Below are 72,089 nucleotides of genomic sequence, written 5' to 3'. Positions count from 1 at the left end.
ATTTTAAATGAAAAATTTGTTTGAAAATTTGCGTTGTTACAATTGGTATCAGAGCCTTGGTTTGAGGGATTCGGGTGTAACTGAACTCAAACCGAGGATTTGAGGAAAATCTTTTAAAGATAATAAAGGCATAAACTTTTATAAATGGTAAGGTGGTAAACAAGAAAGAAGCAGTGTGTACGATCAGCCAGCGCCCGAACGGTAAAGATCCCCATAATACCTTACAATGTTATGTTATGCAATGAATTAAGAATTGTTATGCATGCTAGAAGACTAGGTATTCATGATAGGACTAGAGTGGCCTGATTTATGATGGCTTAGTCTAGGGAGTTTGCCGATATGAGATATTTGGTAGCGTGCAGGTAGATAGTGCATATCAAAAGTAGAGTACTCACTATTCGGGGTTTGGGGAGGAAGATTTGGGACGAATGCTGATACGGTGTGGTCGGTAGTATTGGGCCCGTACTACCGAAGACACCGGGTCGGTGGAAGACCCAAGTAAGAATTCCTGGATATCGGAGACTGAGTAGGGTTGCGTTATCGAGTACAATTGTACTTGATGGAGTCTCTGATAATTTTATGTTGTATTTCAGAGACATCATGGTTACCACACGCCACGGGGCGAGTTCGAGCAGTGTGAGCGATGAGGATATTCGTCAGATGATTCAGGAGGAGGTAGCTGCAGCGATCCGGTCTGAGATCCCGGAGATGTTTGGTTACTATTAAGACCACTCTGATGGAGACGTTCGAAGAGCGGTACGCCGCACTGACTGAGGCTGCAGCCGCTGCCGCTACCGCAGCCGTGGCCGCTACCAGGCCGCAAGGGGGCGATTCGTTGCTATTCCGGGAATTCAGCAACACGAAACCCCCTGAGTTCGATGGGACGCAGGATCCGATTGCTGCGATGAGGTGGATCGCCGACATTGAAGGGTGCTTCTACACTTGCTCATGCCCGGAGCACCTGAGGGTACGGTTCGCTTTGAACCAGCTCCGTCTGGGAGCGAAGGATTGGTGGAAGTTCATGACGGTGAACTTCACTCTGGCGGAGATTACAGCAGTGACATGGGAGAGGTTTACTGTCATGTTCTGGGACGAGTACGTTCCCCCAGTGGAGAAGGAACGATTGATTCAAGAGTTCTTGACCCTTAAGCAGGGTAATGATTCGGTTGCGGTGGTCACACGGAAGTTTCACGAGAGGGCGATGTTCTGCCCCGAGCTGGTGTCTACAGAGCAGTCGCGGATGAGCCGATACTTAGGCGTTTTGAGGAGGGATATCCGGGAGTTTGTGTCAAACTCCACCTATCGTACTTTCACTGAGCTTCAGGCGAATGCCAGGAAGCGCGAGATCGAGTTGGAGACCCAGGCCAGGGAGGAGGCCGAGTCTCGGCAGGTGGACCGGCGGCCGGCTCAGTCTTAGCCGGCAGCCAAGCAGACCAAGTCCGCTGATTTGAAGACGGGAGGTCCGAAGGGCCACACTTGCGGAAAGTGCGGCAAGGGTCATGAGGGGGCGTGCCGAGTTGGTGGTTGCTACAAGTGTGGCAAGGAAGGACACATTGCCAGGGATTGTCCTAAGGGGTTTATGGTTTGTTTTCATTGCAACCAGACAGGCCATCGGAAGGCTGAGTGCCCACAGCTTCGTCAGGGATCTACACCTACTACCAGGACCACTGAGACTCGACCGGCGAAGGTTGAGTCCCCGAGGGCTCGCGGGAGAGCCTTTCAGCTGACTGCGGAGGAGGTCCGCGCTGCGCCCGATGTTGTGGCAGGTATGCTGTAATTCATGTATTTATTTAAAGTCGAAATGTTATGCTTATGTTAATATATGTGTAGGTACTTTTCTTGTGAACTCTATGCCTGCTCTAGTGTTATTTGACTCGGGTGCGAGTAGGTCCTTTGTATCTTTAGCTTTTAGTCAGCATATCAGCAGTAGTCGTGAGCCGTTAAGTTGGCCTCTGAGCGTTTCTATAGCGGCCGAGAAGGTGGTTTGTGCCACGGAGGTTCTTCGGGGGTGCGTACTAGAGATTTTCGGGGTTGAGTTTCCGATCGACCTAATTCCTATTGCGATGGGTGATGTTTGTGTCCTCGTGGGCATGGACTGGTTGAGTCGATTCAGCGCTGTGATCGACTGTGAGCACCAGCTGGTGACTATACGAGACCCTAGTGGGGGAGTTCTTACGGTGTACGGCGAGGGTACCCGGTCGGGATCAGCTTTTTGTTCGGCCGCTAGGGCGAGGCAATGTCTACAGCAGGGATGTAAGGGTTTTGTGGTGTATGTGATGGATATGCGGGAGGCTTCCGAGAGACCAAGGTCAGTGGAAGAGGTTCCAGTGGTGCGCGAGTTTCCAGATGTTTTTCCCGAGGAGCTGCCGGGAGTGCCTCCTGCGAGGCAAGTAGAGTTTGGTATCGACCTGATTCTGGGGGCTGGGCCTATTGCGAAGGTGCCTTATCGTCTCGCACCTCCAGAGATGCAAGAGTTGTCCTCGCAACTCCAGGAGTTGCTGGGGAAGGGATTTATTCGGCCGAGCAGCTCGCCATGGGGAGCACCGATCCTGTTCGTCAAGAAGAAGGATGGTTCACACCGGATGTGCATTGATTACCGGGAGTTGAACAAAGTGACGGTCAAGAACCGCTATCCGTTACCGAGGATCGATGATTTATTCGATCAGTTGCAAGGGGCATCTTGGTTCTCCAAGATCGATCTGAGGTCAGGGTACCATCAGGTAAGAGTGCGGGATGAGGACGTCCAGAAGACAGCATTTAGGACGCGATATGGGCATTACGAGTTTGTGGTGATGCCTTTCGGGCTCACCAATGCCCCGGTGGTGTTCATGGACCTCATGAACAGGGTATGCAGGCCGATGTTGGATCGGTCAGTGATTGTATTTATCGACGACATCTTAGTGTATTCGCGATCTAGAGAGCAGCATGAGGGACATTTGAGGGAGGTCCTTGAGGTACTGAGGTCGGAGAAGCTATATGCAAAATTCTCCAAATGTGACTTCTGGTTGTGCGAGGTCCAATTCCTTGGACATGTTGTTAATCAGGCAGGGATATTGGTTGATCCGGCCAAGGTTGAGGCAGTGATGAGTTGGGAGGTACCGAAGTCACCTTCCGAGATCAGGAGTTTCCTTGGGTTGGCAGGGTACTATCAGAGGTTTATTAGGGACTTCTCCAAGATCGCAGTACCGCTCACCAGATTGACCCGGAAGGGTGTTGCATTTTCTTGGGGACCCGTGCAACAGACTTCTTTCGAGACACTTCGCCAGAGATTGTGCGAAGCCCGGGTATTAGCTCTCCCGGAAGGGATGGAAGATTTTGTCGTATATTGCGACGCATCGATTTCGGGACTGGGTGCAGTGTTGATGCAGAGAGGTCATGTGATAGCTTATGCATCGAGGCAGCTAAAGCCTCACGAGGCGAGATATCCCACGCATGACCTAGAGTTGGGGGCAGTAGTGTTCGCTCTCAAGATTTGGCGTCACTACCTATATGGGGTTCGATGTACGATATACACGGACCATAAGAGTTTGAAGTATTTGATGGATCAACCCAACCTAAATATGCGTCAGAGGAGATGGTTGGATGTGGTCAAGGATTATGACTGTGAAATTCTATACCACCCGGGCAAGGCTAATGTGGTAGCCGATGCATTGAGCCGCAGGGCGGAGAGCACTTCATTGCGAGATGTATGTCTGAGACTGACGGTGATGACTCCGGTATTGGATGCTATTCGTGGGGCGCAGGCCGAGGCTGTGAGATCCGAGATGCATAAGAAAGAGCGGGTCATTGGGTTAATCTCAGAGTTCGTTAAGGACGGACGAGGACTTTTGACGTTTCAGGGTCGGATTTGGGTACCGTTCGTGGGCGGTACGCCTGCTACTTTGATGGAAGAGGCTCACAGATCGAAATTCTCAATTCATCCCGGTGCTACAAAGATGTATTTGGACTTGAGGAAGGAATCCTGGTGGCCTTGTATGAAGAGAGACATCGCCTGGTTCGTTGAGAGGTGTTTGACCTGCCGTAGGGTTAAGGCCGAGCACCAGAGAACGCATGGCAAGTTGCAGCCTTTGGAGATTCCTGAGTGGAAGTGGGAACAGATTACTATGGATTTCATCACCAAATTGCCGAGAACTACCAGGGGAGTCGATGCAATTTGGGTGATTGTGGATAGGTTGACGAAGAGTGCACATTTCCTTGCCATCAGCGAGAGTTCATCAGCGGAGAAGTTGGCGGAGATATACGTGAGGGAAGTAGTATCTCGGCATGGAGTGCCGAACTCGATTGTTTCGGACCGTGATGTACGCTTCACTTCCAGGTCCTGGAAGAAATTCCATGAGGAGCTAGGTACTAAACTGCATTTTAGTACCACATACCATCCCCAGACAGACGGTCAGAGCGAGCGGACGATTCAGACATTGGAGGACATGCTTCGAGCGTGTGTGTTAGACTTCGGGAGTAGCTGGGATGCGCATTTACCCTTGGCAGAGTTTTCCTACAACAACAGCCATCATTCGAGCATTGGTATGCCACCTTTTAAGTTGTTGTATGGTAGGAGGTGTCGGACCCCCATTTGCTGGGGAGAGGTGGGACAGAGAGTGATGGGCAGTACGGAGATCGTACTTCAGACGACAGAGCAGATTCAGCAGGTTAGACAGAGGTTATTGACCGCCCAGAGCCGACAGAAGAGTTATGCGGACAGACGCCGATCCGAGCTTGAATTTCAGGTTGGCGACTTCGTTCTCCTGAAGGTTTCTCCTTGGAAGGGAGTGATCCGGTTCAGGAAGAGGGGCAAGTTGGGGCCCCGGTTTATAGGCCCATTTCGTGTGATTGCAAGAGTAGGCCGGGTAGCTTATCGATTGGAGTTGCCAGCAGAGTTGGGACAGATCCACAATACTTTTCACGTATCGCAGTTGAGGAACTGTATAGCCGATGAATCGGCAGTGGTTCCATTAGAGGATATTCAGGTGGATGCGAGCCTGAATTACGCCGAGAGACCAGTAGCCATCAGGGATCGGAAGATCAAGGTTCTGAGGAACAAGGAGGTACCTCTAGTGTTGGTTCAGTGGCAACACCGGAAAGGATCGGAGATGACTTGGGAGTCGGAGCGTGAGATGCAGGAGCAACATCCGGAGTTATTTGCAGAGTGAGACTTCGAGGGCGAAGTCTAGTCCTAGTGGGGGAGAGTTGTAACAGCCTGGAATTTCAGGTATTGTCATAATATTGTTTTTGGGGTGTTTAGAAGGGGACTCGGCGAGTTGGAGCCAGACTCGCCGAGTAGGACCACAGACTTGGTCGCGGGTTCGCGACTGGATACCCTAGCCGTTCAGCGGAAACCCTAGCCGTTGGTTTTGGAACGTATATAATGAACTTATAGGCCATCATTGTCCGTCTTTAGCCTACTGAGAAGAACCCTAATCAGTTGTGTGCATCTGCAGCAAGGATTGAAGGCCATTGGTGATCTTGAAGAAGTTATTGTGCAAGGAAGAGAAGGGTTTGGCTAAAGGAACAGCAAGGGAATCAAGTTCTGAGGATTGGGGACACAGAGAGTGCATTATTCAGCTAACAATTCGGATTATAATCTGCTATGTTGATGTGTGCATGGATTTAGGGTTTATGGAACCCTTTTGTGACTAGATTGATTGTTATCCTTGTTTCCCCAAACGATTATAACCCTGTATTAGGACCTTTAGAGGTCCAGAATGTCCCATGCCTGTGTATTTCGGGAATTAAGAGAGGTTTTGGATTGGAATCCTTATGCCTTAGGTCAAAATGTAAATTATATGCCTTGGGGTGTAGCATGAGCACCTAAATGAAGGCCTTACGTGTTGTACCAGCTTAGGAGGACCAAACCTATGAATGGTCGGGACAATACTGATCTCAGGAAGCAGTTTGATCGACTGCATGGCATGGACTCACCGAGTCCAATGAACAGACTCGGCGAGTAGCTTGGAGAATAACTGGGACTCGTCGAGCTGTTCTTCAGACTCGGTGAGTGGAGTCGGGGTGGCCCCACGATTCTTCCACGAGGAACTCGTCGAGTCAAGAGGGATACTCGACGAGTAGAAAGGGAACATCAGGATTTGGTGAGGACGTCTAGACTCGCCGAGTCGCCTTAGCACTCGCCGAGTCCGGTCAAGTTGACCGTTGACCGTTGACCGTTGACCAGAGTTGACCTACATGTAATTTCTTAGGGTCAGTTTTCTTGAAAGATAAAAGTATTAATATGGGATATATGATATTATAGGGAGTCTGTAGCTCGGCGGATCGAGTGCGAGTGATTTCAGGAGTCGCTAGCTTTCATTACCCACGAGGTGAGTCTTCTCACTATATTGTACCCGGAAGGGTTTGACTGTGTGACCGGAAGGTCGGATATGATATGTGTTATAAGTGCTATAAATGGAAATGTAATTGCTATGCGTGCTATGTATGTTTATATGGGCCGGAAGGCAACATGTTATGTGACCGAAAGGTCGGATATGATATATGATATAGGTGCTATATGTGTTAGGATAAATGTATTATGTGCTGTGTATGTTTATGGGCCGGAAGGCAATATGTTATGGGCCGGAAGGCGAATATGTTATGGGCCGGAAGGCGATTATGTTACGGGCCGGAAGGCGTTGTGTTGTAGACCGGAAGGTCAGGGCCTGGAAAGGCGTATTTGTGTAAGTAGTATACTGGGGAACTCACTAAGCATTTATGCTTACAGTTGTTATGTATGTGTTTCAGGTACTAGCGAGGACCGTGGGAAGGCGCCGGCGTGATGTGTACACACTGTTGTTATTTTGAGATCTTGGGGATTTTATGATTGTATTTTGATATGAAACTTGGAATAATTATATTAGTTGAATAAAATCACTTTATTTTAAATGAAAATTTTGTTTGAAAATTTGCGTTGTTACACGTAAAAAGAACGCCCAAATCCGACTTCGTATGAGAAAGTTAGGAATTTTCCAAGTTCGGCTTAACGACGGACGACTAAGAACTCGAATCGGAGATCGAGCGACTTTTGGCCGGAATGAACTAAATGAGAATCAAAGGTCTCGACAATGGTATTTCAGCGGTAAAAAGTATGGCAAAAACTGACGTCAGATAAAGAAGTTATGAATTTCTAAATAAATTTTCTTACTGCGACCTTTTAAAAATAAATAATAAAAATAATTTCAAAATTTGCCGACGGGATCTAAACGAAAGTTGTAGAGTATGGTCTCACCTTCGCGTGGATATTAAGAAAGTCGACAACAGAGTTTGTATGAAGAAGATATGAATTTTTTAAGTTTATTAAATAATTAAAATATAAATTTTAATTAAAACCCTTGGTATTATCCGAAGGGGAGTCATCAGATAGGGCCGAGTTACGCCCAGCGTAAGCTCGTACGCCCAGCGTACGCGAGGCCTTGGCCTCAGATCGTCCACGTCGCGCCTATGCGAGGCTATGCCCCATCCCATCCGAGCTCCGAGGCAGTCGAGGATTCGGTCATGTGTGACGCACGTGTACGCCCAACGTACGAGGTCGGTTCCCAGCCCCTATAAAAAGGATGCGAGGGTTCCGAAGAAAAGGCACTATTTCTCTCATTTCTCTTGTGTTCTTGCCTCGTTTTCCGTGCCCATGCTACCCCGAAGCCCCGATCACTTTGCTCAAATCCCGAAGGTCGTTTGTGCTCCCGAGATTCCCGAGAGTCCCGAGGAACTCCACTTTCTCGAGTCGAAATTCTGTCTGGTTTTCATCCCGCAACCTCCGATCTTTCAAGTGAGTTCATACCCCTATAATTCACACTTTTAAATGTTTTATGAGTACTTTTATATGCTTTTAAGGGGGGTGGGAATACAAGTAAAACACTCGATTATTATTGTGTTTTATATAAACTTTCACTATACGCGTTTTATCAAAGGAATCATAAGTGATTTATAACTGTTATAGGGAAACTTTCATATGCAAATTATATCACGACAACATTTTATCTTTTGGAATAAGAAATGGTTTATGTATTTATATAAGTCAGACACTTCGCTTATACTATATTTATGTGTGTCGGTTTTGGCACTACAAAAACTACACTTTTCATAACAAGTGAACATTTTCACTAAGGGTTTATTATACAAACGAAACACACTTTTAGGAAACTATAATAGGTATAGCTTTACGAGAATACTACGAACTTTTACATACATGGAAATACTATTGTAAGAAGCTACTTTCATATACAATAACAAACAAACATTTTCACACGTAAATCTGTTTTATACTAAGTTTTGTGAGACATTAAACTTCACGTACGCACGAGTACACATTTCAAGTTCTGTATTATATACCAAAATCCCTTGGAGGGGGAGCATGGTGTTTGTGTATAGATCTATACGGGCTTGACAACCCGCGCCCTGATTGTAAGCTACAGTTCACCATTTGGGGTGACAAACGTCAGAACATTCCAACACCTGAAGAACGTTGTGTATAGGCATTCCTTGTCAATAGCATGGTTACAAAACTCACATAGAGTATTAAAAACACATAGATTTACCGGGGTTTTCAGATAAAATGGAGGTTTTATACATACATAAGTTCATTTATTTTATGCATGAAAAACCCAATTGGGATATAAGTTTGGAACTTCTAACCACCACTCGTGGATGGAAAAACATCAACTTTTTTTCATATATTAGTCTTGATTTAAGGCTACATTTATACTAGTAGGAAATATGGGATTTTCTAGAGTCTAATGAACAAAAACGAACCATTTCATTTTCATACAAATACTATCATTAAATGCTTATGAAACTCACCAGTTTAAATGCTGATCTACTCTTTTAAAACTACTTCTATGTCCCAGGGACTCAGTAATTACAGGTACTAAACAACTTTTGAAGAAGGGACGCTGCAGCACTAGTTTAAATTCATGTTTTGACATCATATTTTAATTGGTTTTGAACATGTACACTTTTAAACAATGTAAACTTTCAATTATATATAACGGTTGTATTGCTTTTTTTACTATGTATTCATTTGTTACGTTACCACATGAAGTGATCTGCCCCCGAACTTTTCCGCCGTTCCGGTTTGGGGGTATGACATTTTGACCCTTATACTTTGATAGCACAAAAATTCTTACAACTTTTTTGGTAATTCATCTCCTTTTTTATATATATCTCACTTTTTTGCTCAAATCCTACATGATTAAGGAAGGGAGCTTAACTTCAACCTTTATTGGTTAGAGGTATTAGTATAAGTGCAATGACTACATAAGCTCTCCTAGATAGATTTCAGGTACACAGATCAAAACTTATTATGTCATATAAACTACCAGGTTACCTTTCATATGTTTTGGCTTTTCACTAGGACTTGAGAAGCCACAAATATACTATAACATATGTTGTCTCAATTAAACATTTGGTGGAAAGTAGAAAACAAGCATCAAACATCCAGTTACATGTTTAAGACATACCAAGCAAAATTAAAAACATACAAAATAAAACACACCAAAAATACCTAAGAAAATTAAATGACTAAAAAAAAGGATAAATATCAATAATCATCTCCATCATCTCTTGTCCTACTTGGCTCAGCTTCATCTCTTTTTTGAGACCAAAGCTCCTACCAGGTTGGAATGCATGGATAATGAGGAGGCATGGTGGGTGGTCTCATGATGCAAAAATTAGAAAATAAAACATCCATGGCTTCATTATGATAATTTACACCACCACGAAGATTATCCAAATAAGTACCATCCCGACTTTGAATTGGGTCGGTTGGTAATCCACCCTCAAAATGTTGAGGTTGTTGTGGTGGGCTCCTTTCTCCTCGTGCTCTCACATTCCTTTGCCTCCTTGGTCTCAACTTCTCTTCGATTATTAATGTGTACCCCATCATTGTCACCGACAATATTCCAATATGTACCCATATTAATGGAAACATTAATTGCTTCTAAATAACCCATTGTAAGATCGGTACTCTTGATGCATGTTAGAGTATGCATCACCCTTTGAATGAATATTCCATACAAATTTTCCAATCGGGTTACAAAATGCCCTCCTACGATCGGGCTACCAACTTGTGACATTACCGCCTTCCTTGCCAAATATTGCGCCATAATGTACGGAATATTGCAGCAGATGGTCGGTGTGATGATGCTCCATATAAAAAACAAGTTCAAAGTTGTTACTTTATCACCATGTATTTTTATGATTAATCAAAAACATCACAAGACAGTGGATGAAACGATGAATTGGAGACCGAATTTGGCTTCTATGGATTAATAGAAATGTCACGAGATGATAGATGGTTGGTGTGATGATAGTCCATATAAAAAACAAGTTCAAAGTCGTTACTTTATCGCCATTTTCAATTATCTTCCAAAAACCATATCCATTAATAACTTGAGAGTAATCCAAAGCAGCTGAACGTAAAACCGATTAAAAATGAGATACATTGTTTTTCGTTATTCGTACAAGACCATTGTCCATGCAAAATCGACGAAGATACACTCACGATATTGCCCACAGAGACGAAAAACCAAGGCATGATGTGACAATAGTCAAATTCGGGTCAAGTCTAAGTCAATCAAAGTCATCAAGTCAAACCGATCAACTCAATTAAACGTGGTACATTAGGGTATGTGTTATGTAAATACTATATAACTCACTATCTTAATGAGAAAACATCACTTGGAAAAATCATGTGTTTAATTTTCCTTAGCCTTAGTGCTAAACAATGAACAAAACGTGGAAACAATGTCACATACTCATCGGGAGTGTGAAAGATCGTAAATCACGGCTTAACGGAGTTCACGGACCTTGCATTGCGAAGCCCCACACTCACAATTGTCACACATGAAACCTCTCTCAATCGTTTTCGCTCTATCTCTCTCTATTGTCCAATCTCTCCCAAACCTCTCTAAGTATGCCAAATCTCTCCGAAACCTCTCTAAGTATGCCAAATCTCTCCCAAATATCTCTTTGTATGAGGAATCTCTCCAAGAATGTGAAATTTCTCCGAAAACTCTCTTTGTATGAGAAATCTCTCCATGAATGAGGAATCTCTCCCAAATCTCTTTCAAAAGTTCCTTAATCTTTTTATAGTCTTTCCGGCCATCCCGACCGTTAACCGGGTCAATAACGGCTTAAAACAGGGTAAAAACGAGAAAAAATGACTTAAGGAGCCAAAACCCCTCTCAAGGAGCCGAAGCCTCTTAGGGCCGAACTCCTTGGACCGAAAGGAGTAATGAACCGAAACCGGGACCAGCAGCCGAGACCGAATCTCGCTGCCCCAGCCGAAACCGAGACCTGTAGCCGAACCTGAATGCCGAGACCTCGAACCGAACCTGAGAGCCAAGGCCTAGAACCGAACCCGAGAGCCGAAACCGCCCAGAGCAGAGACCGAGTCTCGGTCTTCCTTCCCGTAGTCTCGGTCCTCTTTTCCCCTCTCGGTTCCTTCTTCTACTTTCGGTCCTCCCTTCGCCTCTCGGTCCTTATTCCGCCTCTCGGTCCTCTCTCTTCTCCTCTCGGTCTTCTTCTCTCATCTTGGTTTCCCCCTTCTAGTTTCGGTTCCGATGATCAGAAGGCCGAACCTCCGGCCAGACTTTGGAATTTTTACATTTTTGGCCCATTTTCAATATTTTTCATATGTTGAGCTCGTTTTTCGTGATTTTAACGCGGTATTTTCTCTAAAAATCATATTTTAACATAATAAACCCTAAATATTCATAATTTAATCATATTTTCTTGAAAATCCCTATTTAAATAATAAAAATATAGTGGGTGAATAATTGAGGTAGAGTGTTGACTTTACTTTACCTTATGACACAAGCAACCACCCCCATACCCACTCTATGACCTGCCACACCTTACCACCTTACCTAGGTCACTTCAATATCCTTCCCACTCAATTATTAGCCTTTCCCATGTTCTTAGAGCTGGAATAACCCATCCCCTCTCCTCACTTCTTTCATTTTATCTCATTTCACCAAAGATACAACACAACTTTTCTCTCAAACTTTATGTCACTATTCCAAGACTCCAAGGCTGATCTTCAAGCTTTACCCTCCCCTTGGTAAGTATAATTCATCCTCCTTATGATTATTACACTTCATTCTACTCGAATCATTGATTGTTTACACAAAATCCATCACATTAATGATAGATCTTCGAACCTTCAAGACATTCTCTTAGTGTTCTTGAGTGGAATACTACGTACCTCCATCATCCATCTTCTGAAATCACTCAAGGTGAGCTCATACCCATACATTTTCATGTTTTCTCAAGTTTTCAGGGGGGAATACAAGTTAAAACACCAAGAACATAACTAAAGTTTTCTAACTGCCTTCATCAGAAAAGTTTAACTCCATTCACGGACTGTTTTGGGCAACTTAAACATTTTTGTTTTCAAAACTATACAAGGTGCAAGTAGTTCATATTCTTAGTTTTAAAATGACTACTTGCACATCTCCATATGATTTTTCTACAATTTATTTTATTTTTACAAAACTGCCTATCATTTCAAACACCAATCCGGACCAGTCTGTGATTATGGACTTTGTCACCCAAGTTGGAGGTCATTAAAAATCATGATGAAACTTATGAGTAAACTAGACACATTTTGGGAACTCTCAGAATTTACGGATTTAGTTTTCGACTTCGTATGATTTTTCTATGACTTTTCTAAAACAACATAGAAAGGTTAAATTAAATTAACAGCATATAAATTTCATAACACCTTGTATTATGTTGAGCAAAGCGTATAACCATAAGTTCTAATTATTGAATGTGTTTCCTTGTTAGTTTATCATCATAAACTGTAGCTTAGTCTTTCATGATAAGATTATTCATTCATTTAGAACACGTATATTAAGCTATAATAAGCATAGTTTAATGGATTCATAACACTAATGCATTTTCATAAAAGAGTTCTTATATAGTACAAACGTTTTGGATAAACTATAATAGGTATAGTTTATGATTCATCACATAACACACTCATACAAAAAGGGTACATTCATAGAAAAAGGTTTTACACTCACGCACACCGCACGTAAACTTGTTAACCTAAATTGTGAGACAATCTCTTTCCGTACGTCCGAGTGCGGGATTTAATTCCTGGTAGTTATAATCAGAGTCTCCTGGAGGGAGAACGTGATAGTTTTGTATAGATCTATATTGGGTTTGGCACCCCACACCTTGATGCTAGCTACAGTGGGACCTGCAGGTCTACGGGTGACAAATGTCATTTCAGTTTCGCGACGCCTGAGAAACATCGTGGCAGGTTCATTAAGTCATAGTATGATTATAGTGACTCACATAGGTATATAACAATACATAAAGTTTACGGGATTTTTATAAAACCTAAGTGGGTTTTATGTCAATTTAAAATCACTTTTTAAGTCAATAAGTACAGATATTACTGTACACTTTTGATTTTGGTAATTATGACTACACATCATTTGAAACCACATTTATATCTTTAAGTATGGCCAATACTTGTTATTTCTCGGTCCTGGGATTTAGGACTACATATACATAAAGTATTAACAAACATAAGAATTTACGAGAATTTCATTTAATTCAAGTGCGTTTATGAAACACATATCATTTTCTATTAGTACCAGAGGTTACTTATACATTTTGCTCTTCGGTTATAAGACTACATTACACAGACTTTAAAGAAAATATCGGATTTTCTGGATACATATTCTAACGCTTTTACAAGGAAAACGGTTTACTTCTCTAACGAAATCTCTTATGAACTCACCAACCTTTGTGTTGACACTTTTTCAAAACTACTTGTATTCTCAAGAATTCAATGAAACAGGAAATCAACAACGTTTTGAGGATGGGACGATAATTCGTCAAACAGTTCATTTTGTATCATAATGTAATTGATGTGAATCATGTAAACATATACTTTGATGTAACTTTTTCAATTATATTTGTGATGGTTGTATTTACTTTGAGCACTATTATACTCGTTGTTGTGATACTCGACATGAAGTCCTCCACCTCTGGACGTTTCCGACTTGGTTTGGCGGTGTGACAGATTGGTATCAGAGCACGGTTTATAGTGAATTAAGTATGTCAAACCACATAAGATATACAAACTATAAACACATTTAGGACTAAAAGTCTCTAATTCTTAAAACATTTTAACGGGTTGTACTTTTAGAAAACGAATAGTTTCTTGTTTAAAAGTATACCTACATGCATTATATACTCGCGTAGTGTCATAACTAAGGAGAACATAAAGTGAAAGAGGAGGAGTTGAACACTACAAGTATGTGTAATTAGTTCTGGGAAGGATATAGCCTGATCAACTATATCCGTCCGAGAAGTAACTTACACATACTAGGGGATAGTCGTAATGGGCGACAAATCTAATAACCTAACTACACTCTACAAAGAAGACGCTAAGAACCAAATATAAACATTTAAAAATACTATAGGAGTATTTGTACATTGCTATAGCGCTAGGTTATTATTATTTTCCGATATGTGCTTCTTACACCCCCCCCCCCCGGTTTCTCGTGCAGACGACATGGAAGGATTTCACATACCCGAGGACCCGTACTTTCCCAATTAGGGAAACGCGGGATGGATCGATGAAGATCTCGAGCAACAAATCGAAGAGGATCTCGAGGAGGATCCCGAAGAGGATCCAGAAGAGGAACCCAAGGAGGAAGATGAACAAGAAGAAGAGGAGGAAGAGAAAGAACAAGAAGAAGAGGAGGAAGACGAAGAAGAAGAAGAGGAAGACGATGATATAGTCATGGTTGGGAACGAAATGGAGGAACAACCGGAAGTATTCAACCCTCCTTACACCGCGAGGGTAACTGCACTCTGCTTTGGATACAATGGACTTGAGCCCCCTTGGGTAACAACGATCGAAACGTGGAGCCGACAACAACGCCATCGGTCACCATATGGCGACCAACTAGGTTATTATGACCTCATCCATGGTGGACCGGCTGATAGAGCCCTCCCCGTCATGACTCAGTGAATAGCAAGTATGGATGATCGTTGTAGGATGAAGACATATCAGGTTAGGGAGCTAAGTGTCATCGTAGAGTCTACCACTGCTCGCACCAGAGATATGGAACGAGACTCCCACCATAAAGACCAACTCATTCAGGACCTTCTCGCTGCTCGATCAGAAGTAAGGGAGTAGCGGGAAAGATACATGGAACTCGAAGAGAGAATGGTCGCAGCCAAACGGAGATTGGCAGAACTACAGGGCGCATTGACATCATCCTAGGCTCCGTCAGGGAAGGATCATCGTGATTAGAACTCGTTACTATTCTTACATCTTTGTAGTAAAAGTTTATAAGTACGCGTTGGTGCTACTATTTTGTAGGTCGGTTGACCCGCGACTAAGTGATCACACTAGTTAAGGGGTTTTTGTACCGCCAAAACCTTATCTTTTATTTTCACGTAGAGTAGACCCCTGTGAGGTCAAACTTTCTCAAAACAATATGTACTAACAAGATATCAATGGATATGGCATGTATTTTGCTTTCTAGAATGTTAACATAAGCTAACACATGACCCTACTTGGGTCAACACTATGAATTTCATATGTTTAAATTGCATAACCTTTTCAATGAATTACCTACTAAAGTAATAAACTTGGGTCGAAATACAATTAAGATGAAACAAGTAACACTCGACTCGTTATTACTATTGAAGTCTTACCGACTGGTCATTTCTTTTATAATGACAGAACCATGCCACCAAGGAAAAGACCAAGACCTTCCGGCAACAAAGCGCCGCCCCCTCCGCCACCACCTCCGCAGTTTGATCCTGCGATGTTTCAGGCTGCAGTAATGGCAGCCGTGGCGGCAGCAATGTCGCAAATGGGAACAAATGGTTCTGGCGGTTCTGGATCCGGAGTTACCAATTCAATTTATGGGGACAGCACGGGGCGTACAAAGAAGTGCTCTTACAAGGACTTCACGAATGGCAAGCCCGACCCTTTCAATGGAAGTGGGGGCATCATCACACTGGTGCAATGGTTCGAATGGACCGAGGCCGTTTTTGAAATCTGTACTTGTCCCAAAGCGAGCAAGGTCAAGTATGCCGCATTCACTTTCACCGGAAAAGCTCTTACTTGGTGGAATGGCCGAGTTAAATCACTTACTCCTGCAGTGGCTAACTCTATAAGCTGGGAGTATTTGAAAGCTTTGATGTTAAAGGAGTATTGCCCGAGGGGCGAAATACAAAAACTTGAAGAGGAACTTTGGAACCTCAGGATGTCAGGCACTGATCTTGAAACTTATATTGCCCGTTTCAATGACCTAGCACTCCTCTGTCCAATAATGGGTACTCCAGAGGAGAAAAAGGTAGAGCGATACCTATGGGGGCTGTCATCCCAGATTCAAGATAGTGTATTGGCGTCGAAACCCATTACCTTTGAGAGTGCCAAGGAATTGGCACAAAACTTATAGATCACAGGGCTAGCCGAGGTATCGTGATAGCCACCACCGACCGAACAAATGGAGGGAACAACAAGAGGAAGTTCTGGAACAATAAAAAGAAACAACTGATGCACGACCCCGCCAAGAAGCAACAGGCTGTTGCTATCCGTACTGCCACAACTGCTACCTCTCCGACACCACCAAAGCAATATGCAGGAAGTGTCCCTAAGTGCAACAGGTGCAACTACCACCACAATGGTGCTTGTCGGTAAATGCACTGCAAAAACTGTGATAGAAAAGGGCACATTGCTCATTTCTGTAAAGCACCAGCACGACCGGTCAACCAAGCTGCCAATGTAGGGGCAAGCCAAACCTACTATGGATGTGGTGAAACAGGACACTTCAGGAGGAACTGCCCCAAGGCACAAGCCCCTAATGCTGGGGGTATAGGAAGAGTCCTAACTTTAGGGCATGGAGAAGTAGTCAAGGACCCCTCGGTGGTTACTCGTATGTTACTCCTCAATAACTCTTATGCATGCATACTTTTCGATAGTGGGGTAGAAAGAAGTTTCGTAAGTCACCAATTCAAACATATACTTAAGCAAAATTCCCAGCCATTAAAAGATTCTTACGTCGTAGAAATGGCGAATGGAAAGGTTGAGCGCGCTAGCGATATTTACATAGGGTGTACTCTCACTCTAGACAACCATTCGTTCAAAATTGATCTAATGCCGGTCACCATAAAAAGTTTCGACATAATCATTGGTATGGATTGGTTAAGCCCTCATCGTGCCGACATTTTATGTTACGAAAGGGCCGTCCGCCTCAATTTTCCGAATGGCAACATCCTCACCGTTTATGGCAACAAACCTAGTGCGAACCTACAAATCATCTCTTGTGTTAAAACCTAAAAGTACCTCTGAAAGCAATACCTTGCATTCTTAGCCCACATTGTAGACAAGAAACAAGAGGTGAAGGACATCAAAGAAATTCCAGAAGTATGCAACTTCCCTGACGTATTCCCAGACGACCTGCCAGGTGTACCACTCGCACGACAAGTCAAATTCCGAATCGACTTAATTCCTGGAGCTACCTCCGTTGCCAAAGCTCCATACCGCCTAGCACCGGCAGATATGCAAGAACTGTCCAGCCAATCGAACGAACTGTCGAACAAAGGGTTCATCAGATCGAGCTTTTCACCCTGGGGAGCACCAGTTCTATTTGTGAAAAAGAAGGATCGATCCTTTCGCATGTGCATCGATTATAGGGAGTTGAACAAACTTACCATCAAAAATCGATATCCCCTACGCCAAATCGACGACCTTTTTGACCAACTTCAGGGAGTGAGCTACTTTTCAAAAATCAACTTGAGGTCGGGTTACCATCAATTACGGGTTCAAGAAGAAGATATCCCCAAGAAGGCATTCAGAACACGCTATGGACACTACGGATTTGTAGTGATGCCATTCGGATTAACAAATGCGCCTGCAGTGTTCATGGATCTGATGAACCGAGTGTGTCGCCCCTTCTTAGATAAGTTCGTGACCATGTTCATCAACGATATTTTGGTCTATTCGAGAAGCGAAGAAGAGCACAGACAACACCTGCGACTAATATTGGAGACGCTAAGATCCGAGAAGCTTTATGCCAAGTTTTTTAAAGTGTGAATTTTGTCTCTGAGAAGTAGGATTCCTTGGCCACGTGGTAAGCAAGGAAGGAATACATGTGGATCCCTCAACGATCAAGGCGATTGAAGATTGGTCAGCACCTACAATGCCAACAGAAATCCGACAATTTTTGGGACTCACAGGCTACTACCGAAGATTCATACAGAACTTCTCCAAGATTGCTAAACCCCTCACCACCCTGACTCAGAAAGGCGTGGTGTTCAAATGGGAAGATAAACAAGAAGCCTCCTTTCAGACACTGAAGCAAGCTCTATGCAGCGCACCAATCTTGTCTCTTCAGAAAGGAATTGATGACTTCGTGGTATATTGCGATGCTTGAAATCAAGGCCTCAGATGCGTGCTTATGCAGAGAGGGAAAGTCATCGCTTACGCATCAAGGCAACTTAAGACCCACGAAGTTAACTATACCACCGACGACCTCGAATTGGGAGCGGTAGTGTTCGCCTTGAAGATCTGGAGACACTACCTCTACGACACAAAGTGCACCCTCTTCACCGATGACAAAAGTCTTCAACATATCCTCAATCAAAAAGAACTCAACATGCAATAAAGAAGATGGGTAGAGCTACTAAACGATTATGAGTGCGAAATCCGTTATCATCCGGGCAAGGCCAATGTTGTAGCCGATGCCCTGAGTAGAAAAGAATACTCGGGTCACCGGGTGAAGTCACTAACGATGACAATCCATTCGCACCTGTTCACAAAAATCAAGGAAGCTCAACGTGAAGCATTGAAACCCGAAAAGGTGACAGGTGAGGCATTGAGAGGGATGGATAAAAACCTCGAGGTCAAGGAGGACGGAGCTCGATACCTCATGAACCGGATCTGGATACCGGAGTTCAGTGGGTTCCGAGACGTTGTCATGAACGAAGCACACAAGACACAATATTACATCCATCCAGGTTCGGATAACATGTATCTAGACCTCAAGAAATTGTACTAGTGGCCGAACATGAAAGCTGAAATTGCTACCTATGTGGGAAAGTGTCTGCCTTGTGCCAAGGTCAAGGTAGAATACCAGAAGCCATCAGGACTACTACAACAGCCGGATATACCCGAGTGGAAGTGGGAGCGGATAACCATGGATTTCATAACCAATTTACCTAAGACATCGGGTGGGTTTGACAGCATATCGGTAATCGTAGACAGATTGACCAAGTCTACGCACTTTCTACCAATAATGGAAACCGACAAGATGGAAAAGTTAACCCGGACATACATCAAGGAGATTGTGTGATTGCATGGTGTACTAATATCCATTATCTCTGACCGAGATAGTAGTATCACCTCGCGATTTTGGCAGTCCTTACAGAAATCCCTGGAAACTAGGCTAGATATGAGTACGGCCTATCATCTGCAAACCGATGGGCAGAGTGAGCGCACCATATAGAAGTTAGAAGACATGTTGAGAGCATGTGTGATAGACTTTGGTAATAACAGCTATCACACTAGCATTTGAGTCGCTCATTCGAAGCTCTCTACGGTCGCAAGTGTAGATCACCTCTGTATTAGGCCGAAGTGGGGGATACTCAGCTAGCTAGGGGGCAAGTCCCTGATAGTACCCTTACTGGGCTTAAAATCATATGGGAGACCACAGAAAAGATCGTTCAAATTCGGGAAAGACTGAAGGCGTCTCGTGATCAACAAAAGAGTTACGCAGACAAGTGACACAAACCCTTATAATTCCAGGTCAGAGACCAGGTATTACTAAAAGTTTCCCCCTGGAAAGGAATGATACCTTTCGGTAAACGTGGGAAACTAAACCCGAGGTACATCGGACCGTTCGAAATTCTTGCCAGGATTGGTCCTGTGGCGTACAAACTCTGATTACCACAAGAACTTAGTAATGTACACCCTACCTTCCACGTATCCAACTTAAAGAAGTGTCTGTCTGACGAGACACTTGTAATACCTCTCAATGAGATCGAAGTTAACGAAAATCTCCACTACGTGGAAGAACTAGTTGAGATTATGGATCGGGAAGTCAAGAGAACAAAACAGAGTCGTATCCCCATCATAAAGGTCCGCTGGAACGCTAAACGAGGACCTGAGTTCACCTAGGAACGCGAAGATCAAATGAAACAAAAATACCCGCATCTTTTTCCTAACTCCTGAAGTCCCAGTCAAAACGTAAATTTCGGGATGAAATTCCCTCTAACGGGGGGATAATGTGACAATACTCAAATTTGGGTCAAGTCTAAGTCAATCAAAGTCATCAAGTCAAACCGATCAACTCAATTAAACATTGTATATTAGGGTATGTGTTATGTAAATACTATATAACTAACTATTTTAATGAGAAAACATCACTTGGAAAAATCGTGTGTTTAATTTTCCTTAGCCTTAGTGCTAAACAATGAACAAAAACGAGGAAACAATGTTACATACTCATCCGGAGTGTGAAAGATCCTAAATCATGGCTTAACGGAGTTTAGAGACCTTGCGTTGCGGAGCCCCACACTCACAATTGTCACACATGAAACCTCTCTCAATCGTTTTCACTCTATCTCTCTCTATTTTCCAATCTCTCCCAAACCTCTCTATGTATGCCAAATCTCTCCCAAACCTCTCTAAGTATGCCAAATCTCTCCCTAATATCTCTTTGTATGAGGAATCTCTCCAAGAATGTGAAATTTCTCCCAAAACTCTCTTTGTATGAGAAATCTCTCCAAGAATGTGGAATCTCTCCCAAATCTTTCTCAAAAGTTCCTTAAACTTTTTATAGTCTTTCGGGCCATCCCGACCGTTAACTGGGTCAAAAACGGCTTAAAACGGGGTAAAAATGAGAAAAACGGACTTAAGGAGCTGAAATCCCTCTCAAGGAGCCGAAGCCTCTTAGGGCCGAACTCCTTGGACCGAAAGCAGCAATGAACCGAAACCAGGACCAGCAGCCGAGACCAAATCTCGCTGCCCCAGCCGAAACCGAGACCTGTAGCCGAATCTGAGAGCCGAGACCTGGAACCGAACCTGAGAGACGAGACCTGCAACCGAAACCGAGAGCTGAAACCGCCTAGAGCAGAGACCGAGTCTCGGTCTTCCTTTCCCTACTCTCGGTCCTCTTTTCCCCTCTCGGTTCCTTCTTCTACCTTCGGTCCTCCCTTCGCCTCTCGGTCCTCATTCCGCCTCTCGATCCTCATTCTGCCTCTCGGTCCTCTCTCTTCTCCTCTCGGTCTTCTTCTCTCCTCTCGGTTCCCCCCTTCTAGTTTCTGTTCCGATGACCAGAAGGCCGAACCTCCGGCCAGACTTTGGAATTTTTACATTTTTGGCCCATTTTCAATATTTTTCACATTTTGAGCCCGTTTTTCGTGATTTTAACGCGGGATTTTCTCCAAAAATCATATTTTAACATAATAAACACTAAATATTCATAATTTAATCATATTTTCATGAAAATCCCTATTTAAATACTAAAAATATAGTGGGTGAATAATTGAGGTACTGTGTTGACTTTACTTTACCTTATGACACAAGCAACCACCCCCATACCCACTCTATGACCAGCAACACCTTCCCACCTGACCTAGGTCACTTCAATGTCCTTCCCACTCAATTATTAGCCTTTCCCACGTTCTTAGAGCTGGAATAACCCATCCACTCTCCTCACTTCTTTCATTTTGTCTCATTTCACCAAAGATACAACACAACTTTTCTCTCAAACTTTATCTCACTATTCCAAGACTCCAAGGCTAATCTTCAAGCTTTAACCTCCCCTTGGTAAGTATAATTCATCCTCCTTGTGATTATTACACTTCATTATACTCCAATCATTGATTGTTTACACAAAATCCATCACATTAATGATAGATCTTCGAACCTTCAAGACATTCTCTTAGTGTTCTTGAGTACAATACTACGTACCTCCATCATCCATCTTCTGAAATCACTCAAGGTGAGTTCATAACCCTATATTTTCATGTTTTCTCAAGTTTTCAGGGGGGGGGGGGGAATACAAGTTAAAACACCAAGAACATAACTAAACTTTTCTAACTGCCTTCATCAGAAAAGTTCAACTCCATTCACGAACTGTTTTGGGCAACTTAAACATTTTTGTTTTCAAAACTGTACAAGGTGCAAGTAGTTCAAGTTCTTATCTTTAAAATGACTACATGCACATGTCCATACAATTTTTCTACAATGTATGGTGATTTTTACAAAACTGGCTATCATTTCGAACACCAATCTGGACCAGTCAGTGATTATGGACTTTTTCACCCAAGTTGGAAGTCATTAAAAATCATGATAAAAATTATGAGTAAACTAGACACATTTTGGGAACTATCAGAATTGACGGATTTAGTTTTTGACTTTGTATGATGTTTCTATGGCTTTTCTAAAACAACGCAGAAAGGTTAAATTAAATTAACAGCATATAAATTTCATAACACTTTGTATTATGTTGAGCAAAGCGTATAACCATAAGTTCTAATTATTGAATGTGTTTCCTTGTTCGTTTATCATCATAAACTAAAACTTAGTCATTCATGATAAGATTATTCATTCATTTAGAACACGTATATTAAGCTATAATAAGCATAGTTTAATGGATTCATAACACTAATGCATTTTCATAAAAGACTTCTTATATAGTACAAACATTTTGGATAAACTATAATAGGTATAGTTTATGATTCATCGCATAAAACACTCGTACAAAAAGGGTACATTCATACAAAAAGGTTTTACACTCACGCACACCGCACGTAAACTTGTTAACCTAAATTGTGAGACAATCTCTTTCCGTACGTCCGAGTGCAGGATTTAACTCCTGGTATTTATAATCAGAGTCTCCTGGAGGGAGAACGTGATAGTTGTGTATAGATCTATATTGGGTTTGGCACCCCACACCTTGCTGCTAGCTATAGTGGGACCTGCAGGTCTACGGGTGACAAATGTCATTTCAGTTTCGCGACGCCTAAGAAACATCGTGGTAGGTTCATTCAGTCATAGTGTGATTATAGCGACTCACATAGGTATATAACAATACATAAAGTTTACGGGATTTTTATAAAACCTAAGTGGGTTTTATGTCAATTTAAAATCACTTTTTATGTCAATAAGTACAAATATTACTGTACACTTTCGGTTTTGCTAATTATGACTACACATCATTTGAAACCACATTTATATCTTTAAGTATGGCCAATACTTGTTATTTCTCGGTCCTAGGATTTAGGACTACATATACATAAAGTATAAATAAACATAAGAATTTACGGGAATTTCATTTAATTCAAGTGTGTTTATGTCGATTTAAACACATATCATTTTCTATTAGTAAGAGAGGTTACTTATACATTTTGCTCTTCGGTTATAAGACTACATTATACAGACTTTAAAGAAAATATCAGATTTTCTGGATACATATTCTAACGCTTTTACAAGGAAAACGGTTTACTTCTCTAACGAAATCTCTTATGAACTCACCAACCTTTGTGTTGACACTTTTTCAAAACTACTTGTATTCTCAGGAATTTAATGAAACAGGAAATCAACAACGTTTTGAGGATGGGACGATAATTCGTCAAACAGTTCATTTTGTATCATAATGTAATTGATGTGAATCATGTAAACATATACTTTGATGTAACTTTTTCAATTATATTTGTGATGGTTGTATTTACTTTGAGCACTATTATACTCGTTGTTGTGATACTCTATATGAAGTCCTCCACCCCCGGACGTTTCCGCCATCCTTGGTTTAGGGGTGTGACACATGACATAATAAGGATCACTCATGTTTTCCACAATAGAAACCGTTGAGAAAAACTCCACACACAATTCCTTAAAAATCTCTTCCTTAATTGAAAATAAATTCCTCCATCCATTACAAGTAAAAGATGCCTCGTTGTAAAAAAAAATGTCTTCGTGAGATACGAGTTCAATCTCTCCAACATCCCATTATCATTTAGCTTGTTCCAATCTATGGTTGGTGAAATGTCAAACTCATGATTGTAAAATCAACCCAGCTTGTTCTGGTAGTTATTCAACATTTCTTGTGAAAGGTCATCGGTAATTCATAAAACGGGTGTACGTTTGACACATTCCTTTGTTGTTGTAAAAGAGTTACTATTGGACCCATATTACTTGCAAAATAACTAGAAAACAAACCCAAAGTTGAAAGCCACAGATCTAATAATAAGCAAAAAAGTTGTGAACCGAGAACTCACATCATGGTCATGAAGGCTACATCATGAGTCGTGAATGAAGTTTTCCATCAATCATTTAGAAGGACAAACCGAACTATAACCAATGATAGGGTTTGCTTAGGTTGTGATTCTAAGTCCAAATATCCTACATGCAACAACTAATTTGATAAATATGAAGCTAATTTCGACATTTGACCCTTAAGAACAACCCTAACTCTAAATGCACAAAATTAGCAAAATTAAAAGATTAGAGTGTAGTAAACTTAACAAAATATAAGAGAAAACTGAAATTGAAAGAGGCTTGAAGAAAATCGGTGACAGAATCAAGTGTGGGGACCTATTGTTATTGTTTGGTCATGAGTTGTGGAAAGTGGTAGTCAAATGACAAAAGTTGTGTTTAAACTGGTCCCCTGATGTGATTTTATATCTCACCTCGTGAAGGGTAAACCTCATGTCATGAGTTTTAAACTATGCAAAAATCATCGGGAAATTGTTTTTTGCCACATCGTGATTTCGATGTTTATTCATTTATTTTTTTTGGAAAAAACACTATTTACCTTAAGAGTTTGTATCACTCCCGAATTTAACCCAATACTTGATTTTTTCACTATCTATTAAGATTAGGATGACTATAACAATGACTTATCGTAAAACTTAAATAAAAATGCAAAAATTAAAAGAAAATTGAAAAATGCAAACCGAGCTCGGGTTGCCTTCCGAAAAGCACTTCTTTTCATGGAGTCATGAGACAGACTATATGATGCCCTACGTTGTATTAGTTAGAGGTACAATATCTATTTTCACTTTTTGTTCCTTCCATTTTCTTTTGTAAGCTTGGACCTTTCCGAAATACACTTTTATAGAATTTTCCTTCTTTGTTTTCCCATCGGCTTCCTCATGTTTCCGCTTCAACCCTTTATTCCTGGCAGCAAGTTTAGCTTCTTCTTTTTATTTTTGTAGTTCATTAGCTTCAACATCCATTTATCTAAAGTTTTCTTGCTCAAGTTTTGTGTAATTTCATCTTCTTCATCATCACTCGAGATCAAAGATTCTTCACTTTCTTCATTCACTTGGGACTTTGGTGTTGTAAATGCAAAGACCTCAAAGAACATTGGAATTGATGCTCTTGGCTTTGTACGCTTGATTTCTTCTCTTGTATGAATCTCTTCTTCCATCAACTATTCTAACTTTTGAAGCTTACTTTCTTCATCCGTATAGAACACTTCGTTTTGAGCCTTATCCTTTTTAAATCTGTCTTCAACTCCAAATGTTATTTCCTTATTTCTCACTCTCAAAGTAAGCTTTGACTCACAAATATCCACCAAAGCTCGCGCGTTATTGAGTAATTGGCATCCAAGGATAATATGGACATTTTCATCCTCTTTCATGTCTAGCATCACAAAGTCGATTGGAAAAATAAAATTTCCAATTACAAATATCTCCTCAATTATGCCTCGAGGATGAGTCACCAAACAGTTTTCCATATGAATTGTCATCCTTGTATCCTTCGATTCCGCAAGGTTAAGCTTTTGGTAAAAAGAATATGACATCCAATTAATACTTGTTCCAGAATCGGCTAAGGAAAATATCTTCGTGTTATTTCCAAACTCACATGGAAGTGTAAGCCGTCTGAGATCTCCCATTTAATTTGGTATTCCCTCTATAATAAACATGGAACTTTTCTCACTAAGAACTACCTTGGAAGTTTTCTTTAGTTGTTGGCGAGTGTCTAATAGATCTTGAAGGAATTTGGCATATTTGGGAACTTTGGCCAAGGAATCAATAAATGGGGTATTGATTGTAGTTCCTTTTACTTGTTGAAGAATTTTTTTTGTTCTTGCTCTAATGAGTGAATTCTAGATCGAGAAGGAAATGGTAAAACATGTTGATATGCTTTGACAAAAGAAGAAATTTTCTTATCAGACCCAACCCACAACGTGAGGGAAGGATCCTCATGACGTGAGAACTAGGAATCAACAACTTCATTTTTTTCTTCCAATTTCTTCCACGTCGGCTATGGATCGGGCTACTTTAAGTTGTTTTCTAATGCCTCCAAAAATATAGAAATAGTGTCTTCTTCATTGGATATGGCCATGGCATATGGTTACTTCTTTTGATTGGGAAATTTAGGTGGTAACCGTTCGTGAACTAGTTCGGTCAATTGCTAGAGTTGATTCTGAATATTTTTGATGGACGCTTGTTGTTTTGTAATGGTAACATCATTTGCATCATGTCGTTTTTCAGAAGCCTCCATGAATCTAGTAAGCATTGACTCTAAATCCACCTTTTTCTCGGGTTGTGGTTCTTCTTTTTGTTAAAAGCCCTGACCGGTTTGCCTATGTTTTTCTTTTTTTTCTTGTACTAGGGCAACGATTCTATCTTTGGCTTTCTCCAATCTTCATCATAGCGATCTACACTAGAGTAGCTAACTTGCACTTTCTATTCACATTTTCGTCTAAATGGAAATCTTTAGTCAAATGTGGCCCATTAAAATTTTCACACCCCACCTATATTGTGTGTATGGATTGGTCCATCTTCGTCATTCTTTGATCCATGTTACTCAACATTGCCAAAATATTCACCATATCGTCTAAAGCACCAATTCCAATTTCCATAGCTTCGTCTTGTCTTGGGTTTTGGCACTCACTTGAATGTTTGGAAAATTCTTCGATTAGCTCCTTAATTTCAGCGCGATTCTTATTTGTTAATGGTCCTTGAGAATCAAGAAATTGCCTTGTTACGTTTACCCCATCGTAGAAGATTGAGACTTCTTCTTGCATGTTTAGGTCATTTTTGAGACAATTCCTTAGTAACCCCTAATACCTCTCCCATGCTTCATATAAAGGTTCTCCCACTTGTTGTCGAAATGGGCTACGGATTTCTTAAGATTAGAAACCTTTGATGGTGGGAAAAATTGTTGGAGGAATTCTTCACGCATTTACGCCCATGTGGTGATTGAACCGATTGGGATTGCTTTACCCAATATTTTTTTGCTCCTTTGAAGGTAACCGAAAGCATTCTTAATTAGATAGTTTCTCATGCTACATTCGAAATATTGAAATAGTCAATGATGTCATTGACTTCATCGAGGTACTTTTATGCATCTTCATGAACTTTTTGTAGAATGGAATATCCTTTAGTGCGGAAAGCATGTGTTAGTTAAGCTCAAAGGTGACGGTAGCAGGAATTGCAAGTTGAACAAGCCCCTGATCGGTGTCCTCACGTACTCTCTTCTTGTATACCTCCATCGTCATGTCATCAATGTTTGTCATGTTGTTTTTAGGCTTGCTTTCAGGTTCACTACTTTTGTATTTTTTCTCTTTAAGGCTCGTAACCAGCTTCCGTTTTGTTAGGAGACTTCTCAACGCTTTCAAACGTGCTTTCGTTTTTCAGCTTGTTGTTTGATCGTCCTTCATACTTGTCCTTTTTCTGAAAAGCTGACTCGGGATCATAAGATGGTGGTGTCAGAGGTGTCTTTGATATGCAAGGCATATACTACTGAAACCAAAAACAAAAAAAAAACGTAAAAACGAACTAAAACTAAATAAAAAGACTTGCTGATTGATTACAATGACGTGGTAATAACTGCCACCTTGTGGTATAGCAGATAAACTAAAATAGATCTCACGTTGGGAGCCTTAAGAGCTCACATCGTGAGTTCAGTGCTTCAAGGAAATTGAACCAGTGCAAAAAAGTAACTTTTTGCAGGTTTTACCCCATAAAAAGGATCAATCAACCTAAAGCAATTAAATTAAAAACTAAAATAGTCATTCCCCGGTAACAACGCCAAAAACTTGAAGAGAAAAATCTATATGCTAGTTTTAACAAACTAATTAACTAACTACTACGTATAATGTATGGACCAAATCATAGTTAGTATAGCACAAATAGTTGGGAATCGAACTTAATGAATAGATTTAATATACTAAAATAACTACTAAAGATTAATCTAAAAGAAAACATTAGTTAAAAGGGGGTTTTCATCTGATTTTTCAAGTTCAGAAAAACTTAAGCACTCAACTAAAAACGGTTTTACTCAATATATTACAAAGACTTTCGCTTAGTTTCGAATCCACATTTTTCCTATATATGGCTACTATTTATGGATTAATAAAGTTCATTACCAATTATTATGCAATCAACTATCTGTTAGAATAGTGTCTAAGCCCGTAACTATATTTGGTATGTACTTGACCCGGTTGTGCATGGTCCTTTTTGGGTTGCCTTCTCCAAAGCAACTTGACAAGGTAATTTAAGGAGAAAGAGAGAGTATTATGGTTTATTAACATATTATATGAATAATATATTAAAGAAGAAATCATATTTATTTAATTAGTATTGGTCATCAATTAATTAAGAATTAATTTAGTGGTCAAAAGAGATTAATTGAATAAAGGGGTATAAACTGTCAAATGTATGATAGTTGAGGGTTTGGTTAAGGAAACCTAATGGGCTTAAGGGGGAACGAAATTATGATGGGTAACCGTCATATTTTCATCCAAGGGCCTTATTCCAGATGGTTCCATGGGCTGCTTGGTGGCTAAGCTGTCCATTAGGGTTTAGACTGAAACCCTAGTAACCTGTAAGTATAAATATGACCCCTAGGGCATTGAATTCGGCTACCACTTGATTCTAAGAGTACCCTAGGCCAATTTCTAGCCTCTCTCTCCCTCTCTCATATTTCCTTCTTGCTTGTGGGGTATGTAAACCATTAGAGGAGTTGCATTTGTGAGTCTAGGCTCAAAAGAAGAAGAAAGAGAAGATCTAAGTCCACTCTTGAAGAGGTAAACATCTAGATCTGATTCTATTTGTTAATTTTTGTTATTTATATGCTAGATTAGCGTTTGTAAGTCTTGGAATCAAAGCATGTTTAATAGTGAAACCTAGATCCAAGCATTAGGGTTTGTATGAGCACATATGAATGTTTCTTATGCATAAATCCCATCAGTGTAATCAGAGCTTTGATTGGTTTCAGTTGTATGTGATGCTTAACTGCTTTATTTTCTGAAAATCGATTTTTTTTGGGTCCCTGCCCGACTCAACTCGGCGAGTCAGTATCTGGACTCGGCGAGTTGACCCTTACTCGGCGAGTCAGTTCGTCAGAAAGAGGGTTTTTCGGGTTTTGGATGCCTTTTTTACTTGGACTTGATGCTTAATTTGTTTTATGAAGTTAAAATCCGAATTTTATCTAAATTAAGTGTTTATCCTTGCCAAAAGAATAGATAATTTCAAATCTTTTAAATATTAGTTATTTATGTGATAAATATGAATTATTTAAAAATCATTTGGTAATTATCTAATGACTAAAATTAAGATTAGGTCAAATATAGATAATTCTGGAATTAATTGGTCAATTTGAATTATTTATTATTTGATCCCTTATGTTTTGAAATTTTCTAAACTTGCCCTCAAGTTTTGAAATTTGAATTTTGTAATTAAAAGTATAATTTTGAATAATTTAAATTTCAAACGCTTAGAATTTTACAAGTTTAAAATTCAACCCTATACTATTATATATTATTACAAGCTTAATATATATATATATATATATATATATATGTTGGGTACTTGATGTTGCGTCTTGGGCTCGCTTCCTAGCCCATCTTGTATACGGCATGGGCCTGTCCATCCGTATCTTATTTTACTAGGGTTTGTGTATTAATAGATGCTTGCATGCATCTTTTTCATGACTGATAGATCGTGGGTTTTTACGTGTAATTTTAGAAGATCTCTTTTGTAACCCTAGAATCCTCTACAGCGAAAGTTCTTTATCGAGCTCTGTTGAGGACTGAACGTTCTAATCATTCAAGATCTAATCGATCAAAGAGTGTTTATATCTCATCAATTGGTATCAGAGCAGGAGGCTGTGTAATTCATACACATCTCTTCTATGAAAGAAGCTATTAGGGTTTATTCCGCATTAACTAATATTTATTGAGCCGTCACTCCATAATTGACGTATCTCATTACTTATTCGTTTTGCCCTAATATTATATATTACAAGTCTGATCTTTCAAACAGGTTATTCGATCAAGCATGGACGAGTCGCAATCCAATCCCATTAATATTTCGAACAACATTGGATCAACAACGAAGATTCCCATCCTTTACACCCAGGATTATGAAGTCTGGGAAGCAATCGTATCGATCAAGCATGGACGATTCACATCACTTTGAAGATTATGTTATAGGATCTGAGGACAATGGATACCTCATCTGGGAAGCAATCGTATCGAGACCCTTCGCTCATTCTGCAACTTCAAGGATTATTAAAACTCAAAAGGAGTATAATGATATTTTGAAAGATGTTAAAGATATTGCCCACGATGAAAAAGATAAATTTCAGTGCAATATTAAAGCATTGAGATTAATCAGATTCGCTCTTCAATCTGACACTTTCAGGTTGGTGAGTTCATGTACTACTGCCAAAGAAATATGGGACAGGCTTCGAGAATTGTATTCTACGGACGAAGATCTTGAACACTCCATTCAAACCTTACTCTTGTCCGAGTTAGGTGAATTCAAGCAGGGAGCCGAAGAAACCGTGACTCAAATGTTCGATCGCTTCAATCATCTTCTTAGCAAGATGATTAAACATGACATTGAAAGGAAGCTAATTGAGCAGAAGGTTACGTTTTTGAACGGTCTCAGATCTGAGTGGAGAGCTGTAGTGTCCACAGTTAAAGCGCATGAGCAATTCAAATCTTATTCTCTGGCGAAACTGGTAGGCATTCTGAAATCTCAAGAAAAAATCGTACTACAGGAGAAAAATGTAGTTTCAAGCCTGGGTTCATTGGCCCTCATATCCAAAAGTAAAGCGGTTATGGAAGATGAAGACCTCAACATGGAGGACTATGACCTTACTTCTGAAGACTATGCTATGATGGTATCAAACCCCAAGAGATTCATCAAGAAAAGATTTCCCACCAATAAGAACCGAAATTGGCAGGGAAGTTATAGTTCTGAAAAGGTCAAAGATGAACCGAAGACAGAAGAATCAAAGAAGGAATCGAAAGCTGAAGGAGATTCGGGAGTGAGCTGTTATTACTGTGGAGGAAAGAACCACTATGAAAAAGATTGTGTCCTCAAGAAAATGGCAGAAAAGGATGAGGAGAAAGATGAACAAGCTTTGTTGCTGAAAAAGATGGATGAGATCAGGAAGAAGAAATCTACTACTAACCCTTCTATGAATGCTTTAATTGTGTAGGGTTCAGTAGCGAATGATGAGTTCGGAGGAGTGGAGGTCTGGTCATCCGACTTCGAAGATGATGAAGTAAGGAGGCCTTCTCATGGAAAGGCTTATGTGGCGAAAGAGAAGGATAGCGGTGGAAAATGCTTGATGGTGTCTGATGTATCTCAGATGAGGGGATACAATACAGATGGTGGGAATGAAGAGACGAAGGAGCAACAGGACATGTGCTTTACTGAAAAACCGCTCAGCATGCAATTCAACGAGCTTGATGAACTGATCAAGAAGGTACAATCCGTTTTTGTTTCATTCAAAGTCCCACAATGCTCATATGAAAAAGAATTAAAAATTGTTAATTCAAGAATCTCTCATCTAGACAGCAGTTTAACTCAAACTCGAGTCACCAATTCTAACCTAACTGACGAAATAAGCAGGGTGTCTTCGAAGAGTGAGGAACGGAGGATGTGGATCGAACTGAAGGAGTCGGAGTTAATCAAAACCAAGGATGAAAACATTTATTTGCAAAGAGACAATTTAAAACTTTTAAAAAAGCGAAATGTTTTTTGTTTGATTGCTAAGCGTCTTTACAATAATATTACTCAACTTCATTTAAACTGTGAAATAGGGCAGAAAATTCATCGTATGATTTTGCCCTTCCTTGAGTTTAAGGAGGATGAAATCGACACTGAAGCATACAATTGTGAAAGTGTGGTTTCATCTGAGGATGTTAATCCGACATATATGTATGGTGTAGACAAAATTGAATCTTTCATAAAGTCCAAGGACCATAAGGACATGCTGAAAAACCTTTTGGATGAAAATGACAAACTGAATCTAAGGACTGAAACCATACAAAAGTTTGACTCATTAAATGCCAATTTGAGCTCAAAAAATAAAATTAATGTTGAAAATGCATCTGAGCTTAATGAGGATGATGATATGAGTGAAATTTCTGTAGAGGACGAAGTTGACTGTTCTGAGTTTGTCAAGAGCGAACCCGAAAACCACAAAAATCTTATCTCAGAAAATTCTGTGGAGTTTGCTCGCTTGTCCCAACAAAAGTCCCCGAACCTTGAAGAAAAGGCTGTTGTTTACCAAAAGGTAAGGACAAAACCAAATCAGGTGTATAAGGTCACAGGTGTAACTGAACACCAGACAACCGAACTCACAGCCATTGTAAACGAAGATAATGTAGATGGTTGTGATGAGTTCTTCAGGTCCGCCCCTATCGACAATCCTGATGAAACAGTTGGTCTGTCAGAGCGAACATCCTGGAAAACAAAAGGAAGATATATTCCAGAGCCACTGAACAAGCCTGATAACTTTGACGTGCCAAGCACTAGTGGCACTAAAGAAATCCCATTAGATGAAGTCACCCCTTCTACCAAAAAGTCATCTGCAACAAACGAACCTGTTGTTTAAATGCCAAAACAAAAGGCAAATATTCACAGGCAACCCAAACAGGTGAAAAACCAAAAGCAACAAAGGAATCAGAGATACAAGAAGAATCTTTCTGAAAGAAAACAGTTTTGGCAGTCTCAAAATGCCTATTTCTCATACTGTGACAAAAATTTAAAGTCATAGAAAAATACTGTTAGACCACAAGAAAGCAGTGTCAACCGAAAGCAGCGGTTCGGTTCAGAGAACAGTGTCAACCGAAAGCAGAGGTTCGGTTCAGAAAACAACATCAACCGAAAGCAGAGGTTTGGTTTAGAGAGCAAAAGAGACCAAAATTCTAGGTTCGGTCCCACTGATAATCAAAACCGAAAGGGTCACCTAGAATATCAAGTCAAGAAATCATCTCAGTCTAAATTCTCTCATTCTAACTCTTCTAATTCTTTCAATCATTCTTATTCTCAACCCCATTCTAACTCCAATTCTGTTCGAACTCAAAAACCGAAATCTTCAACTGATCTAAAAGGGAAATCAAAGGTTTCGTCAGTTAAATCCGAGTCCAAACCAAAAGCAACAAATCCCAATAAAATTAAAGTTTTCACCATCAAAAAGAAAGATGAAACAACGTTAATAAAAAGAACATATTTTGTTGACATCTCTCTTCCTGTAAAAGGCTCACGAGGACCCAAGAAACTTTGGGTTCCTAAATCTGCTTAATTTGTGCAGGTTATCAGTGACGAGCAGTTTGTCGAAGAATGGTATATCGACAGTGGCTGCTCACATCACATGACAGGAAGGAAGGAAGAGCTAAGGGAATTCAGGTCTCTTTCAAACGGTGGAAATGTCAGGTTCGGGAACAACTCCTTTGGAACCATAAAAGGCTATGGAATGATTACAAACGGTGATTTCATGATTAGGAAGGTCGCATACGTAGAAGGACTACAACATAATCTCATCAGTGTATCTCAGCTTGTTGGAGGTACCGGTCTCAAGGTCTCATTCGATGATGAGGGTTCGGAAATAATTGAGAAGCAAACGAACAGAGTTATTCTCAAATCAGAGCGCAAAGGTGAAATGTTTCCCCTAAACCTCAAACCCATTAAAGGGAATCCAACAATCTGCTTGTTATCAAAAGCACAATCTGACGAAAGCTGGCTGTGGCACCGAAGGCTTTCTCATCTCAACTTTAAGGATATCAACAAACTTGTCACTGGAGGTCATGTTTGTGGTCTTCCATTGCTCAAGTAGGATAGAGAACATTTGTGTGCGGCATGTGAAATGGGGAAGTAGAGTCGTCAAAGTCATCCATCAGTCATAAACACTAAAGTGGTTGAACCACTAGAGTTACTTCATATTGATTTGTGTGGTCCATCATCTATCGAAAGCAACGGCGGTAGCAAGTACATTCTTGTTATTGTTGATGACTTTTCGCGTTTTACATGGGTGTTCTTTTTGAAGCTTAAATCTGAAGCGACTAACAAGCTAAAGATGTTCATCAAGCAGGTTGAAGTACAGCTGAAGAAAGTCATTCGCAACATCAGGAGCGACAATGGGCTGGAATTCAAAAATAAAGAATTCGAAGAATTCTTGGCAGAAAGAGGAACCAGTCACAACTTCTCAACTCCCTACACACCTCAACAAAACGGAATTGTCGAGAGACGAAACCGATCTTTGTGTGAAGCAGCTCGAACCATGCTAAGTTTTGCTTCTTTACCTTTATATTTTTGGGCTGATGCTATCTCTGCAGCTTGTTTTACATAGAACAGGTCATATCTCAATAAGCAATTCACGCTCACTCCTTATGAGATTGTCAACAACAGAAAACCAAATGTTGAATTCTTCCATGTGTTCGGTTCCCGGTGCTTCATCTTCAACTCTAAAGAACATCGCAACAAGTTTGATGTCAAAGCCGATGAAGGGATTTTTCTGGGCTATTCTCTCACTTCTAAAGCGTAGAGGGTATTAAACAAATGTTCAAGGAAAATAGAAGAAACTTATTACGTGATTTTGATGATAGCTATGTCAAAAAGCTGAAGGCCAACGTAGACACAGCTAGTGAAATCTTTCCTCAAACAGGTCAAGTCACAGCATCAATTGCAAATCTCTTTGAGAAGTTTGTCAAATTATTTGATGAACCAGAGATGGCCATTCACTCGGAAGCCAACATAGCAGACAACAAGGTAGATCATCTGAAGCAACAAGTAGAAGATGCTACAAGGAGAATGAATGAAGGAGTATCCAGTTCTAATGAATCTTCTCAGCACAATGCACCAGTTGAGGGGGAGCACTTTTGATGTTGTAGCTCCCGAACGCTCCACAGCACCCGAAGGTACTGTAACACTCGAACTCTTCACTGCACCCGAAAGTCCCACAGCACCAGAAAACTCATCATTAGAGGGGGAGAATGCCAATTTGCTTTATGATGATGAAAGTCAATCTGAACCAGAAGAGATGGTAAACGCTGAATTGGATCCATCTTATGATCCAAATTACCCTCCTCTCGTCAAATGGACAAGAAATCATCTTGTCTCTCAAGTTGTGGGTAATGTTTCTGAAAAGGTTCTAACCCGATCACAACTTACGGCAAAACAAACTTCCTTATTTTCAAAAGTAAAATTCTGTATGTTTAATTCCTTCGTTTCAAAAGTTGAACCAAAGATAGTTAACACTGCTCTTGATCACTCTGATTGGGTTCAAGCTATGCAAGACGAACTGAATGAATTCGAAAGGAACAAAGTTTGGCACCTCATTCCAACTACTCAAAATGCATCAGTTGTTGGTCTCAAATGGGTGTTCAGGAACAAAATGGACAGGGAAGGGAATGTGATACGAAAGAAAGCACGTCTGGTAGTGGAAGGATACTGTCAGAAGGAAGGAATTGACTATGAAGAGACTTTCGCTCCAGTTGCAAGGCTAGAATCTGTTCGAATATTTCTTGCCTATGCAGCACACAAAAACTTCGAGGTCTACCAAATGGATGTCAAATGCGCTTTTCTGAATTGAGAACTCGAAGAAACAGTATACATGGAGCAACCTCATGGTTTTGTCAATGAGTAGTTCCCAAATCACTGCTATATTCTGGACAAGGCAGTTTACGGTCTGAAACAAGCACCTAGAGCCTGGTATGAAACGCTAACAAAGTTTTTAAAGATGTCCAAATTTAAACAAGGTTCGGTTGACCCAACCTTCTTTCGTAAGAAGGAAGGTAACCACCTTATGATTGTACAAATTTACATCGATGATATCATCTTTGGCTCAACGAATCCCAACTTAACAGCTGGATTCAGAAAGCTGATGGAGACTAAATTTGAAATGAGCTCCATGGGTCCTATTAACTTTTTCCTTGGATTAAATATTAGACAGGGACCCGAAGGCATCTTTATCAACCAGGAAGCATACACCAAAACTCTTCTTGCCAAATTTGGTATGATGGGAGACTCAAAGGTTAAAGTTCCAATGGCATTCGGCACCAAACTCACACCTTCGCAGGAGAAACCGACAGTTGACATTACGCTATACCGCCAGATGATTGGGTCCTTAATGTATCTTACTGCTAGCAGGCCTGATATCATGTTTTCCATATGTTATTGTGCTAGGTTTCAGGCGAACCCACGAGAACCACATATGCTTGCAGTGAAAAATATACTCAGTTATCTGAAGCGAACTACCTCTCTTGGTCTATGGTATCCATCCAACTCAGGATTCTTCGTTCAAGCCTTCTCTGATGCAGACCTTGGAGGATGTGGTTTAGATAGGAAAAGCACCACAGGGGGTTGCCAATTCCTTGATGGGAAGTTGGTCAGCTGGCAGTCAAAGAAGCAAACCTACGTTTCCCTTTCTACAGCCGAAGCAGAGTACATCGCAGCCGCCTCTTGCACATCTCAAGTCATATGGATCCAAAGCCAGCTCAGAGATTATGGACTCAACATGAAAAAGATCCCGCTATATTGCGATTCAGAAAGTGCAATTAGGATCTGTCATAACCCAGTGCAACACTCTAAGACCAAGCATATAGCACTGAGGTATCACTTCATTAAGGATCATGTGGAGGATGGACATGTCAAAATTCACTTTGTTCGAACCACTAATCAACTGGCCGATATCTTCACCAAAGCCCTACCTGAAGCAAGTTTCAATAAAATCCTTCATGGTCTAGGAATGATGGAATCAGAATTGGTACCAAAAACACCATCCCAAAGTTAAAAGTTAGAAGCGAAATGAACCGAAATGAACCGAACGTTCGGTCTATTTCGGGTTCGGTTCACATGGGAACCGAAATGAACCGAACGTTCAGTCTATTTCCGGTTCGGTCCCATTGCACATATTTTCACTCAGTCTCAAAAAGGTGTTGTCTATGGTTGTAAACTTTTGTAAAGCTGTTTTCCAAAAATCCAAAAATATATTTTTTTTGAACCGAAATGAACCGAGCGTTCGGTCCATTTCGGGTTCGGTTCAATTTTTTTTTATTTATTCTGTTTGGTTTTTCTCTTTTCAAAAACTTAAAATCTCCAAAAATATTTTTTTTCTCTTCTTTCATTCTTGTTTAAATATCGATGGGACAGGTTTGGTTCTCACCCTTTATACTAACTAGTTAAGCGTCTCTAGAAGCATGTTGTCCAAAGCCTCAACTGATTTTGAATAAAAGCCTTAATGACTAGGTATATACAAACCTTGTCTTCCCAATAAGGCTGCTCCATTTATTCTAATCCTGAGCTACCTTACTCTTTTCTCATATGGGTTAAGAGTTTACTGCTTGGTCACTATTTTCAGTAGAGGTACTATCGTTTCTCTTCACCACCTCCATACTTTTCTCCATCATATTTCGGTCCCATATCGTAACCCTTGAGACTCTCAGAAATAACCACCGAGGTTTATGGTTACACAATCTCTGTGTTTATGATCTAAGCCTCGTGTCACTACGTGCTTAGTGAAACCCAAAATTCAATACCTAACATGAATTGACGGTCAACATGAAATCTCTTTTTGGTTGTGCGATTCTTATGAAATTGTTATTTACCATAACATTTCTTCCCTTAGAATCCAGTTTAATTTTTTTTGAGATTTCACCATCACACATCTTAAATAAGTCACTATATATATAATCCAGCCTACTTGTTCAACAGACCACATCGGTCTCACAAGTACTTCATTTAGTCTTAGTCTTATGTCAAGGTCCGGAATTCTAAACTGAAGCGAAAGCCACCCTTTTAAGCCTTATAAAAAGATGCCTTTCAACACTTCTTAGAAAGTGATTGATTGTAATTCAACGGGAATCCATACAAACACTTTAAGGTCTCTCTTGACCTTAAAGAAAGTGATTCGTGCCTGGGATCAACTGTTTTGTGTCTATATTGACATCACAAATTCCCACATATATCTCGCTTTATTTCCTTATCTTTCACACTCTATGCACGAAAATCTTTGATTTTCCAAAAATCTCGTTCGGTTCCATTATAATCTTATGTTTGGATGACAGCTATTAAACAGATAAGATGCTGACTCAGCCGACAGAGTAACGGCCTCAATAGTGAGGTGACGGGCACGCGTGCAAAACGGAACAGTTCTTCTCTATCATGCGTAATCATCGGGGGTGCCAACCGTCGCGCTTCTGTCAAATATGAAACCTTTTCGTGTATCAAGAAGATTTGGGGGATGATCTTTCTCTCTCCTCTACCCACAGTATAAAAGGAATACATCTGCTTCATTCCAAACTTACCACCATCAAAAACTCAAACGAGCAAAATCAGGCGATTTCTACTTTACTGTTCATCATCTTCTACATTCAAGAATGGCAGATTCTTCATCTGTTCAGGAAACCTCTTCCCGCACCAACATTCTTCCCATCCGTGCTTAACAAAGCCTGGTGACCGATCTAAACCCTAAAGCTTACGAGAATTATATGTATCCCATGGTGGAGTGTCTCAAATACTCTCCATTGGTGCTCGCTCTTTCCAAGGTCGAGATTGTGTCCATGGAATCCCTTTCCCAGGTCTTCTCCACTGCCCATTATGATAGATCAGTGGATCGAATCTACTTTGATCTTCTTTCTCACAAGACCTCCATCCCCAAGCAACGATTCTGTTGGCTCCTAGGTTTTGAAGCTGATGAATCTAGGGTTAATCCCGATCCATCACCGTTGGACAATTATTTTCGATGTTCTACAACATGGGCTACACGGAGATTCTCACGACGGTCACTAAGTTCAAGAAGTCGTGTCTCCCTCCTCCATGGAATGGTTTCTTCACCATTCTGTTCAAAGGGATCTCTGAGCGTAGTTCTGGTTCTGATGGGGCCAGCAAGTTGTTCATGACCATTCTCTATGGTCTATATCACGGCGTCAACCTCGACTATGGATTGGTTCTCTGGCAGCAACTCATTCAGAGCCTAGCCTCCTCCTCTCGCCACACTGAGGTGTCCTACGCCAGATTCTGGATGCTCATCACCAAGTGGGCCATGGATAAACGTCATGTTCCAACTGTTGCAAGTTCCCTTCTCTCCACCATCAGTGTCTTCCACACCACCAAGATCATTGTTACCGATCCGACCAAGTTTTCTTTCGTCGGATCCATTCCGGATTCTATGTCCCCTGGGGTGTCCAAGGAGAGCGTCATAATGAAGGCCTACAAGGCCTTTCGTCCTTCTGGTCCAAGGGAACTTTCTGCAGAAATGGTTCAGTCCATTAATGATGCAGATAAACCTGCTGCTAGAGGGAAGAAACCCGAGAAAGTGAAGATCAAGAAAGCAGCAAAGGGGGCAAAGGGTCCTTCTCCTAAGAAGCGAAAACCCTCAAAGACAGATATTTCCCCACCAGCGAAGAAGAAGAAAGTACAGCCGAAGAGGAAAATTATTCTCTCTTCTTCCTCCAGTGATTCAGAAGATAACCATTCTGACTCAGATGAGTCAGCAAGAGGCGAAACTCCTCCTTACTCGCCTGCACATGAGGTACATGTTTCATCAAAACCTCCTTCCCCTTCTCCTATAACCACCTCTTCCATTCCCACCGTAACCTCTTCCATTCCCATCATAACCTCCTCCATTTCCATTCCCTCCATATCTAACCCTATTTCTATTCCCCCCATAACTACCTCTACTTCTCTTCCAACCACAACAGCTTCCATTCCCCCACCACTTTTCACAGAAGCCACCAAAACTACCACCAATGAGGTTCCAACCAACGTATCTGATACGGGGGTTCCAACTTCACAACCCGAACCCACTTCCGTTCCCGAACCCACTACCACTACCGAACCACCCACCGCACCCTTATCTCCCACTCCATCTGCTGAAACCGAAACTTTTTTGGGAGGGGAGGATACTGTTTTTGATTCCATCTACTACAGCCCCTACCAACTTCAAAGTGATGATGATGATGATGCTCCAGTTACTAAAAAGCACATCAAGGAACTCCATGAGAAGATTGACAATCTTGTGGCTTCTTCCTCTTCCTCAACATCTCACTTTTTAGAGGCTACCATTCAGGGGATGGTGGAATCTCTCTCCAAAGCACACGAAGCCTCTATCAGCTCAGCTGCTGCTGCCATTGATAAATCCACGAAGGCTAGTGTTGTTGCAACCAAAAAAGTCGAAAAACTATTTCAAGACGCCTAGATCTGGCTGGAGTCTTTGCAGGCGGCATTAGAGACAAACACTAAGAAGATTCGCACCGTTGTGGAGAATTTGGTCCACTCCTTCGAAACCGAAAAAGACCAATTTGCCAGGTTCCACTAGAAACTCAAATAAGACAATCAATCCTTTTAGTCTTCGGTTGCGGATCGTCTTCTTTCCTTCCAAGCCACTCTTGCCGCCGAATCCACCACAAAGGAAGAGCTTGCTCGAAAGTCTTCCGAGCTTACTCTGGCAACTCATCAGCTCTCCCAAGCCGAGAAGGAGATCGATTCTCTTCGGTCTGAGAAAGCTGTGTTCAGGAGTTGTGTTTCAGATGTCCACGGAGCTTTGTCCAATATTATCGAAGCCCATGATCCGATTCTTAACTATTCGGTGAGGCGTTCTCTTGCAGAAAAGCTCGCTCCTGCTCTTTCCCTTCTTATCCGTATTGAAGGCATTTCTGAGCAGGAGGATCATCTGAAACAAGGGGGAGAAAAGAAGTCCACAGCTCAAACGAAACCCCCTCCATGTTCCAAACCTCAATCACTTCCATTTTCATCACTTGTCCCTCCGAAAGCACCCAAACCAACACCTGTTCCTACATCAGGTTTGAGTGCTCAAACCAAAGCCAAACAATTTGTTGATGACAGTGATGATCAAGAACCGATTGTCAGCTTAGTCAGGAAACAGACCAGAGAGAGAGCTGGATGAAAACGCTCGCATCGTCAGGGAAGTCGAGGCCAAGGAGAGGAAGATAAAGGAGGCTCATGATCTCCTTGAAAGCAGGAAAACTTTATTTCCTCCTTGGACTCTCGAAGTGCTTATCAAAGAATCCATTGAGTCCCCTTGCACTCTTTGGTTAGAACCGGTCATCTCCTTAGACCGTGTCAATTCGGTCGATTCCCAGTTCGACATGCCCCTGACCTGAAAGGCCTTCATCTTCCATGCATTCGCTCATATAGCTTAAGTTCCCCATCCTCACCCGAAGGTGAATAGGGAGCTTATAGACTATTATCTGAGGACCGCTCAACCTCAGTACCAGACATGGAGCGCACAGAAGATAACCAACTTTCGGGTTCTCAAACCAGTCGGTTCTACAAGCGATATAAACCGAATGAAGATGGGAAAGATTGATCCAAAACAGAACTCAGTCATGTTCACCAGGGCAGAAGGTCAGAAATGCCTTTTTGCTTTGGCTGACAAACATCTTTATACCACTACCTGTTTGGAGCATGTTCTGGGTATCATCAATCGGTGCAAGCAGAACTCGGATAGTGATAAAAAGTACTTCAATGATATGATAAATTGGTACATTCACTTCCAACAAACACTTCTTGCAATCATCCCCTGCCTGTTCAAGACCGTAAAGAAAGCCAGTGCCGCGGGGGTAAGGAAGCTGGAGTGAGGTCTCGATCCAATTGATGCAAAGGGGGAGATTGTTGGGTACTTGATGTTGCGTCTTAGGCTCGCTTCCTATCCCATCTTGTATACGGCATGGGCCTGTCCATCCGTATCTTATTTTACTAGGGTTTGTGTATTAATAGATGCTTGCATGCATCTTTTTCATGACTGATAGATCGTGGGTTTTTACGTGTAATTTTAGAAGATCTCTTTTGTAACCCTAGAATCCTCTACATCGGAAGTTCTTTATCAAGCTCTGCTGAGGATTGAACGTTCTAATCATTCAATACATTCAAATCCATTCTTGAGTATTGTTTCATTGTTTTACTTTCATTATCTACCTGTTGCAAAGATCTAATCGATCAAAGAGTGTTTATATCTCATCAATGTATAACTTAAAATGCTAGTCTTACCGTTAGTAGGCCTCATTCACGAAGCCGGTCTATAAGGTGGGTATAAGGTTGCTGCCTATAAAATGGCGCTTAATGGGTGTACACTCACACCTACCGCTTGCTTGACTGGTGGAGGGTCGTTAGCCGAACGGGTAGGATAGGACAACCCTCTCCTCATTAAAAGTATAATGTAAATTATAAAGTAACTACATGTTTTACAAATTCCCATTCCTAGTTACTTTAGGGTAAAATGTGAAAATGATGCTAATCCATGGAATTACACTTCGTACCCTTGTCAATCATTGATGGAGCGCATGTGGTTAACCGGCACATCAATTTGGGGATGACATTAGTAGCGAAGGGTGACTCGATGTTTGTCATAGATCAATGGAGCATGTGTGGTTTACCAGCACATTGATTAGGTTATAAAGACATTGAGTGCATCACGTTGATTTGCATGGTTATTCAAAAATTTGTTTGCGATCCTCGGCATCCCAGTCGCAAATTTGAAATGCATATAGAGATTTAAACACACCATTGAAAAGTTCAATGGATCTCAAAGATCTATGAGTTTTCAATCCATTTAAAACCTAAATTGCTTTTTCGTTTTTCATGGTGAGAATTAGTGAATCGTCATTCACTTACCTTCAAATTATTTACTTTAAGAGTACGACATCCCTTTCTAAGTTGTAAATAATGTTGTTGGATCCTAGCCCTAATTTCTCATTTGGGTTTTTAATTAGGGGTTCATTTCTAATCAAACTTTTGTTCCTTTCTTTTTCAGATGTCTGCAAACAACAACAACAACAACGCTTCTGGGTCATTCTCGTTGATGAACTTGTGTCAGAAAGTGACATTTGATGGTTCAAACTTCAACGAGTGGATGAGGTATATTCGCATGATCACACGCTACGAGGACAAGGAATATGTCCTCGATGAAAAGCTTGAGAAGATCATCCCAGATGTTGCTACTCCTGAGGAATTAGCCGCCTTTGAGGCCCACGAACATGATGCCACGAAAGTTCACTGCATCATGCTGGCCACCATGAACCTCGAACTCCAAAAGTCCTATGAGGATATGTATCCATATGAAATGCATCAGGATTTGCTGTACAGGTATCACCAGAGCGCGAGGAAAGAGCGCTATGAGATCATTACTAACATGATCACCGCTAAGATGGGGAGTGGAGAATCCCTAACGTCTCATTTGCAGAAAATGCAGAGGTATGTTGATCGTCTTCTCAAACTTAATGTTAAGTTTGATGAGGATTTGGCTATTGACATAATCCTCCACTCCTTGCCCTCCTGCTACAATCAGTTTAGGATGACCTACCATATGATCAAAGAGGAGGTCTCCTTGAGCAAGCTCCAAGGACTCTTGAGGACTTCTGAGAGCAACCTCAAAGACAAATCCATTGCATCGTCCCTTGCTGTGGCCGCTCCTTTGATGGCGATAGGTCAACGAAATGGTAAAAAGAGGAAGGCTCCATGTTAGAGCCACCATAAGGGGAAACCCCATGATGGTTCGTCCTCAAGTGGGACCAAAGCTGGCCCTGCTAAACCCTCTTCCGATCCAAAAGAAGCAGAGTGCTTCTATTGCCACCAAAAGGGCCACTGGAAGCGAAGTTGCCCACAATATCTGCGGGACATAAGAGATGGGAAGATCAAGCCCACATTCGCAGGTATGTATTCTATTAAATCTAATACCTCATCATTTTCTACTTCATGGGTTCTTGATACAGGGTGTGGTTACCACATTTGTTCTGATATGCAGGGCCTAAAAAGAAGTAGGGAGATGGAACATGGGAAGATGACCTGATTATGGGAAACAGAAGATCGTCTCCTGTGACCAAAGTCGATGTTTATTCTTTAGTGTTGAGTAATGGGTTAGGAATAGATTTAGAAAATTGCTGTTATTCGCCAGATATGGCAAGAAACATTATTTCTTTTCACGAGTTGTTTAGACAAGGTTTCAAATATTCTTTTGATAATAGTAATGGTTCTATTAACGTTTATTTGAATGGTGTCTTTTATTTCAATGCATTACCTTGTAATGGTATTTATGAATTTGTGATGATTGTTGATAATTTTGGAAATAATGTTTTGAATATTGATTCGTATACTAGTCTAGACAAAGCATGCTTGTGGCATTGTCGCCTTGGCCATGTCAACAAGAAACGCATAGCCCAACTCCAAAAGGATGGAGTGTTGGAGTCATTCGAACATAGGGACGATGACGCTTGTCAGTCTTGTTTACTTGGGAAAATGACCAAGCCACCCTTTACTGGAACTTATGAAAGGGGTGAGGGTTTATTGGATCTCATACACACCGATGTGTTTGGGCCCTTTAGATCGACCACAAGGGATGCTTGCCGCTTCTACGTAACTTTTACAGATGATTATAGCAGATATGGATATATCTACTTGATCAAGCAAAAGTCGGAAACCTTTGAAAAGTTCAAAGAGTTTAAGAATGAAGTGGAGAATCAACTGGGCAAGAAAATCAAGATGCTTCGGTCAGACCGAGGATGAGAGTACCTAAGTCTTGAGTTTCACGATTATCTAAAAGAATGCAGAATCGTTTCGCAATTGACGCCTCTGAGGACGCCACAATTGAATGGTGTGGCTGAGAGGCATAATCGGACCTTGTTGGACATGGATCGTTCTATGATGAGTCGGACTTCGTTACCAATAACTTTCTGGGGGTATGCCTTAAAGACTGCCGCCCACATACTTAACTTAGTTCCCACCAAGAAGGTTTTCAAGACTCTTCACGAGATGTGGACAGGGAAGGCTCCCTCGTTGGCACATATCAAGGTTTGGGGTTGCGACGCTTTCTTAAGACGAGAGACTCACGACAAACTAGAACCTCGTAGTGAGAAGTGTTATTTCATCGGCTATCCGCAGAAGTCTTTTGGCTACCTTTTCTATAGACCGAGTGATAATGTTGTCTTCATTGCTAGAAGAGGGGTTTTCTGAGACAGAGAATTGATAGGCCAAGAAGACAGTGGGAGGCAAATTGAACTTGAAGAAATTCAAGATCAAAGCGATGAAGGAACCTCTGACACTGCCACTCAACTTGAGGAGGAAACTCCTGTTGAACCTGTTGACGAGTCCCTACCTCTTCGACGTTCCACTAGGGCTAGTGTTCCACCCCAGTTTTATGGTTTTCATATTACTACTGAAGGGGATACATTTATTAGTGATAGTACCTATCTTATGTTGACGAGTCCCTATCTTATGTTGGTTATTTATCTATTGTTTTCATATTACTCCTGTTGAACCTGTTGACGAGTCCCTATCTTATGTTGGTTATTTATCTATTATTTCCATTTTGCATGTTTTGACTTCCTGAATGATATGATTATTCAAAAGGTGCACAGTCGGTCATATTTTGGAAGTAGATATGAATGAAGACTATCATGAATTGTTGGTAGATTGTCTAAAAGGTTTTAGACATAGCAAAGGTTTGCTGCAAAGTTCATGAGTGCTTATGAATATGAGTTGAGCATTGGATTAAACCCGAGTTTGTTGTATCACTTGGTGGTGTTTTATCTTTTGTGATCGCAAAGTGATAACATCATATAGTCTTAAAACTTAGAGATATGGTTGTTGTTTGTTGGTTGGTTATACATTGATAATGTGTAAACGCATCAGTAACTTGATGTTATAAAATACATTATTGTGTGTGATCCATTAGTAAATAATAGATGCATATGAGTCGAAGTTGATATGTTCCTTTTATTCTATGAGAATAAAAGTGATATATTGGCCACTTGATGATTTGGTTTGACTTATGTGTCGGGCCCGGTCAGAATGAAGTTGATGTGTTCAACTAAAATTCTATGTCAAACAAATCGGAAATCAAGGAACTTTTGCTGGACAATAAGCATTGTTAGCATGATATCCGGAATAGAGGATTATACGATCCCTTATCTAAAGGACAAGTTGATCAGAGTTGCCAGCGAAGTATCAGAGCTACGATTGCTAATCGGATTCTGAAGTCATATGTGAGATATAGTTACTAGACTTATCCAAGTGGGAGACTATTGGAATAGTGTCTAAGCCTGTAACTATATTTGGTATGTACTTGACCCGGTTCTGCATGGTCCTTTTTGGGTTGCCTTCTTTTTAGGTTGCATTCTCCAAAGAAACTTGACAAGGTAATTTAAGGAGAAAGAGAGAGTTTTATGATTTTTTAATATATTATAAAAATAATATATTAAAGGAGAAATCATATTTATTTAATTAGTATTGGTCATATATTAATTAAGAATTAATTTAGTGGTCAAAAGAGATTAATTGAATAAAGGGGTATAAACTGTCAAATGTATGATAGTTGAGCTTTTGGTTAAGGAAACCTAATGGGCTTAAGGGGGAACGAAATTATGATGCATAACCATCATATTTTCATCCAAGGGCCTTATTCCAGAAGGTTCCATGGACTGCTTGGTGGCTAAGCTGTCCATTAGGGTTTAGACTGAAACCCTAGTAACCTATAAGTATAAATATGACCCCTAGGGCATTGAATTCGACTACCACTTGATTCTAAGAGTACCCTAGGCCGATTTCTAGCCTCTCTCTCTCCCTATCTCATATTTCCTTATTGCTTGTGGGGTTTGTGAACCATTAGAGGAGTTGCATTTGTGACTCTAGGCTCAATAGAAGAAGAAAGAGAAGATCTAAGTCAGCTCTTGAAGAGGTAAACATCTAGATCTGATTCTATATGTTAATTTTTGTTGTTTATATGCTAGATTAGGGTTTTTAAGTCTTGGAATCAAAGCAAGTTCAATAGTGAAACCTAGATCCAAGCATTAGGGTTTGTATGAGCACATAGGAATGTTTCTTATGCATAAATCCCATCACTATCTTCGTCCAATAAACTAATACTTTCACCAGTTCATGTACTACTATGTATGGTCATACACAGGAAAACACAGAATTAGTTATTAATTATAATTGGGCTATGTAAGATTTATCTAAGGAAATTAAGAAAACACACTTATGTTCTCCAACACAGTTAAGTTTGTTACTTTTGCTACTTAATCTTGATATGGTCACTCCTAACTCTAGCAATTCAATGGTCACTATACTACTAGGTAAACAAGTTCACAAAATTTAATGTTCACTAACCTACACTATGATGGATTTTGTACATAAGAACATTCCTAAGTGCGCATACAAACCCTAATGCTCGGATCTAGGTTTCTCTAAGTAAACATGCTTTGAATCCAAGACTCCTAATGGCTAATTAGGTATAAGAACAACACAAAACCAGAGTTAGAAGCATACCTTGAAACACTTGTTTGATCTTCTTGTTCTTGGAGCTTTAGAGTCACAATTGTCACTCCTCTAATGGCTTACAAACACCAACTAGCAAAGAGGATGATTTGAGAGAGAGGAGAGAGGAGGGAATTCGGCCAGGGGTTCTCTACTTTAGATGAGGTACCGATTTCCCTTTGCCATAGGGTCTATTTATGCTTGTAGACTCCTTAAGGGTTACAACTCAAACCCTAGTTGGATAACTATTACTCAAAGCAATCCAAATCCTTCCCAAGATAATGCTTGGACGATTTTGAGGCTTATCCTAGCCTAGAAATCATCCAACCCCTATCCAATAAGGATTTACAGTCTAAAGTTTAACTATCAAACAATTGACAGTTTTATACCCTCTTATTTAATTAAGCTCTTTAAGTCACCAGATTAATACTAATTAATATAAGACTTATATTAATCAAATAACTATATTATTATTCCTTATATTATTCTCATAATATATTAATAATATCTATTCTCTCATAATAAATCATCCTACCAAGTTGCTATGGTGAAGGCAACCCAAAAGGACCATGCACAATCGGGTCAAATACTTGCCTAATATAGTTGCAGCCTTAGATACTATTCCAACAGTCTCCCACTTGGATAAGTCTAGTAACTATATGCGCAGGTACACTCCGATTTGCAATCGTAAGTCTCAAAGACGCTGTCAAACTTTGATCTAATCAATCTTTTCCTTCAAATAAGGGATCGTATAGTCCTCTGTTAGATATCATGCTGACAATACTATGGAATGATTAGTCTAGCATTTGGTTTCTCGATCTCCGATTTATTTGACATAGAACTTAATCGAACACATCAATTCAGTTCTGACCGGGCCCGGCACATAAGTCAAATCAAATCATCGAGCGGCCGAGATATCATTTTTTTCCTTCTTAGGATAAAAGTTACAGATAAACTTCGACTTATATGCGTTTTATAACATCGAGTTACCAATGCATTTTCGCATTATCAATGTACAATCAATTAACCAATAACAAACCATATATCTAGGTTTTAAGACTATATGACATTATCGTCTTGCAATCACCTTTTACTATCACATTCCATAAGGTGATTCCAGCAAGCGCGGGTTTGTTCCAATGCTCAAAACTAGTTCATAAGCACTCATGAACGTTGCAACAATCTTTTGCTATGTCTAAAACCATTTAGACACTCTACACACCTATTCATGACAATCTTCATTCATACCTACTTCCAACATATGAATGATTGTGGATTATTTGAACAATTCGATTATTCTTAATAAACTCAATTATTCTGGAAGTCAAAACATGGAAAGTGAAACAATAGTTAAACAATTAACATAAGACAGTAACATTACTTATAAATAAAACTCCTTTATTTAATCATCAAATGTTAATTACATTTATCTATTACATGTTTCTAATACTATCTAATCTATGCTAATATCATCCTTCATCCCAATACTCCTAGCATGCTGCAAATGCTTAACCGTACTCAGTCCCTTCGTAAGCGGATCTGTTGGGTTATCTTCTGATGATATCCTCTTTACTACGAGTTGTCCTTCTTCTACACGATGTCTAATAAAGTGATATTTTCTGTCGATATGTCGTGATCTACCATGATCTCTCGGTTCCTTGGTCAAGGCAACCGCACCTTCATTATCACAGAAAATCTCCATGGGCTCCTTTGTGGCAGGTACAACTCCAAGATCACCAGTGAAGTTCTTCAGCCATATTGCCTCCTTCGACGCTTCGCTCGCTACAATGTACTATGATTCGCACGTTGAATCAGCTACGGTTTCCTTCTTGGAGCTTTTCCAAGTTACTGCTCCTCCATTCAGGGTAAAGACCCAACCCGACTGCGAACGGTAGTTGTCCCTGTCGATCTGAAAACTGGCGTCACTATACCCTCACACCTTCAAGTCATCACTCCCTCCGAGTACTAAGAACCATTCCTTCGTCTTCCGAAGGTACTTAAGGATATTCTTCACTGCAATCCAATGGGCTCTGCCAGAGTTCCCTTGATATCTACGAACCATGCTCAAAGCAAAGGCTACATCAGGGCGAGTACAAATCATAGTGTACATGATTGAGCCAACTGCAGAAGCGTATGGAACTTGGCTCATATCAGCTATCTCGGCTTCGGTACTCGGACTTTGAGTCTTACTCAACTTGGGATTGCTTTGTATCGGTAATTCTCCCTTCTTCGAGTTTTCCATGCTAAAACATTTTAGTACCTTCTCTAAGTAAGTGTTCTGACTAAGTCCTATTAGTCTCTTACTTCTTTCTCTTACTATCCTTATTCCCAAAATATAAAAAGCCTCTCCGAGGTCCTTCATAGCGAAGCACTTCCCGAGCCAGGACTTAACCTCCTGTAGAGTCGGGATGTCGTTTCCTATGAGTAATATGTCATCGACATATAGAACGAGAAAGCTTACTATACTCCCATTGGCTTTGACATATACACACGATTCATCTTCGCTTCGTACAAATCCAAAATCTTTGACTTTCTCATCGAAACAAAGATTCCATCTGCGAGATGCTTGCTTTAGTCCTTAAATGGACTTTTCAAGCTTACACACTCTATTCGGATGCTTCGGATCCACAACCCCCTCTGGCTGACCCATGTAAACATCCTCAGCCAACTTCCCGTTAAGGAAAGCGGTCTTGACATCCATTTGTCAAATCTCATAATCATGAAATGTGGCAATAGCTAGCATCACTCTAATAGACTTTATTTTTGCAACTGGTGAGAAGGTCTCTTCATAGTCAACTCCGGGAGTTTGAGTAAAGCCCTTCACAACCAATCATGCTTTATACGTGTGTACCTTTCCATCCACGTCGGTCTTCTTCTTGAAGATCCATTTGCACCCAACGGTCTTACGTCCGGGTACATTATCAACCAAATTCCAAACTTGGTTATCATATATGGATTGGATCTCGCTATCCATTGCCTCTTTCCATTTCGCAGACTCCAGGCCTGCCATGGCTTCCTTATAGCTATTAGGTTCATTAAGGTTTATTAGTGTACTATCACTAATATACGTGTCCCCTTCGGTAGTAATATGAAAACTATACAACTGGGGTTCAAACCTAACTCTTTCGGAACATCTAAGAGGTAATGATACGTCAATTGGTTCAACCGGAGATTCCTCCTCGGGTTGAGTGTCAGCGGTTGAGATTCCTTCATCTATCGACTCTTGAATCTCTTCAAGATCGATTTGCCTCCCACTGTCTCCTTGGCCTATGAGTTCTCGCTCTCGGAAAACTCCTCTTCTCACAACAAAGACAACATTGTCCTTTGGTCTATAGAAGAGATATCCAAAGGATTTCTGCGGGTAGCCGATGAAAATACATCGCTCACTACGAGGTTCGAGCTTGTCGTGAGGATCTCGTCTTACGAAAGCCTCGCAACCCCAAACCTTGATATGTGCTAACGAAGGACCTTTCCCCGTCCACATCTAGTGAGGTGTTTTGGTAACCTTCTTAGTAGGGACTCGGTTAAGGATATGGGTGGCAGTCTCTAAGGCATACCCCCAAAAAGAGATAGATAGTGAAGCATGACTCATCATAGAGCGAACCATGTCCAACAAGGTTTGATTACGCCTTTCTGCCACACCATTCAATTGTGGTGTCCTAGGTGGCGTCAATTGTGAAACTATTCCACACTCCTTGAGATAATCGTGGAATTCAAGACTTAGGTACTCTCCTCCTCGATCGGATCGGAGCATCTTGATCTTCCTGCCCAATTGATTCTCCACTTCATTCTTGAATTCTTTGAACTTTTAAAAATTTTCTGACTTTTTCTTCATTAAGTAGATATACCTATATCTACTATAGTCATCGGTAAAAGTCACGTAGAAGAGGTTTCCATCCTTCGTGGTAGATCTAAACGGTCCACATACATCGATATGTATGAGGTCCAATAGACCCTCACCCCTTTCGCACGTAATAGCGAAGGGTGACTTAGTCATCTTTCCAAGTAAACAAGACTCGCCTGTGTCATCTTCCCTAAGGTCGAACGACTCCAGCACTCCATCCTTTTGGAGTTGGGCTATGCGTTTCTTGTTGACATGTCCAAGATGACAATGCCATAAGGATGCCTTATCCATACTATTGGAAGAATCCAAGTACAAAAAATCATTTCCTAATTTATCAACAATCATAACAGTTTCATAAATTCCATTACATGGTATAGCTTCAAAGTAAAAGACACCATTTAGATAAGCTAAAATAGAACTATTCTCATTATTAAAAGAAAATCTAAAACATTGTCTAAACAAACCATGAAAAGAAATGATGTTTCTAGCCATTTCTGGCGAATAGCAACAATTGTTCAAATCTAAAGATAAACTATTCCTAAGCACTAAAGAATACACTCCAATCTTGGTCACAGGCGACGATCTTCTGTTCCCCATGATTAGATTTATTCTTCCATGCTCCACGTCTCTACTTCTTCTTAGTCCCTGCGCATTAGAACAGATGTGGTAACCACAACCGGTATCAAGAACTCAAGAAGTATTATGAGATGAATCGTTAGATTTAATTGTATATATACCTACGAAAGATGGCTTGATCTTTCCTTCCTTGATGGCTTGCAGGTACTCCGGGCAGCTTCTCTTCCAATGTCCTATCTTGTGGCAGTAGTGGCACTCTGCCTCCTTCGGGTTAGGGCAGGGCTTAGCGGGATCATCTTTGGTCCCACTAGAAGAGGCACCATCTCGGGCTTTCACCTTGCGATAGTTCTTTGACGAAGCCTTCCTCTTCTTTCATTTTCCTTGTCCAATTGCCAAGACAGGAGCAGTAGGCGGATTGGGAGTTAGTGCAATAGACTTGTCCTTGAAGTTGCTCTCAGCGACCCTCAAGAGACCTTGGAGTTTGCTTAGGGTGACCTCTTCTTTGTTCATGTGATAGGTCATCCTAAATTGATTGTAGCTTGGAGGCAAAGAGTGAAGCACCATATCAATCGCCAAGTCTTCCCCAAAGTCAACATTTAACTTGCCAAGGCGGTCGACATACCTTTGCATCTTTTGCAAGTGCACGGTAAGAGACTCTCCATGACGCATCTTATCGGAAATCATGTTTGTGAAAATCTCATAACGCTCTTGTCTCGCGTTTTGATGGTATCTCTCCAATAAGTCTTGGTGCATCTCGTATGGATACATGTCCTCGTAGGACTTTTGGAATTCGGAGTTCATAGTCGCGATCAAGATGCAATGTACTTTCGTTGCATCACGCTCGTGAGTTTCGAAAGCGGTTATTTCAGCGGGAGTAGCAATTTCGGGGTTGATTTTCTCGAGCTTCTCATCGAGGACATACTCCTTATCCTCATAGAAATCAATCGTGCGAATGTATCTTATCCATTCGCTAAAGTTCATTCCATCAAAGGTGACCTTTTGATAAAGGCTCATCAAGGTAAAAGAACTCGCAGTAGCATTGTTGGCTTTCGACATCTATTAATAGAAAGGACAAAGATAGATTAGAATGTGAATCCCTAATTATCACCCAATAAGAAAAATTAGGGCTAGGATCCAACAACAATATTTACACATTAGAAAAAGAATGTCGTAATCTAACATGAAAACAATTTTAAGGTAAGTGAATGATGATTCACTAATTCTCCATCATGAAAAAAATAACTTTAAGTCCTAAATGTATTGAGAATTCCTAGGTTCGGATGAGATTCATTGAAACTTTTCAATGGCATGTTTAAATCTTGATATTCCCCTCTTGTTTGTGACTGGGATACCGAGGATCACAAAGCGGGTGTGAATTACCATGCAAATTAACATGGTGCCTTCATTGTGACAATCACCTATTCGATGTGCCGGTAAACCACACACACTCCATCGAACTATGACAAATAATGAATCACCCTTTGCCACCTTCGCTTAGAACCAATTAGTGTGCCGGTAAACCACACACGCTCCACTAACTTCTTTAGCAAGGTGCAAAGTGTAATTTCATGGGATTGCATCAATTCACTTTTCCTAAAGTAACTAAGATTGGGAATTTTTAAGAAAACATGTAGTTACTTTGTATTTCTTATTACACTTTTAATGAGAGGATGAGGTTTCCCTATCCTACCCGTTCGGCTAACGACCCTCCACCGATCAAGCAAGCGGTGGGTGTGAGTGTACACCCATTAAGCGCCATTTTATAGGCCGCAACCTTATACCCACCTTATAGACCGACTTCGTGAATGAGGCCTACTAACGGTAAGTACATATATAGATATTAATCTTGTAATATCATATTAGTATAGGGTTGGATTTTAAACTTGTAAAATTCTAGGGTTTGAAATTTAAATTGTCTAAATTAAACTTTTAATCACAAAACATAAATTTCAAAACTTGAGGACAGGTTTTAAACATTTAAAACATAAAGGATTAAATAACAAATAATTTAAATTAACAATTAATCACATAATTATCCATATTTGATTAATAATTATCATATAAGGAAATTAAATATTTTATTAATTGATAAATATCTTCAATTAGATCAAAAATATAGTCATATATATATATATATATATATATATATATATATATATATATATATATATATATATATATATATATCATAAAATCGGATTAGGGTTGATCTAATATGATTAAGGTAAGTTCTCATAAGATAAATATGAAAAAATCCCGTTTTTGGCTAATCCTGACGCTCGGACTCGCCGAGTACCCACACTGGACTCGCCGAGTCCAATATGGGACCCGCCGAGTCCATGACTCAGAAACACAAAAATCGAATTTTGCAGTTAAGATTCAAACATTAAAGCATCAATTTAATAGAAACCAACCAGTCTCTGATACCACTGATGGGTTTTGTACCTAAGAACATTCCTAAGTGCTCATACAAACCCTAATGCTCGGATCTAGGTTTCTCTAATTAAACATGCTTTGAATCCAAGACTCCTAATGGCTAATTAGGTATAAGAACAACACAAAACCAGAGTTAGAAGCATACCTTGAAACACTTGCTTGATCTTCTTATTATTGGAGCTTTAGAGTCACAATTGTCACTCCTCTAATGGCTTACAAACACCAACTAGCAAAGAGGATGATTTGAGAGAGAGGAGAGAGGAGGGAATTTGGCCAGGGGTTCTCTACTTTAGATGAAGTACCGATTTCCCTTTGCCATAGGATCTATTTATACTTGTAGACTCCTTAAGGGTTACAACTCAAACCCTAGTTGGATAACTATTACTCAAAGCAATCCAAATCCTTCCCAAGATAATGCCTTGGATGATTTTGAGGCTTATCCTAGCCTAGAAATTGTCCAACCCCTATCCAATAAGGATTTATAGTCTAAAGTTTAACTATCAAACAACTGACAGTTTATACCCTCTTATTTAATTAATCTCTTTAAGTCACCAGATTAATACTAATTAATGTATGACTTATATTAATCAAATAACTATATTATTATTCCTTATATTATTCTCTTAATATATTAATAATGTCTATTCTCTCATAATAAATCATCCTACCAAGTTGCTATGGTGAAGGCAACCCAAAAGGACCATGCACAATCGGGTCAAATACTTGCTTAATGTAGTTGCAGCCTTAGACACTATTCCAACATACTATACTTGAATTTAAGAAACAAAGTTACAAACTTTAACATGCTAGGTAATGATAATGAAACACAAGAATAAATACAACTTTCTAAAATCACTAAAATTATAAACTAAACCATCATTCTAAGGTTTCATCTAGCTAAACGAAAAGCAACTAGAATAGCTACTCATGGCTGAAATCAAACACACAAGTTCATAAGTAATCGACATGACTAAATTAATATAAATTGAATGTAAGGATTTGATCATCAAATTCTTGATCTTCAAACAATATCTCCTTCTAAGGTATGTTTTTTGCAGGTTTCTGACCTCCAAATTTGATTATCTGAGAATATCCTTCCTCCTAATGATTTGTAAATTGCAAGTGCAAATGGATTTTTATAGTTTCACAACATTAAGGCTCACATCGTGAGATAGGAGTCTCACATCATGATATTGGTGTTAATTTATATCATTGAAGGAATCTAGCTTCCGCATACTAATCTTCTATAAACTCCTTCTTCACTTCGTGAGAATTAATGTCTCACGTCGTGAGCTTGATATTTGCTAGATTTTTCATCTTTTAAGCTTTAATCCTCCGAAGTTCCAATATCTATTACTCCTGGTCCACAATCTTCAAGAGTGTCCTATTTATCTGCAAAATATAAATTAACTCAATAAGTACCACATATCTTTGTAGTTAACCAAAATATTACATTAAATGTATCAAACTATTGCCTAAATATATCGATAAATATGGCAATATCACCTGTTTCCGATATGCGACTTACTTTACTATAGTACAAGCTAACTAGGTATACTACCTATAGGTGGATTAGTAGATAAGTTAATTAGATATGCATTTTTAAAATTTTTAAGTACATATATTAAACAACAAGTTTTTGAAAGAGTTTACTAGATAGTTAGGGAGATAATGATGCTTTATATTTGTTTTTGCATCCTTGTCATGAATAGAAGAATTTACAAAAGAAATTGGTGAAAAACTATTTTCTAAACCTGACAGTAACCACGACATGACCATCACTATGCCAAGTCATGCCATTAGTTATTTTCGCGATCAGACATTATCATACTCAATCCAGCAATGTGGCCATCATATTCCCATGTTGTGGCGATTCATATATGTACAATTAGAATATTTCAGATTCGTATTCATGACGTCACGTATGCATTATCACGTCATGACCCTAAGCAACACACTTTTCGAAGTTTGGTCTTTGGTTCATTTTTATCCAACATATTCACCTTAACGAGTAGCATCATCAGTCTAGTTTCTAGCAAATTATTCAATAAGTTCAAGCTTAACCAGGGATTTTTTTTTTTCTTTTTCTCCCTTTTATTGCATTTTATTGCATTCATTGTTTTATGCATACAGTGAGGGCATTGTATTTAATAAGTGTGAGGTACGGGTCGAAAAAGAATAATCAAGCATAAAAGTAATTTAGAAAAAAATAGTAATTTTTTTTAAATTAATAGGCTTGCAAATATAGTCAAAAAATCTAATCATTTTAAAAAATGGATATTATTGCGTTTGAGCTACTTTGCACGTGTTAGGCATCATGATTCGATACAGACCATAAGATTTAGTTGAACCATTGAGTGATAGTGTATTTGTGGCTTCCCAGTCTTATTAAAATCGTAAGATAAAAACGTAACCTTGTGTAGTTTGATGGACACAAAATATTTAGCATGGTGTATCAGAAATGTATCCAAGAGAGGTTATGTAGTCATTTCACTTTAGACTAATAGGTTTAACCAATAAGGGTTGAAGTTAAGTTCCCTTGTTTAGCCATATGTTTTTCTTTTTAAGATTTTTACTTTTAACAGAAAACAGTGATTGTTAAAAAAAATAAATAAAATAAATAAATAAAAACTTGCAAAAGTTTGAGTGAACAAAAGTTTACAAATTTATTAAGATCAAGAAATGTTATCAAGAAAAGTTCAAAAAGTTGAAAATTATTGAAGATTTAAGTTGAAGAAAGTGAAGAATAAGGAAAAATTGCTAAAAGTCAAAGTTATATTTTTCAAGTTCTAATTTTTCTTTCTAGGTTAATTTGCATATGTACGCTTGAAAACTTAAACAAATATAGCTTGAGGTTAAGAAAGATTCTTGCAACTAATACAGATGGATGACAAAAATAAATGTTGTTCAAAATAAGTGAGAAACGTTTATGAGGATCGTAAGTATATAGGACTGGGAGGAATTTAGGATTTAGGCAAAAATGCATGCATTGAGGTAAGGCCTATTAGTGGCTTCAAATGGGATTATTTTGTCTGATATTAGTGGGCAAGATTCTATTTGACATATTAAAAATAAAGTTTTGCTTGAGGGCAACCAAATGACAAGTTTAGGGTATTTTGATATCGAAACATATATATATATATATATATATATATATATATATATATATATATAAACATACATACATACATACATACATGCAAACATACATATATACATACATTTCTAGGCATTATTTTAGTACACTTCCAGCAATAATCTATTCAATTGCATAGTTATTTGGTATTTATTAAGTTAAAGTACAATTTGTAGAAAAAAAAACACACTCATGAAGTGAAAGGACTGAGTAGACAAAAGTTAGAACTAGCAGGACTAAAGCTGAAATTGGAGAAAAATTAAGAAAATAGATCAACCAACTAAGAAGACACCATGACGTGGACCTCCTTAGCCCACATCGTGGGCTCATGAATGATATCGAAGATATGCACACAAAGAATCCTCAAGACATGACATGGATATTACTTAGCGTACACGAGAATTAAAAAGTCCCCACGACGTGGCCATATTTCCTAACATCATGACATATATATATATATATATATATATATATATATATATATATATATATATATATATAGGAGTAGGATCAAATGAGAACATTAAAAAGGTTGACAACGCGAGAACAAAGTATATTCATCTGCAATTCTATGTATTCATTTGTGGAGAAATGATAAATTTTTACGCATTTAATTTCAATTAAAGAGAAAAAGCATATTCATGTTGTTTGTGCGTAAAAATTATCATTTCTCCACAAATAAATATATGGAATCATGAATGAATACACTTGTTCTCGCGTTCTCAACCTTTTAGGTGTTTTTATTTGATCATTTCCCTACATATATATATATATATATATATATATATATATATATATATATATATATATGCAGACATTATGTTATTTTCGAGGGTTGGAGGCCTGAGGGATGCGATAACTGACAAAGAAAAACCCTTCCAAGAACCCTTGGAAGGTGGAATTTGATTAGAGAACAAGGGATATAGAGATTGGAGCAAGGATTTTCGTAGATCATTCGGTTTTTGTTTATCCTTCTTCATTTTTAGCTTAGTTTTCCTTTTGTTTATGTATTTTTTTCAGCTGTGATTATGGGCTAATAACCTTTTCCTTCTTTTAGATTGGATGAACACCTAAATGTAATGTGTTTATTTCATAATTGATGGTTCTATGAAGTTAGTTTTTGATTTAAATATTGTTTGATTTACCTAAACTTAGCTCGTTAAAGTTTCTATCTTTATCATTTTGCCTCATGTTATGTGTAGCTAAACTTCAGTTAATCATCAGAACTTGGTTCACCTAGTTGTTTATGACCATTAAATTGCTAGAGCTAGAGATTGACAATATTCTAGTACAAGTGATAAGTTAGTTGCTTAACTGTGTTAGAGAGCAGTATTTTATCATAATATTTGCTTTATTAATAGACTTGAACATAGAACACTTGTCCATCGATTCAGAGTCCAAATTATCGTTAAAATGGCACCTTGTGGTATAGGAAAAAAAAAGCTAAAGCAAAATAAAAATATGAGATATCAGATCTCACGTCGTGTGCCTTAAGAGTTCACGTCGTGAGTTCGGTATTTCACGGAAATTTAACTAGTGCTAAAAAGTAATTGTTCTATATGCTAGTTTTAACAAACTAATTACGTCAAAGGCAGTGGAACTAATTGTGACAACCCAAAAATCTTTCCGTCGTTGTAACCCGTTCCGTCAAATAAAATTCGTCGTTTTCGAATTGTTTCCATTTCGTTATTAAATTAAGTCATTAAATTTAGTCATTTATTATGACTTAATGGGTTCCCAAACAAGTTAATAACTCAATAAAATATTCCAAATTAACAATTAGAAAAATTTTAGTTTCGACCATATCGGATTACGACAACTTTATCGGGTGTGACTAAAAGTCTCGTCTAATGTTAGTATCGGGTAGAATTCCACCGTGTCCCGAACTTGATCCATATTTAAAGTTCAAAAGGCTTCCATTTGAAGCTTTTGCACCCTCTCTCACCACTCTCTCTCTCTACAATCTCATTCTTGGTCCAAAATCATCAATTTCAAGCTTCAAAACATCAAGGTCACTATCCTAACTTGTAGTATAACCTTATCACGGGCCATGAACACATATAAAATGGGTTTTGAAGCCCAAAAACCCTCCTAAATCACTTATAGAGATTGGATACGACTTAAGGACTCATTGGAATGGACTAGGAACACCTTGAACTCAACAATTGGGGAGTAAACATGAGTTTACTACCCAAGAACATGCTTGGGCCGTAAACTCCATATTATGGGTAGTGAACTTAATTTAAAGTGTTAAGATGCTAGTTAAACACATCATAAGCCTTGGATTAAAGTCTACAAGCAACAACAATCGATTTAGGGGCCTTAAACAAGATGAAAACCACCTCCATAGGAGCTTACTACCGTAAACCCCCCAAGGATAGGTTCCTGGGCCATAAACTCCTATACCTTAGTCAAATGATGCTCTAAATCCATTCCATGGCTTGTAAAATAAGTTTGAATCACATGTAATTGATCTATGACCACCATAACATAAAAAGAAAGGGTAATTAGGAGCTTACGGCCGTAAAATCCTAGTTTACATCCATAAACTCCCTTTAATGGTTCCTTTGGTGGTTTAATTCCTTCCTATGCCTTAGATTAAATCCTAGCAATATTCCCCAAGTGATATTTGACCTTGAGCACCTTAAAACTTATCATCCATGATATCAAGGCCGTGAACTCATGTAAAGATGGTATTAGGGCCGAAAACTCCCTAATGACTTTACTCTTGAACAGCAAACACATTATCTAAGCCCTATTCATCCATAAATGCCACCCGGGTCACTCCAAACACTTGATTTGAAGTGTTTTCGCGTCTTGGAGTGTATAATCACATCTAATTAGTGAATTAGAGTCTAATTAGATACATCTGTGTAGCATTCCATATTACATAGGAGCCTCGCGTGTTATCAATCTGCGAACCGACACATAGCATCCAAACCAACATGTTTTCTCATCTAGTGAGTTCATACCCCTACCCCTTCTCTGTGTTTTTCAATGTTTTCAGTGGGGAATACAAGTAAACTATAAATGTTTTAGAAACTTAAAACTGATGAAATTCTATAAATATCTAGAAAACTTTTAGATATCTTTACCCCTTATGTATTATGCGGAGCATAAGGGATGTTTTATCGAATACAGTCACGTGGATTTCAATTACAGTAAAGGAAACAATCAAATCAGTCAAATTATTATGGGAATAAATTGGGATCTTTAGTTCTTGTTTTACGATCACAAATTTCATGCAAAGTTATTAGATAAACTATGTCTGATTCAGTTTATCTCTGTTTAATTTAGAATATCGTGCCAGATCACTTCATAGAATTAAATTGTTTTACTATATGATGTTTGATAACTACTGAGTATACCGTGAATAATTTAATACTAGCTTGTGAGATGTATCTTCATTAAACCCTTCGGGTTATCAGTAAATCCTCCCCGGAAGTGTAACCAGAGTCTCCTGGAGGGAGAGCATGGAATTTGTGAATAGATCTATTCGGAGCTGACAATCCCACACCTAAACTGCTAGCTACAGTTAGGTGAGCACGCCTGGGGTGGCAAATTATGTATATCCTCTGACGCCTGAAGAACGTCAAGGAGGTCTCGTGGTCATATTAGCATGGTTACCCGACTCACAATACGTATTAATATCAAAATATATGTTTATTCAAAGATTGTTATATCTATCTTTGATTAATTACGGGATGGTATTCCCATGGTTTTTAATAGTTTTATGTATTAAAACTATCTAGTACGGGATGGTATTCCCATGGTTTTCAATCTATAGTTTTATGTATTAAAACTACCTAATGTGATACGGGATGGTATTCTCATGGTTTTCAATCTAGAGTTATACGTATTAAACTGTCTTAATAAGAAAATATGGGATTTTCTTGGATAAAAACTTTTTCAGAAAACTAACGGAAACATGTTCATTTTCAGAAAACAAAACACTTATGAACTCACCAGCTTTATGCTGACTTTTAAACTGCTTGTATTCTCACTTCCGCATTAGACAGGTACCCGCAATATTTTGGAGAAGACAAAGCGTTTTAGAAGACTCGTCTTACTTTTGTTCAAAATTTTGTATAGATAACAAGTATTACTTTACTTTCAAACAAATGTAATTAATCATATGTAATGTAATGTTTTGTGTTTACTATGCTTACTATGTACATTGGTTGTGATACTACACATGACGTCCTCCGCCTCGGAACGTTTCCGCCATCGGTTTCGGGGTGTGACAGATTGGTATTAGAGCCCTTGTTTATAGTGAACTAGTATACCAAACCTTACATGGTATAAGACTATAAACACTAAGGGGCCTAAGTACTCTGAACTAAAAGTATACTTTAAAAAAATTCGTATTTTTAAAAGTATACAAGTATACCTAACCGCCGGAATCCGTAACTACGTGTAGAATAAAACATAAGTAAATGGGTGTTGTGTGTTGTGGTTAAACCTGGGCAGTTAGGTAGTCGTGTCTAGTGTCAATATAGCCTGATCAACTATATTCATTCGAGACACAACCAACATGTGCTTGGGAGTGACTGTAGTGTGTAGCATGCCTAAAACTTACCTAAGATCCAAACAATGATTCATCGATTTAGCGAAACGTAAGATACTATGGGAGTATCTTAGTCCGAACAGAGTACTTTATAGAAATTCATTCAGAGTGATGCTACTCCTTCTCCCTTTAGAGATAATTTATCTGCTTTGATAACTCTTTCCTGTTTTATCGCTTACTAGAACCTATTATCTGTCATAAAGAGATATTTCTTGTTGCATATCTCTTGATTCAATTCAAAGGACTTACGATCCTCTCTTTCCTGGCTATTATAGATCAAGATGCCTCCAAGAAAGAGACCCAACTCGAAGAACAACAACCCTCCACCACCACCACCTCCTCCTCAATTTGATCCCTTGATATTCCAGGCAGCTGTTACAACCGCAGTAGCATCTACCATGTCTCAAATGAACCCCGGAGGCTCCGGTGGTCCAGGAGGTGGTACGCAACCTCATAATCAAGAAGGTAGTCAGAGACACTGGAAGGAGTGTTCTTATAAGGACTTCATGAACGCAAAGCCCACATCTTTTGATGGCACTGGAGGTGTCATTTCCTTAACCCGATGGTTCGAGAAAATCGAATCTATGTTTGAAATTTGTGCCTGTTTGGAATCTGATAAAGTAATGTTTGCCGCTTGTACCTTCACCGATAAAGCCCTGACTTGGTGGAATGGTCGAGCCAAATCCCTTACCCTACCTGTAGCCAATGCTATGGGTTGGGAGGCCATGAAGGATCTTCTACTTGCTGAGTACTGCCCGCGGGGCGAAATACAGAAATTGGAGCATGAACTTTGGAATCTAAAGATGAAGGATTCTGACATCACCGCTTACACCTCCAGATTCGAAGACTTAGCGCTTCTCTGTCCGAGAATGGTTACCCCGGAAAGTAAAAAGATTGAGAGGTTTATTTGGGTACTGGCCCAGCCAACCAAAGGGAACGTTTTGGCTGTAAAGCCAGACATGTTTGACAGCGCTAAATGTCTGGCGCAAACCCTGTTTAATCACGAAGACAATCCCGATGAGAAGACCACCACTCCTAAGCTGGTTAAAAGTAATGGTGGTAGTAAAAAGAAATTCTAGAACAAACGGAAGGCCCATGGTTCACAAGAATCCTCAAAGAAACAGCAAACAGTAGCAGTCCACGCTGCTACTGCCCCTGCTGTTGTTTCTACCGTTGGATCTATAGCTCAGACTCCTACCAGTGGATATACTGGTACTCTTCCATGGTGAAGTAAGTGCAGCTATCATCATTATACTCCCGGACCCTGTCGTGAAAGACTCTGCAACAGCTGTGGCAAGAAGGGCCACCTTGCTCGAAACTGTAGAAAACCATCCCAATCAACAGAACAATCTTCCAGAGCGGGTGTTGGTCAGGCCTGCTACGGATGTGGGGAAGTAGGGCATTTTAAGAGAAACTGCCCCAAGGAAACTATAGCGGGAAACACTGGGAGAGTCCTGGCTATGGGATGAGAAGAGGCAGTCGCCGATCCCACCGTTGTCTCGGGTATGTTCCTCCTCGACAACTCTTATGCTAGTATCCTTTTCGATTCTGGTGCTGAACGTAGTTTTGTTAGCCATTCATTCAAACGTCTTCTTAAAAGTAATCCCCAACCATTAACCGAAACATTTACCGTCGAGATGGCTAACGGTGAGAAAGAAAGCGCTAGCGACATATTCATGGGTTGTACCCTTACTCTAAACGATCACTCCTTCCCCATCGACCTAATGCCAATTTCCATTAAGAGCTTTGATGCTATTATTGGCATGGATTGGTTGAGTCCCAATCATGTTGATATCCTATGTTATGAAAAATTCATCCGTCTCAATCTCCCCTCTAGCCAGACTCTCATGATCTATGGCGATAAACTTAGCTCCAATCGTCGTATCATTCCCTGCATCAAAGCTCAAAAGCTTTTGCGGAAGGTGTGCCAAGCATTCGTAGCCCATGTCATTAACGAGAACCAAGAAGTTAAAGACCTCGAGAGCATCCCTGAAGTTTGCAACTTTCCCGATGTCTTTCCCAAAGAGCTCCCGGGAATTCCTCCCGAACGACAGGTTGAGTTTCGCATCAACCTAATTCCTGGAGCTACCCCTGTAGCCAAATCTCCGTATCGCTTAGCTCCAGCAGAAATGTAGGAGCTATCCAGTCAGCTTAATGAGCTGCTCGACAAAGGGTTCATCAGACCGAGTTCCTCACCCTGGGGAGCTCCGGTATTGTTTGTAAAGAAGAAAGATAGATCCTTTCGGATGTGTATCAACTACCGTGAGCTGAATAAATTGACAATCAAAAACCGATATCCTCTTCCTCGAATAGACGACCTCTTCGATCAACTTCAGGGATCCAGTTACTTCTCAAAGAAAGACCTCAGATCAAGGTACCATCAGCTTCGAGTCCACGAGAATGATGTTTCCAAGATAGCTTTCAGGACTCGATATAGACACTACGAGTTCGTAGAAATGCCTTTCGGTTTAACCAATGCACCGGCTGTGTTCATGGACTTGATGAGTTGGGTGTGTTGTCCTTTTCTGGACAAGTTCGTTATTGTGTTCATTGACAACATACTTGTCTATTCCTGAAGCAAAGAAGATCACAAACAACACTTGAGGTTAGTGTTGGAAACACTTAGAACAGAGAAGATGTACGTGAAGTTCTCTAAGTGCGAGTTTTGGATTCGGAAGGTAGCTTTCCTTGGTCATGTGGTAAGCAGGGAGGGTATACACGTGGACCCGTCCAAGATAAAGGCGATAGAGAATTGGTCAGCACCGAAGACACCCATAGAAATCCGTCAATTCTTGGGTCTTGCTGGCTACTATCGCAGGTTCATCCAGAATTTTTCCAGAATTGGCAAACCCCTAACCACTCTAACAGAGAAAGGTGTACCCTTTTGTTGGAGTGAAAAGCAAGAAACTGCATTCCAAACGTTAAAGCAAGCCTTGTACAACGCACCCATCCTGTCCCTGCCCGAAGGGACAAAAGACTTCGCGGTTTATTGCGATGCATCCAATCAGGGATTAGGTTGTGTGCTTATGCAGAGAGGAAAAGTTATTGCTTATGCCTCGAGACAGTTAAAAGCACACGAAGTCAACTATACAACTCATGATTTGGAGTTAGGAGCAGTGGTCTTCGCATTGAATATTTGGAGACATTATCTCTATGGAACTAAGTGCACGATCTTCACTGACCATAAAAGTCTGCAACACATCTTCAATCAGAAAGACTTAAACATAAGGCAACAGCGATGGGTAGAACTACTCAGTGATTATGAGTGTGAAATCCGCTACCATCTCGGTAAGGCCAATGTGGTAGCAGATGCCCTGAGTCGAAAGAAGAGTTCAAGCCGCAATGCGAAGACATTGATGATGACCATCCATTCTCACTTATCTGCACAGATCCGAGAAGCCCAGTTGGAAGCCCTAAAACCAGAAAACCTATCGAATGAAACCTTGAGAGGAATGGAGAAAAAACTCGAGATCAGAGGTGATGGAGTCTACTGTTTCATGGATAGAATATGGACCGCAAAGTTCGGAGGTTTCAGAGACGTCGTCATGACCGAAGCTCACAAGACCAAATATTCTGTTCACCCAGGTTCGGACAAGATTACCTGGATCTCAAGAAACAATACTGCTGGCTGAACATGAAAGCTGAAATCGCAATCTTCGTGGGCAAGTGTCTGACTTGCGCCAAGGTGAAAGTTGAGTACCAGAAGCCCTTGGGTCTGCTCCAACAGCCCGAGATACCTGAGTGGAAATGGGAGATGATTACCATGGATTTCATTACCAAGTTACCCAAATGTTTGAGTGGGTACGATACCATTTGGGTAATTGTCGACCGTCTGACAAAGTCCGCTCACTTTATTCTGATTAAAGAGTCGTTCTAGATGGAAAGACTTGCATGTATCTACATCCAAGAAATAGTTCGACTCTATGGCGTACCTGTGTCCATTATCTCCAATAAAGATAGCAGGTTTACCTCCCGATTTTGGCAGTCTCTCCAGAAAGCTCTTGGAACTAAACTAGATATGAGTACGGCTTATCATCCTCAGACAGATGGACGGAGTGAGAGAACTGTCCAGAGCCTAGAAGACATGCTGAGAGCATGTGTCATCGATTTTGGGAAGTTGTGGGATACACATTTTCCTTTGACAAAGTTCTCGTATAACAACAGCTACCACACAAGTATCAAGTCTGCCCCGTTTGAAGCCCTGTACGGCTGTAAGTGCAGATCCCCTCTATGTTGGGCTGAGGTAGGAGACACACAGCTAGCTAAGAGTTGAGTCCCGGACAGTGCTCTCACTTGTCCTAAAATAATTCGTGAAACCACCGAGAAGATCATCCGAATCCGAGAACAACTGAAAGCTTCACGAGATCGACAGAATAGTTACACCGATATACGACAGAAACCTCCAGAATTCCAGGTTGGAGACCGCGTCCTGTTGAAGGTCTCGCCCTGGAAAGGCATGGTATGCTTCAGAAAGCGTGGGAAACTTAACCCGCGGTACATAGGACCTTTCGAGATCCTCGCAAGGATCGGTACTGTAGCCTACAAACTCCGACTCCCTCAAGAACTTAGCAATATCCATCCTGTATTCCACGTTTATAATCTTAAGAAGTGATTAGCCGATGAAACCCTAGTAATCGCTCTTGAAGAGATCGAAATCAACAAAAACCTAAACTTCATGGAGGAACCAATTGAAATCATGGATCGAGAGATCAAACGTACGAAGCAAAGCCACATCTCGATAGTGAAGGTTCACTGGAATCCCAAGCGGGGACCAGAATTCACTTGGGAGCGCGAAGACTCGATGAAACAGAAGTATCCGCATCTCTTTTCAAATCCATGATTTGTATCTTAATCTTGAATTTCGGGATGAAATTCCCTCTAACGGGGGGATAATGTGACAACCCGAAATTCTTTCGGTCATTGTAACCCATTACGTCATATAAAATTCATCGTTTTCGAATTGTTTCCGTTTTGTTATTAAATTAAGTCTTTAAATTTGAGTTGTTTATTATGACTTAATGAGTGCTCAAACACGTTAATAACTCATGAAAATATTCCAAACTAACAATTAGAAAAATTTTAGTTTTGACCATATCGGACTACGACAACTTTATCGGGTGCGAGCAAAAGCCTCGTCTAATTTTAGTATCGGGTAGAATTCCACCGTGTCCTGAACTTGATTCATATTTAGAGTTCAAAAGGCTTCCATTTGAAGCTTTTGCACCCTGTCTCACTACTCTCTCTCTACAATCTCATTCTTGGTCCAAAATCATCAATTTCAAGCTTCAAAATATCAAGGTAACCATCCTAACATGTAGTATAACCTAATCAATTTCCAAATCCGTGTTCAAACTATGAAAATGGACCATAAACATGTGTTTATAGCCCTGGAACACTCATGGGCCCTGAACACATATAAAATGGGTTTTGGAGCCCAAAAAACCCTCCCAAATCACTTATAGAGCTTGGATACGACTTAAAGACTCATTGGAATGGACTTTGAACACCTTGAACTCAACATTTGGGGAGTAAACATGAGTTTACTGCCCAAGAACATGCTTGGGCTGTAAACTACATGTCATGGACAGTAAACTCAATTTAAAGTGTTAAGATGCCACTTAAACACATCATAAGCCTTGGATTAAAGTCTAGAAGCAACCACAATCGATTTAGGGGCCTTAAACATGATGAAAACCACCTCCATAGGAGCTTACGACCATAAACCCCCCAAGGATAGGTTCCTGGGCCGTAAACTCCTATACCTTAGTCAAATGATGCCCTAAATCCATTCCATGGCTTGTAAAATAAGTTTGAATCACATGTAATTGATCTAAGACCACCAAAACATAAAAAGAAAGGGTACTTAGGAGCTGACGGCCGTAAACTCCTATTTTACATCCTTAAACTCCCTTTGATGGTTCCTTTAGTGGTTTAATTACTTCCTATGCCTTAGATTAAATCCTAGTAATATTCCCCAAGTGATATTTGACCTTGAGCACCTTAAAACCTATCATCCATGACCTCACGACCGTGAACTCATGTAGAAATGGTCTTAGGGCCGAAAAATCCCTAACGAGTTCACTCTTGAAGAGCAAACTCATCATCTAAGCCCTATTCGTCCATAAATACCACCCGGGTCACTCCAAACACTTGATTTGAAGTGTTTTCGCGTCTTGGAGTGTATACTCACATCTAATTAGCGAATTAGAGTCTAATTAGATACATTTGTGTATCATTCCATATTACATAGGAACCTCGCGCGTTATCAAGCCCCGAACAGACACATAGTATCCAAACCGACACGTTTTCTCGTCTAGTGAGTTCATACCCCTACACTGTTTTCCGTGTTTTTCAATGTTTTCATGGGGGAATACAAGCAAACTATAAATGTTATCGAAACTTAAAACTGATGAAATTCTATAAATATCTCGCAAACTTTTTGATATCTTTACCCCTTATGTATTATGTGGAGCATAAGGGATGTTTTATCGAATACAGTCACGTGGATTTCAATTACAGTAAAGGAAACAATCAAACCAGTCAAATTATTATGGGAATAATTTGGGATCTTTAGTTCTTGTGTAACAACCCGAAATTTTTCCATCGCCGAAAACCTGATCTACCCGCAAAACTCGTCGTTTATCGATTCATTCCAATTTTCATTTTTGGGCTAAATTATTTAAACTTATATGTTTATTTAATACTAATGAGTGTCCAAACCCTTTAGGAACTCACGAAATTAGCCCAAAATGTTTATTTTAGAAATTTTAGAAACGTCCCCGCCGAGTAACGACAACTTAATTGGGTACGACCAAAAGCCCCGTTTAATGCCATTATCGGGTAGAATTCCACCGTGTCCAAGTTTTGGGACCTATTTAAACGTGTTTAAACATTCATTTGAAGCTTTTGCTTCCTCTCTCTACTCTCTCTCTCTAATCTCTCTCCTAAATCCAAGTTTAAGGGTCCAAATCTCAAATTTAAGGCTTCTAATCACTAAGGTACCTTCCCTAACTTGTTATGCAACCCCTCTAGCCTTCAAATTCAAGTTCAAATCATGGAATAGGCCCACATTCATGAGTTTACGACCCTGGAACATTCCTAGGCCATGAACTCATATAAATTGGGTTTTGGAGCCCAAAAACCCTTCCAATCGACATTTGGAGCTTAGATATGGCTTAAAGGCTTAATGGACTGGACTTAGAATGCCTTTAACATGGATTTTGAAGAGTAAACATGAGTTTACTGCCCAAGAACATAATTGGGCCGTAAACTCATATAAATGGGGTTTTTATGCCCTTAAACCCTTCCAAAACACCAACAAGGCTTAGATACAACTTGTACAATTATGGAATTGGCCTTGCAAGACCTTGAACATCAATTTAGAGGAGTAAACTTGAGTTTACTACCCAAGAACATGCTTGGGCCGTAAACTCATTGTTCTTGGAGAGTAAACTCCTCTAAATGTGTTAAAATGCCACTTTAACACACCTAAAGCCTTGGGATAAATTCTAGAAGTGTTTACAAACAAGTATTGGAACTTAAAACATATAAAATCACCCTTTCATAAGAGTTCATGGCCATGAGGGTGTTCATGGGCCGTAAACTCCAAAATCTAGGCCAAAAGACCCTTAAAAATTCGTACAAGGCTTGGGAAAAATCATTGGAATCACATGTGATTGTTTAAGGACCAAAACATTAAGGATTTGAAGTGAGGGAGAGTTTACGGCCGTAAACTCCATGTTTACAGCCGTAAACTCCAATAAATCATCCCTATGTGTGTTATAATCCATTCCAAAGCCAAAAACCCAAGTCTAACAATTATTTCCGAGTGTTATGAAGCCATTTTGCACCCAAAATCAACCTCCATGAGTTCACGGCCGTGAAATCATATGGATGAGGTGTTTAGGGTAGTAACCTCCCTAAAAAGTCTACTCTTGAACAGTAAACTCAATTCCCAAGTCCCACGCATCAACACACGTCCGTAGATGTCACCCGGGTCACTCCAAACACTTGTTTTGAAGTGTTTTCTCCCATTGGAGTGTAATATCATATCTAATTAGAGTTTATAAATCTAATTAGATATATTTGTATGCCATTTCGTATTAGATAGAAACCTCGCATGTTATCAAACCTTGAATCAACACTTAGCATCTGGAACGTCACATTTCTCAACCGGTGAGTTCATACCCCTACCCTTTTTCAATGGTTTTTAAATGTTTTCAGGGGGGAATACAAGCAAAAGTACAAGGAATACTTGTACTCAAAAACTTGCTTTGCATACATTGTGTTTCATATATATGCTTTAGAAACTGACAGTCGAAATAAACAACAGTTTGAACATACAGAACACATTATCATTTTATTTGTGAAACACATTATAAATTGTTATATTTATATTTTCACAAATGTTTTCCCACAGTATAGAAGTTAAAAGCATAACATATAAACATGGTTTTGTCCTCGGTGAACACTCCACAGACAGCAGAAAACATAAAACATTTGTAATGTCCTTAATAAAACACCCTAGGCTCGAGTGTAAAGGACAGACACCATTAGAAAACATAAAACATTTGCAATGTCCTTAATAAAACACCTACGCTCGAGTGTAAAGGATAGGATCCATTAAAACATAGATACTCATAGATACTACTTCCCTAGGCACGAGAAGTAAAGGAAAATCTTAAAGATTGGAGACACGTCCTCTGTAACACTTCCTTGGCACGAGAGAGTGGAGGACTACCCCTGTAACCAGAATCTCCGAATGTAGGAGAGCATGGCTTGAGTGTATATATCTATACGGGACTAACAATCCCGCACCTGGCCGCTAGCTTCAGTCGAACCGAAAGGTTCAAGGGTGAAGAAAGTCATAAAAAGGATATTGGCCCTGGCCCGAGCCATACCTAGTCTGAAGTATGGTTAAGGACTCGCAATCAAGATTATTAACACTTTACACTTATTTATTAGGTTTATGTACGTAGTAAAACTAATGTACATTTAAGGATAATCAGAATCGGTAACAGTTCACACACCCACACATTCAGGAAAACATGGGGTTTTCCTGGGGATAACATTGAACATAATTGGAATCGGTAACAACTCACACACCCACACATTCAGGAAAACATGGGGTTTTCCTGGGGATAACATTGAACATAATTGGAATCGGTAACAGCTCACACACCCACACATTCAGGAAAACATGGGGTTTTCATGGGGATAACATTGAACATAATCGGAATCGGTAATAGTTCGCACACATAGAATCGGTAATAGTACACACACACATGTAGGAAAATATAGGATTTTCCTGAGTAACAATAGTACGTAAACAGAAAAGTATAACAGGTTAGATAACTAAACTTTACAATTCACGAGAACAATTACGATTTCAGTGTACATCTTTTACATTACAATTTGGATTTGGTAAACATTACTTTTAAGAAAATATGGGATTTTCTTGGATAACCGCTTTTTCAGGAAACAAAAGGAACTCGTAAAACTTTCAGAAAACTAACCGCTTATGAACTCACCAGCTTTATGCTGATTTTCAAACCGCTTGTATTCTCATGTCCGCATTAGACAGGTACCCGACGATCACTTTTGGTGAAGATGGAGTGCGTAGAAGACTCGTCTCATTTTATTCATATATTTTATTTATCACACTTGTATAATTTACTTTTGAAACAAATGTAAACTTTTATATATGTAATGTAATGGTTGTCTACTTTGCTTACTATGTGCATTGGTTTGATACTCAACATGGAGTCCGCCCCGGAAATGTTTCCGCCTTTAGTTTTCGGGGTGTGACAAATTGGTATCAGAGCCCTTGTTTATAGTGAACTAAGTATACCAAACCTTACATGGTATAAAACTATAAACACTAAGGGGCCTAAGTGCTCTGAACTAAAAGTATCTTTCAAGGTATAAGTATTTTCAAAAGTATACAAGTATACCTAACCGTCGAGATTCGAAACTACAAGCAGAACAAAACATAAGTAAATGGGTGTTGTATGTTGCGGTTAAACCTGGGCAGTTATGTA

At 39.9% G+C, this 72,089-nt stretch overlaps 1 protein-coding gene across 1 annotated transcript; it reads right to left on the bottom strand.

Moving 5' to 3' along the window:
- Positions 1-25,406: 25,406 nt before the first annotated feature.
- LOC145010147 (uncharacterized) lies at positions 25,407-25,871 on the bottom strand. The gene has a single exon (XM_078968724.1). The coding sequence runs from the start codon at positions 25,869-25,871 to the stop codon at positions 25,407-25,409; it is 465 nt and encodes a 154-aa protein (XP_078824850.1).
- Between the last annotated feature and the right edge of the window lie 46,218 nt (positions 25,872-72,089).

This window comes from Lactuca saligna, chromosome 8 (genome assembly GCF_052625555.1).
Source record: "Lactuca saligna cultivar CGN05327 chromosome 8, ASM5262555v1, whole genome shotgun sequence".
NCBI classification, from domain to species: Eukaryota; Viridiplantae; Streptophyta; class Magnoliopsida; order Asterales; family Asteraceae; genus Lactuca; species Lactuca saligna.
Note: the sequence above shows the minus strand (reverse complement) of the source record. Positions and strands in the feature narration are given on the sequence as shown.

Coding starts and splice junctions, on each gene's coding strand:
- LOC145010147 (XM_078968724.1), bottom strand. CDS start 25,871: ATGGGAGATCTCAGACGGCTTACACTTCCATGTGAGTTTGGAAATAAC.